Consider the following 72,089-nt stretch of genomic DNA (forward strand, 5'->3'; position numbering starts at 1 on the left):
TATATAATGTGTCTGGGATTTTAAGTTTTTTTTTGTAGTTACAGGCATAGGCGTGCGCAGCCTATTGCATTAGGGTGTGCACCCTAAAGCACAAACACACGCCGCATGTGTATGTGTATATACGCTGTGTGTGTGTGTGTGCTGTTAGTGTGCTGTGTGTAAGGGTGCTGCTGTGTGTGTGTATGTGTGAGGGTGCTGTTAGTGTGATGTGTGTGTGAGGGTGCTGGTAGTGTGCTATGTGGGTGAGGGTGTTTGTGTGTGTGTGTTTGTGAGGGTGCTGTTTGGGTGTGAGGGTGTGTGTGTTTGTTAGGGTCCTGTTAGTGTGCTGTGTGTGTGTGAGGGTGCTGTTTGTGTGATGTGTGTGTGATGGTGCTGGTTGTGTGATGTGTGTCGTGTATTTGTGAGGGTGCTGTTAGTGTGCTGTGTGTGAGGGTGTTGTGTGTTTGTGAGAGTGTGGTTAGTGTACTGTGTGTGTGAGCGTGCTGTGTGTGGGTGCTGTATGTGTACTGTATGTGTGTGGGTGCTGTGTGTGTGCTGTTTGTGTGAGGGTGCTGTATTTCTGTAGGTGCTGTTTGTGTGTGGGTGCTGTATGTGTGTGTGTTCTGTATGTTTGGAGGGATTGTGGAGGTGGGGGCAGATTAGTAAATATCCCCCCTCCCTTCGTACCTTATGTAGGGAGGGGGGATCCTTGCTGCCATGTGCCATCCCTGGTGGTCCAGTGGAGAGTTAACTCTAGCCTGCGGGGCTAGAGTTAACTCTCGCGAGATCTGAGCATTGCCATTGCGAGAGGAACCTGGCGGAGCTGCTGTCTGGAGTTCCCCGGGTCCTCTCCTGCCTCCCTCCATGCTGCTGTGGGCCGGTGAGGTAGATCTTTGATCTCCCCGCCGGCCCATGGAGGCTTAGAGCAGAGCCTGCACTCAGATAGCGCCGGTTCTGTGTGAACCGACAGGGGAGAATAAAGTCCTGGGGAATAAAGTGTGGGAACTCTCCCAAGATCCCCCCCCCAAAAAAAATAATATACACTCCAATGTGTGTGTGTGTGTGTATATATATATATGTGCACACACACACACTGACACGCATACTCAGACACACACACATTCAGACACACACACTCATACATTCACAGACAAACATACATACACACACACATTCACATACACTGACACACACTCATACATTCACAGACACCCATACATACATTCACAGACACACATATACACACACATGCATATACACACACACATTCACAGACACATACACTGACACACACTCATACATTCACAGACACCCATACACACATTCACAGACACCCATACACACATTCACAGACACCCATACATACATTCACAGACACACATATACACACACATTCAGACACACACATACACACACATACACTGACACATATACACACACATTCACAGACACACAAATTATTATTTTTTAATTAAAAAATGTCCACCCAGCCTCCCTACCTGGAGTGCTGGCGTGGACTTGTCCCTGGGGTCCAGTGGGTCGGGCGCCTCTCTTTATCTCAGCCGCGGCGAGGGAGCTGTGTGCTCTCTGCTCCCTCTCACCGCGTGGGCTGTCTGCTATAGCTGGGAGCCGGAATATGACGTCATATTCCGGCTCCGGCATCAGCAAACGGCGCGCGGCGAGAGGGAGCAGAGAGCACACAGCTCCCTCGCCGCGGCTGAGATAAAGACAGGCGCCCGACCGGGGGAGGAAGGGGGTTTGGGGTCCGTCACCTCTTGCCCCCCCCATGACAGTGGGGGTAGGGGGGCATTTGGGGGCGCTGAGTGCCTGCAGGAACGGTGTTCCTGCAGGACTTAATCCATAGGCGTGCCGCGGGGATTAGGGTGTGCCCAGGCACACCCGGCACACCCCTTGCGCACGCCTATGGTTACAGGTCACAAAGCACAAAGAGTAAAATAAACTTTTAATGTGGAGCGATTTTAGAATTTGGTATGTTTGTCTTGTAAGCTTAATAGCCATAAAAGAAAACAAAATTGCCACACAAAAGTATATATTTATATAAAGTAGACACCACAGGCTATTTACCTAAGGTTGTTTTGACACTTTCTACGTAGCCATTTCACTGCCAACCTCTGCTAAATATTGGAGTAAAATTTAGTTTTTTGGGGGTTTTGGCACACAAACTTATAACAAAGAACTTCTCATGTGTATTTTGTAAAGTTGGTGTGTGCTATTCCTGTACAAAGTTTTATTTTGTATTCAGTTACATCTGCTGAGTAAAATGACACCCCCATTGTATGTCTTTGGCACTATTTTGTGAAGCTACAGTGCCATATAGGAGACCTGTCCTTTTCAGTATTCACAGTCGAATTATGAGAGACGGAATTAATGAGCCTATGCTTCAATTTGGGGTATTATAGTAGTTTGACTGTTCAAAAAAAAAACCACAAAGGTCTACCATTTGTAAAAGTAGACACTCCAGGGTATCTCATAAGGTGCGTATTGTGCCTTAGCATGCCCCCATTATTTCACCAATATATGCCAAAGTATGTGGTAAAAAATAATTTTGTGCATTTTTTACATACAGATTACATTTTTGCTGGGCATTTTGTATATTTCAAATGTGCCACTAATTTCAAACCCCCCAAATTATGCTCAGCTAAGTCTTCTGAGTAAAAGACTAATTGTATGTCTTTGGCACTATTTCGTGAAGCTACAGTGCCATACAGGAGACTTGCCCTTTTCAGTATTCACAGTAGAGTTTTGAGAGACGGATTTAATGAGCCTATGCTTCCATTTGGGGTATTATAACAGTTTGACTGTTCAAAAAAACCCCACAAAGGCCTACCATTTGTAAAAGTAGACACTCCAGGGTATCTCATAAGGTGCATATTGTGCCTTAGCATGCCCCCATTTTCCCACCAATATATGCCAAAGTATGTGGTAAAAAATTATTTGGGGCATTTTTTTACATACGGATTGCATTTTTGCTGGGCATTTTGTATATTTCATATGTGCCACTAAGTTCAAAACCCCCAAATTATGCTCAGCTAAGTCTTCTGAGTAAAAAGACACCCCCAATGAATGTCTTTGGCACTATTTTGTGAAGCTACAGTGCCATATAGGAGACCAAGCCATATCAGTTTTTACCAAACTTTGAATTTTGACGCTGGGCCTATGTGCAATTTCCAAGCATCTTCGCAGGTTTTAAATTCAAACTACCTCACAAAGGCCTACCATTTCTTAAAGTAGACACCCCAGGGTATTTCAAAAGGCATAGTTTGGACCTTAGCATGGGATCATTTTTCCGCTAGCTTGTACCAGGTGTAGTGGTAATAAGCATTTTTTCTGCCTTTTTGACACACAAAGTGAGTTTGCACAGTATATTTTGCAAACCTTATGTGTACTACCACTGTATAATACTTCATATGTTGCTCAGCTATGTCTGCTGAGTACAAAAATACCCCCGTGTGTACCTTTGCCAGGTATATGTGGACATCGGAGGGGCACATTTGGGACACAGCCATTCCATTTTTTTTCAAACTTTTAATTTTTACGCTGTGCCCATGTCCCATTTTAGAGTATTTTACCAGGCTATATAATCCAAATACCCCATAAAGCCATACCATTTCTTAAAGAAGACATCCCAGGGTATTTCAAAAGGCATATTTCGAACCTTAGTGTGGGATCATTTTTCCGCTAGCTTGTACCAGGTGTAGTGGTAATAAGCGTTTTTTCTGCCTTTTTGACACACAAAGTGAGTTTGCGCAGTATATTTTGCAAACCTTATGTGTGCTACCACTGTATAATACTTCATATGTTGCTCAGCTATGTGGTCTGAGTACAGCAATACCCCCGTATGTACCTTTGCCAGGTATATGTGGATGTTGAAGGGGCACATTTGAGACGCAGCCATTCAGTTTTTTTCTAACTTTGAAGTTTTACGCTGTGTCCATGTTCCAATTTGGTGTAGTTTAGATGGTTGGTTATTGAAACTTCCACACAAACACATACTATTTATTAAAGAATACACCCTGGGGTAATTCAAAAGGCATATTTTGAACCTTGGCATGGGATAATTTTTTCTCTAGTTTGTTCCAGGTGTAGTGGCGTTTTTAAATGTATTTTTTTTACTTTTTAAAACTATTTTTTAAACTTTTGTTTTGCTTATTATTTTTTTAAAGTTTCCTAAACTTTCTTAAAACTTTTTTTTACAGATTTAACATTTTTCTAAGCTTTTTTTTACAGTTAACCCCTAACTAGCAGTAAGCAGCACTAACAGTAAATTCCCCATTTTCCCATAACTCCCACCCACCCCAGCTAGCAAAATATTTAATTATACAATATTTAAAATTAGTTAATTAAATAAATTTAACCCCTGAGGGTTAAAAAATAAATAAAAGTTAATCGTCAGGGGTTAAAAAAAAATTAGATCACAGTATAATACTGTGATCTGTATTTTGATCACTGTAGGCAGTGATCGACTGGCAGGGAAGGGGTTAATTTTTATTTGGACTGGGTAAAGGGGGGTGTTTTTTGTATTTTTTACTTAAACGTTATTAAAACTTTTTTTAACTTAATTTTTTAAAGCTTATTTTAAAACTTTTTTTTAACGTTAACCCTAAATCCCCCAATTCCCCACTAACTTCCACCCTCCCCAGCTAGCTAAATTTATAATTTTAAAATATTAAAATTAATTAATTAAATAAATTGAACCCCTGAGGATTAAAAAAATAAAAGAATTAACCCTCAGGGGTTAAAAAAAAAAGTCAGATCATAGTAAAATGCAATCCCTGCCAATTGATCACTGTAGTCAGTGATCAATTGGCAGGGAAGGGGTTAATTTTTTTTATTAAACTGGGTAAAGGGGGGTGGGATTTTAAATCTGACTTTATTTTTTTTTTTTACAGGGGGCAGGATCAGTGAAGATCCGTCTCCCTGCACTTCACAGTGAACCCGGAAGTGCAGGGAGGCGGAAGGTGAGTATACAGAGCACATGTGCCCGCTCTGACATGCTGTCAGAGCGGGCACATGTGCTGGGGCAGCACTATCGGGTGCTCCCGGTCTGCCTCTAATACAGAGGCAGACCGGAGCACCATTAACCCCGCGATTGCCGCAATTGCGGCGATCTGGAGTTAATTTTAACAAGTGACGGACGAGGTCCGTCACTCGTCGTTATGGCAATCCCCTGAGTGACAGACCTTGTCCGTCACTCGTCATTAAGGGGTTAAAATAAAAATAAAAATATATTTGAATATATAAGCAGTCACCAATTCAGCATAGGATATAAATGCAGAAAAAAGGTCCTACGCGTTTCGTTCGTTACGAAATTACTCAGGGACCGCAATAAAATAATCACTATGTATAAATACAGAGTACAAAATGAACATATCCTAAGAATAACCCTCCTCCCCTGTGTCCTTAAATAGGGCTAATCCCTTGAGTCCATTGGTGGATGCAGTGGGTGTGGATCCTTTTTCTTCTTTGATTGGAGCAGAGAATCACCTCCACCAGCTGTTTCTCACTCTTCTAATCCGAAAAAAGGCTCCCTTTTTCGGTGAAAACCGGAAGTGGTCATCATTGCCGAAAACCGGAAGGGACGTCACGGGCGTTCCAATATGCGTTCCAATAGCATCATCTCCATAGCAACCAGACATGATGGTCTCAATCATAGTGTGTAATACAAAAGGAAACTAATTATAGCTCCCAGGTTCTGCTAAAGAAAGGAATGTTAACCAGGAGTCTTTGAGATTGCTTTCAAAACATACTGAATGATAGCAGCACATGTTAAATTGCATTGATCACTATTTTAGTCATAAAAAATTATAGATATATTAAATCAGAAAAAAAAAAAAAATGAAAATAAAATAAAGTAATCTTATATAAATACACCCTTTTTTTAATACAAAGATAAAGTGCATATGAAAAATTATTGCTATTACATAAATCTGTAACTAAGTCTATACAGACCCTTAAAGTAACTAATAACCATATTAAGATAAAAAATAAAATGTACAAAAAAAATGTCTTAAACAATATAGGTGCATAAACCTTCCCCATAGGGGTTAGTCCTCAACTGTAGAAAGTGTCCCACAATGGGGACAAGCACACATACCTAATCTATCCAAGCAAAATCAATATCAAATATTACTAGGACCATATTAGTCCAAAAAACAGGATAGATCAATGTCGATATTTAAACCCCTTGGCGTGAGGGTTTGTAGTTTATGAATCCAGAAAGTCTCCCTCTGGGCTAGTCCTTGGACTCTGTTTCCCCCACGCCAAAAAGGGGATACCTTTTCAATTCCCAGACACTTAAAATCTTTAAATGTAAAGATATTTATTTTTTTATATATAACTGTAGGATTATCTGATAAATGTGCTCCCAAATGGGGTCCTGTAACAAAATAGGCCAAAGGCCCTGAAGACTTCTCTTAATTTTGTTATGATCAGTATTAAAGTGAGTGATAAATGCTGAACGGAAACCTTTCCCAGTATCTGAGGGGCATAATTTATAGAGTCCAATAGAGTCCAATAGTGTTTTCCTTTCCATATCACCAATTCTCCAGATCTCTCTCTCTAACTCCTTGTTATTATATCCTCTATCAACCAATTTCTTTTTTACATGTAGCGATTGGGAATAGAAGTCTTGTATATCTGAACAATTCCGTCTTAGACGAGTAAATTGGCTTTTAGCAATTCCCTTAAGCCAGGGCTGATGGTGACCACTCTTACGGTGAACAAACCCATTACCATCTGTGGGCTTAAAGAAACATTTACTCCTAATGCATACACTCACAAGGTATTTATTATTTGATACACACACAAAGAATCATAGATGCACACAGACAGACAGACACATACACACATACATTCATGACAGAAATACACAAAAAAAAAAAAGTGAATACATATTTTAGCCACTCTCATGATTTCTACCTTTTGGGATCCAGTGGGACTGGGCACAGTAGCAGACATTGGCCTGGCTGCGGCTAATGGGAGTGGGCTGCCGCTGGACAAGACTCCTCTCCTGCACCAGTCTCGGTATCACATCCAGCTCACTGTGCGCTGGGAGGAAGTTAAGGGATCTGCAATTACTTCCTCCCGGTGCTGAAGCCACGCAGGGGAACGATTGTGCGGGCAGTCGGGTCTGTGAAATGTGGGCATGCATTGGGTCTGTGAAATGGGGGCGGGTGGCGAACAGAGACAATTTTACCAGGTGTCCTTCTAGCTTGCTAGTTCTCTGTGCGGCTGCAGCGCCAGGAGAAATTAATTACAGATCACTTCCTCCCGTTCACCTGCGCACAGAAAGCTACGCGGGGATTGAAATAGAAGGAGGTGAAGTGAACGGGTTTATCAATCCCAGGCGCCTGGGCAAAATTCTTAGTCGCCATGGCGACCTGGCGCCTGGGATTTGTCAAGCCCTGCTTTAGAAGGTGACTATAAAGAGGATAGCAGACATCTTAGGTAGCGAGGAACCTCATTGTCAGGTATGTCTTCTGAGACAACTCTAATCTGGAGCTTACATTGTCACCTAGAGTCTTCAATCGTTGCCACTTTGTCTTCCATAATTAGGCTAGCTTGCTTGAATTTTCCATCTCTATCCTCAAATCTTCATGTCTGCCTCTTAGAATATTACTGTCACCCTCCAGTGCTTGCAGCCGATCAGTCATATCCCTCATATCCTCTTGGACAAGAGCTACGTCAACTGCAAAGAGAACTTTGATTTCCTTAAGGAGGTCAGCCTTACTAGCCTAGTTCCTTACTGCATCCTATGGATATCAGCCTTACTAGCCGTAATATGCACCGGTGCTTTGGTGGGACTTGTCTGCTTGTCCCTCCTGAGTTGTCAGGATTACTCTCCTGAGATGTGTAATCTGAGAGCTCCAGTGCGGGTGCCATCTTGGCAGGCCGTGATTGCAGTGGAAGCAGTGGTTTCACTCCGTTAAAGTTTAGCTTTCCTTCCCATACTATCCAGCAAAATTTTAGCAATGGTATAACACAGTTTTTGCAGGAAATTATGTTCGGATGACGAGTATTTCTCAGGAGCTATTTCTAAGCATGTGCATCTGCTTCCCTCCGTTGTTAGCATCGACCCCCGAAAGAAATAATTTTACAACCAACACATTAAACGGCATACAGTGAATTAATATCAGTTTGCCTAGTAACAATATGTTCTATTAGAATAAGAAAGCATGATTTGAAATTAGTGTTTGTTAGACTGTGGGGTAATATGAGGAAATGCTACATTACAGAAAGGTTAAAGGGAATCTCCAGTGCCAGGAAAACAATCCGTTTTCCTGGCACTGCAGGATTCCTCTCCCTCCCACCCCCCAATCCCCAGTTGCTGAAGGGGTGAAAACCCCTTCAGTGACTTACCTGAGGCAGCGACATGTCCCACGTCGCTGCCTGCTCCTCCCTCGCCGCTCCACCTTCTGCCTACGTCGGCCGGTGGGCGAGACTGATCCCGCACACCGGCTGAGGAGACCTAATGCGCATGCGCGGCAATGCTGCGCATGTGCATTAGTGCACCCCATAGGAAAGCATTGAAAACGATTTTCAATGCTTTCCTATGGGGAATTGAGCGACGCTGGAGGTCCTCACACAGCGTGAGGACGTCCAGCGACGCTCTAGCACAGAAAACCTGTGCTATAGAGCAGGAAGTTCCCTCTAGTGGCTGTCTAGTAGACAGCCACTAGGGGAGGACTTAACCCTGCAAGGTAATTATTGCAGTTTATAAAAAACTGCAATAATTACACTTGCAGGGTTAAGGGTAGTGGGAGTTGGCACCCAGACCACTCCAATGGGCAGAAGTGGTCTGGGTGCCTACAGTGTCCCTTTAACATGTTTTATCTGTACGTTAAATACAGACATAGATTGTGATGGCAGATAAGAAGCAATTGGCCCATTTAGTCTATTATGAAAGCTCAGACTGATTTTTGAATTTGTTCTTTAGGATAGATTAATACACAACCCAGCCATTCTTAAATTCCTTTATTGCTTTACCCTTTACAAAATCTACTGGAAGATCTTTCTAGGTATCTACTTAAAGGGACACTGTAGGCACCCAGACCTCTTCTGCCCATTGGAGTGGTCTGGGTGCCAACTCCCACTACCCTTAACCCTGCAAGTGTAATTATTGCAGTTTTTTATAAACTGCAATAATTACCTTGCAGGGTTAAGTCCTCCCCTAGTGGCTGAAAATCGTTTTCAATGCTTTCCTATGGGGTGCGCTAATGCGCATGCGCGGCATTGCCGTGCAGGCTCATTAGGTCTCCTCGGCCGGTGGGCGGGATCAGTCTCGCCCACCGGCCGACGTAGGCAGAAGGTGGAGCGGCGGGGAGGAGCAGGCAGCGACGTGGGACATGTCGCTGCCTCAGGTAAATCACTGAAGGGGTTTTCACCCCTTCAGCTATTGGGGGGTGGGAGGGAGAGGAATCCTGCAGTGCCAGGAAAACTGATTTCCTGGCACTGGAGATTCCCTTTAAGGGATAATTTACACAATTACACAAGTTTGTGTATTCTATTTTTTTTGTTTATTATATTTGAGCTAATATACAACTCACAATAACTGTGAGATAATGGAAAAATATATTAAAAATATGATATGTGTTAAGATACAGATGAGCAAATGTAATGTTTAAAGAAAATATTGGTGTAATATAAAATTAAGTGATGCTCTTAATGCTTTATTGCAATCATTGACTAATGAATACAAGTAAAAAAAACCTCAAATTTAATTTGACTTTTTGCTAGTTGTACAATGGATCGAGAATATTTAGCTACCTCTATTTTTTAGTGAGAGAAAGAACACACTTTTGTCAAAATGTATTTATCTTCAGATTGTAAGCTCGCGAGTTACCTACTTTTATTATTAGCCATTATATAGCTTAGTACTTTATTAAAAGGGCTGTGAATCGCCAGATCCCAACTCGCAGCCAAGGTCCTACATTCCTTTTGTATCTGTGAGTCTATAATGTACTGTCTATTTTCCCCGATTCTACAATCCTGTGCTATATGTTCTTACTTTATAAATACCAGTAATCATAATAATATAAGAGTGTTTCCTAGAAAACGTGGGAATTAAAGGAGCAGTCTAAGCACCATAACCACTACATACTTATCAGGCCACAGCATTGTTTCACATCTGCATTAGCAAAATCTGTTTTGTTCACATTTGGACAGCTGTGATAGGCGGAGTAAGTCAGTGATCCAATTAAAAAAAAAAATACATTTTAAAAAGTGTCCCTTTATGTAGAAGTGGAATATTTGTAGCATGTAAACTTATGCAATATGTAGAGAGAGCTTGTAGCAGAAGAGAGCTGGCAAGGAAGGCAGGAGGGCAATTGCCTCCCAGGCCACACGCATACTAGTTTTGGGCTGTAGCTTCACATCACCATTCTTCTGATAATTAAAAGAACACTCCAGGCACTAAAACAACCAGAATCCAGTTGTCTTCAGCAGGAGATCCAGCTTGCTCTACAGAGCAAAATAGGGCCATTGTAGTCTGTGAAAGAGTGGGTCCTGCTTCAGCGTCATTCTATAGACATCCAGTTTTTCTTGCAGAAGACATGATGTGGCACAGATACCTGGTAGGACCCAGGAGAGATTTCAAACCATACTAGAATGACTGTTTACTGTGAGACAGCAGTATGGCGCTTCTAACAGCACTGCAGGAGTAAGGTAGGAATTGTTCAGGACAATATCTATATAGGTTAACATGCAACCTTTTTTCTTGCTTGTCCTTAGGGAAGCTAACATAAAAAAAAAAAAAAAAAAAAAAGTCAAGATGGGTTGATTTGGTCTCAAAAAGGACCATTTGCTTGTGCATACCCAAGGCCAAAATATCCCAGTCTTTCTCTGGCTTGTACTATACAAAAACATATTAAAACATGGTTAGAGTAAATGAGGTTTTAGCTTATAGTCACTCAGGAAATGGATAGCCTCTTGTCTTTCTGATTCTATATTTAAGTGTTATTGCATAGCAAGACCACTTAATGTTATCTCACATATATATTATTCTTATTATAGCCAAATTTGCCACCCTAACTCCTCCCACAGTTTTTACACTTCATAGACAGTAATATACTGAAATGTGCAGATTGTTCCCGATTGGTGTGCTATTACTTTGTGGAACGTTTCGCCGAATGGTTCGCGGAATATCATCGTTCTTGTGGCGAAATTGGTCCCATAGGAATGAATGGCAAAATGTTCAAAACTAGAGTGGGATCTTATATCAAAACGTTCAGCTATCCCTGCTGCCACTAAAAATTTCCACGGCTAAGCCATAGTCCTGATAGTTTTCAGAATATGAGTATTTGTTTGCAACTCACACCTTCCATTGACATTCATTGAAACTCCACTCCAGCCAGCTTAAACTTGAAGGGCAATTTCTAAACTGCGACTGTGCCTTCATTTTTAATACTTCAGAGACATACTATGCATCAGAATGTAGGTATGGGTCTTGTCATTCTCACAATATAAAGCTGTAATTTAATAATAATAAGCTTCGCCGTAGGACTTATAGTTTTTAAAATACGACCATTTGAAGATGGCAACCGCCAAAATACTCTGACCTGTGCCAGGCTGCAGCAGCAAGTGATGTCATAGACAAAGCCTTTTGTACACCTGCTAATGTTTTTATAAATGTATGTTTTAATGTAACTGTGAAGCACTTTGGGCAACAACATTGCAATTAAGTGTGCTATATAAACTGGTGGAGGCAAGAAAACTTTACACAATTTCCCCAGAAATTGTAGCTTTTCTAGTTTAAATAGAATTGCACCAACACAACCTGTTCCTGAAGTCCTGATACATATTAATAAACACTGATTTAACCATCTTCCCTGTTTAGGTAAAAAGTTGCAAATGAGGCAAATGCTGTGTATGTTCCAAGCACTGATCTCTGGATCAGATTAGAATTCCCAGCATTCTAATGTCTGTTCTATAAAGTGCTAGCATGTGCTTGGCAGTATATAAATACAAATGTACTTTACCTAGAAAAGGATGACACTATCTATCAACTTGAGCAGTCCCAAAGCAAACACATGTGAAAAGTCTCTAATATAAAGCTAATACACTAAATATTATTGTGAAAATATTTTAATGTACATAGATGCATGCTTTGATTTCCAATGGACTGGCTGCATTATAGATGTCTTTCTTAACACTATTTCTAAAACATCTATAATATATGACAAATCCAATGTACAGTGCTACGGAATTGTTGGCGCTTTATAAATAATATAAATATTAAATAATAATGATAATACTCCTCACTTCACCTCCACCCCCTACTTGATACATATTTGCAATACCAGTTAGAGGTCATACTACTCCAGTTATGCAGAAAAGAACAGCAATATTTATTTATTAATACTAAAATATATATAGAATATATTTTACATAGGTACATTGATCTTGAGGAAGACCCGAATGCGACGAAACGTCGGTCATTTTTTAGGTAAATACCTTTATGGAATAAATTTATATTTATCTACAAAAAAAGCCCTGAGAGTGCATCTCTTCATTCATTTTTATATATAAATATATTTACATTTGAATGTATACACATAAATTTATATATCTAATTAAAATAATAAAATATATATTTATGTGTATACATTTAAATGTAAAATAAATAAATAAATGAAATATATATATATAGCCCTGACGAACAATATAAATATATTATTATTATTTTTCAAGAGCAAACATATTCTGCAAAAGAATCCTATTAAGTTATTAAAAACAGAACTATTCCTAGAAAATAGGAAATAGTATTTTTTATTTTTATTTTTTAAATATATTTAACTGATAAATGTGAATGGCTTTCCCTGCAGGTTATCCCAGTGATTCCAAGTGTTGCTCTGGATGGATGGTAGATAGCTAATTACAGCAGCTAATATTCCACCACCAGTCAGGTACCTTTTCTTGTGCTGAAACAAAGATTGCATTGGGGCAAGAGGAGAAATGTGCAGCTCTGAGCATCATCTGCCTTGGAGGGGGAGGGGGGCGGAGAGACGGGGAGGAATTCCTTTCCCAGGAGCATTTTGTGGGGGGAAGGGGTCCCTGAGCAGAGCACTCTGGGAAATCCCTTTCTGAAGTCATCTGATGTTTGATAGACAGAATGCACAGCCAATTATAAGTCATATTTGGAAGTTAACTTATATAACATGAGTAGTAATAAATCGACCCCCGCCCCCCCAAAATGCACGTGTTTCATTTATGATTGAAAGACACTCAATGTAATCACAGCAACTCATAGAAGAAAATGTCCTGAGCTAATATGCAATAAAGCTAAAGAAGTATTCAGCTGTGTATGTATAGTACTTACACACATGTAACATTGTTTTGCTGTACAATATACATACCTGGTTGATCTGTTACAATTAAACAGACTAGACACTTCTGGAAGTATAGTAGAAAAAAAGCACACGTGCATTATAAATATATTTATCATCAAGTAGCAATGTATTTTATGATCTGTGCTGAGATCTGGAGATTTTTCTGCTCTCACTTGCCCCCCTCCTCCTCCTCTCTTTCCCTAGGAAAAAAAAACCCTCAGAGATGACGGAATGTTCCCACGTTGCAGATATCTATAGTTACACTATCTGTATTTCTTAAATATTTTGGGAAGCACCATCACTAAGTAATTGCTTTTAAAGACCATACAAAACACTATCCATGGCACCAACTTACTGTGACATCCCAGATAACACGACCTTTGACCCGTCACATCAAAGCTGTGAGAAGAATGGACTCCTTAGAATTTAAAGTATGCACCTAAGAACGCTTGATGGGCAAGGCATGAACATTTCAGGACATACAGGTGGGGACATATGCAGCATCTCACTATTAAATGCAGTGAAACAGCGCTAGCTAGTGGCCTATGCGAAAACTGCAATTACTACAGTGAAACACGTCGGTTATATTTATAAATAAAAGATCTAGAATTGAGGTTCTAAAACATTTTAGTTTTGGGGGGGATCGGCTGCTTCGGTTGTGTGTTAGTACTTCCTGAGTAATGGGAAGTTTTAGAAAACAGATAAATAGTAGAATTATAAAAGCAAGTTGAGTGATGAACATTGAGAAGCAAGATTTAAGAAAGTCATTCTACTAGTTTTGGCTTCTCAGAGGCCAAAGACCACCAGGAAAGCCCTGAACAACTCAGACTCACCTCTGTGGCGATTCATGTACATAGCTAGATTATATTTGTATATCATACAAAATGTTTTGTTAGGTGAGTAGATAAGGCAGCTGTACCACTGCCAAAACATTAAACCAATGCTTTATTAGCAATATAGCAACAGCATTTGTTCTACTGCCAACTTAGAGCAGAGCGTTTACCCACAAATACCAAATTATTAATATTATTTTTACAATAACAGATTTGTAAATTAAAGTACCCCCAATACAAGTATTTTATGTACTGGTTGCTGCTAATTATCATTACTCTTTATGAAACAGGTACTGTTGTAACCCTGGGTTAGGGGAGAGATTGCATGATGGCCAGCTATTAGTAGCATACATTAAATAAAGGACTGAAAGCTCAAAGCACAATCTTTCAGATGAATAAATGCAGGAGCCATGCAAGGCAGGCTGTCACAAAAGCATTTGGATTGATATACAACCCCTTTATTCTTGAATTAGTGGCCTGCAATTTCAATATTCCATGAGTCACAGTATCTGTGGGCTGCCAGTCTATGTATGGTGTCTAAGGAATAATTTGTATGTTGCTAGGACTAGTCAATGTGTAGAATGTGAATGCCTTGGTGGCAGTGGGGTTACAGAACCAGCATTTATACCTTTTACATGAGTCATCTGGTGTAACTGTGAGTTTGCATGTATCTGTGTATGCGTGTATGCAAGAGTAATTGTGAGTGTGCATGTAGGTGTATGTGTGTGAGTGTGCATGTATCTTTGTATGTAGGTGTATGTGTGTGAGTGTGCATGTTTCTGTGTGGGTGCAGGTACATCTCAAGTTTAAATGTATCAGGGCTTGAAATGTCAAGTCCTACACTACTAGCGATGTGATTTGTAGAAGTTATTTGCCACTGTATGCCTGGAGGGTCAATGACACACTCTACCACCAATGGGTAAATTTATAATCTCCATGGTTGGAGTTTGTGTGAACATGTATTGTGTAGGTAGATCTAAAAGTTTAGATGCTAGTGCATTATGTGTCTGCTATATGTGCAAGTGAGAGGGTTTATTTATCTAAGATTGGTGTAAGTCTCTGGAAGTAGGCCATTATTGAATGGATTCATTTGAGAGTGGTTTTAGGTTGATGTCCTGTTTGTCCATTGCTTTATATCTATGTCTAGAGAAGAAGCCTTATGATTCAGGGCTAATTAGATTATTTTATTGGTAGGTTTACTATAAGCATGACATCCAACTGGAGGTCAAGTGAAATATGCCTACTATGTGGTCCTCAGAGCAGCTTGAAGTCTTGACATTTACAGCCAGGCACAAAATTCAGCTAGCATTGTATACTGCTAGGGACATACTGTACATAAAAGAAAAATAAGAATACAAGCATAAATATATGTCAAAGAGAGGTTGTGAAGATGAGAATATGGCGGGCAGTGTATTCCTTGACAAAGTATTTTTTTTTAAACTTACCAAATGTAAATTGACCCACCTTACAGTGGTGACATTATATTAGTACACTGCATACTGATGCAGGACCCTAATAGCCAGTAAAGACGGTATTCCAGTTAGCCTATGTGACCTATCAGTTCTCTTAAAAGGTCACTCCAGACCCCCTAAACAACTTTAGCTTGCTGAAAAGCTTTATGTGTGAAGAGTGTGTCCTCTTTTTTCATTTAGCTAAAAGTGCAGATTTCAATAGAAATTGACACTTTTATGAATTAACTTGGACACACCCTTGGCTTTCAAGCAGACAACAGGTAATGTTACGTCTTGGTTTTGTTAGCTTAATGCAGCTGACCTCAAGAGGCTGCAATTGCTTAGACCACCTGACTTACAAAAACTTCCCATTGAGCTGTGATTGGGCAGCCACGGGAAATCTGAGCAGGGATAGAAGGGGAGAGCTTGCAAAGGCAGCAGACAAGAGAACTTCAGATTTTGTAGGCTGATTTTAGATATAACCCCAATGAAAAAAAAATACATAATTAAATGCATGTAAGTTTTCATTTGGAGTATATCTACTAAACAGTGATTTTCATTTATTTTGTATTTGGGCAGTGGAGTGTCCCTTTAAGTTCTTCCGCACTTCTGACTTAAAATGAAAGCTGACTGAAGTCTCTATGAGGAGATTGCACTCCCCTACTTATTACTTGAGGATGTAGCCAGGTTTTCCCCATTTATATCAGGGCCACGCATAGATTTGAAGCTGTAGAACAGGGGTTCTCAACCTTGTCCTCAAGAACCCCCTACCAGTCCAGGGTTTAGGGATTACCTGGGTGTGTCTAAGGTGTTTTTTTTCCCCTTTTTCTAAACACCTTAGACACACTCAGGTAATCCCCAAATCCTGGACTGGTAGGGGGTCCTGAGGACTGGGTTGAGAACCCCTGCTGTAGAATCTCCATGTTGATATGGTTTGCAGATATTGAGCTGACCTACATCCCACACCAAAGCACAATCACAGTTATCTTCTCCCAGTGGGCATTCAGGCTGATTTATTGCTGTATCCCTTCATTAAGCCCTTCCCAACCTTGGATGTACGTAAAACAAAAACTGACTTTAAGGACCTCGGACGTACCTAGTACGTCCCTGGAATTCTTAGTACTCACTCAATCACCACCGTTCCCCGCCGGCAATCGGTGTTCCTCTCGTTCTGGGGGGACTGTCTGACAAAAAAATAATGTGTGTATATATATATATATATATATATATATATTATATAAAATGTCATACTAAGTGTATTTTTTTTTATTAATATATAACTATATTAATATAAAAATATACTTAGAGTAAAATTACACACGTATATATAATATATAATAATTATATATTCTATATATATATATATATATATATATATTATATAAATAATACATAATAATCTAAAAAAATATGTATAAATAATATAATAAAATTACATAGATATTTATATATATATATATATATATATATATATCTCAATCAAAATACACTTAGAATTAAATTAGATCTATCTATCTATAAATAAATAAAAATAATATGAAATATACATATGTCCATATACATAATTACATAAATATTTTCATAAATATTTACGTAGACTTCAAATATATAAATATGTATCGATATTTAAATTCTTTGTGCATATTTATGTAATATTTTTACATAATTAAGTAATTTTATTGATTGCAATTTGGGGGACCTGCCTGACAACCCAGGCCGAAAGTCCAGATAATTTAATTTGCTAGCACTATATTTGACCCTGTAACTTTCCAAGACACCCTAAAACCTGTACATGGGGGATACTGTTTTACTTGTACAGTTATACTCGGGAGACTCCGCTGAACCCAAATATTAGTGTTTCAAAACAGTAAAACATATCACAGCAATGATATTGTCAGTGAAAGTGAAGTTTTTTGCATTGTTCACACACAAACGGCACATTCGCTGATGATTTCATTGATGTGATACGTTTTACTGTTTTGAAATACTAATGTTTGTGTTCCGCAAAGTCTCCCGTGTATAACTTTACCCCCCATGTACAGGGTTTATAGTGTTTTTACAAAAAGTTACAGGGTCAAATATAAGGCTTGATTTTCATTTTATTCATATTTAAATTTGCCAGATTGGCTATGTTGCCTTTGAGAGCGTATGGTAGCCCAGGAATGAGAATTAACCCCATGATGGCATACCATTTGCAAAAGGACAACCCAAGGTATTGCAAATGGGGTATGTTCAGTCTTTTTTTAGTAGTCACATAGTCACAAACACTGGCCAAAGTTAGCGTTCATAATTGTTTTTTGCATTTTTAACACACAAACAAATATAAATGCTAACTTTGGCCAGTTTTTGTGACTACTAAAAAAGACTGGACATACGGGTTGTCTACTTTAAAAAAAATATGTACATGTGGGGTGTGATTCAGAGATTTATGACAGATAACAGTGTTACAATGTCACTATTGATACATTTTAAAAATATATATTTTGAAACAGCAATGTCCTACTTGTACTTATATCCCTATAACTTGCAAACAAAAAGCTAAGAACATGTTAACATTTGGTATTTCTAAACTCAGGACAAAATGTAGAAACTATTTAGCACGGGTGTTATTTGTCGGTTGTAGATGCGTAACAGATTTTTGGAGGTTAAAGTTAATAATTTGTTTTACAGTAAATTATATGACATGATGAAAATAATGGTATATTTAGGAAGACCATTTAATGGCGAGAAAAACTGCATTTAATATGTGTGGGTACGCTAAATGAGTAAGAGGAAAATTGCAGCTAAACACAAACACCGCAGAAATGTAAAAACAGCCCTGGTCCTTAATGGTATGAGAATTGAAAAACGATCTGATCTGGTCACCAAGGAGTTAATATAGCCTGTTTGCAGAGTGTTCATTTACACATGTATGTTTTGTTTTTCCGGTTTTCCTATTTATTTATGGTAACTAACATGCCTTATGAATGACCTTTTGAAGGTTTTTCCTCATGCGGACTACCAACATGATGTGTATATACCTCAGAGAATGGCTCTGAAATGTTCGTTTTTGCTACCCTAAGCATCAGATGGGGACTGAACACATCTTCATTTATTCGTATAGTGTAATATGTTTATCCACTAGTTGAAGATCTACTGATGTATTGCTATTAACAGTTACATTCCACAAGGAGATACCTTTCTATGAATCCCTATTGATTTTACCTACCGGGAACAAGCAGCAAGCATATGTCACACCAGAAACCCCATCCTACTATTTATTCTTCTTTCAAGAGCCTCAGTGATGTGAATATTGATCATTATACTTACCACAGTAAGAATCTGTGTTTTAAGAAAGAATAATACATTTATTGCTCCCTCCCCTTAGTTGTAGGTAATTCTACTAGGCCTTTCAGTACAGAGCTTCTGAATTTCACAAAATAGTAACGTAGCTCATTGTTTATGACTTTCAAGGAATATAATGCATTTTTTAGTAAAAGGTGCATTTTTTTTTTAAACCTCTTATTTACTGAGAGATCCTCCATTTTAAGTGCAGTGCTGTCCTACTACAGGCAACTTGTGCATTCTCGATATAGCCACAACCCATATATATATATATATATATATATATATATATATATATATATATATATATATCCAAAATAGAAATGGCTGCTATCCGGTCTTAAAAATAAAGTTTTATTGAAAAGAGTTTAAAATGACGACCATTGGTCATTGGTGATTGGTCGTCATTTTAACCCCTTAAGGACACATGACATGTGTGACATGTCATGATTCCCTTTTATTCCAGAAGTTTGGTCCTTAAGGGGTTAAACTCTTTTCAATAAAACTTTATTTTTAAGACCGGAGAGCAGCCATTTCTATTTTGGAACTGTATCATATGGAGCCCTGGTAATTGCGCCCGGCAATGAAGAGGTTAAAGCGTGAGTGCAGGGGATTTTTGTATTTTTATATATATATATATATATATATATATATATATATACACTCTTCACTTGTAGAAGTGACTCTCATTAAAGGAACACACCATATATAAAATCTTGACCTGCAGTAGCTGCAGATCTAGCATTATCAGGCTTTACAATCCATCACATTCTTCTTCTTCTGCAGTTACACTAGTTGGTGCGACTGCCCCTGGAGCAAAAATCAGGGGGGGGGGGGGGTTTTGCAATGTGGCGCAACAACCTCCTGCAAGTTCAAGGGGCCCATCAGGTGGCTCGTGCACTTAGGGCCACCCAATGGCCATCTTTGATCAGGGGCCCGGTCAGGTGCTGTAGCCCTTTAACAGTGCAACCTGGCCCCCTGGTCTGTGTAAAGTCAGGGTGCTCACTGAGAAGTCTTTGCAAGTTCTATATGTGATTGAAGTGTTCCTTTAAATGCATTGCATTGTGCATGCGCAGTTGGTCCATCATTCATGAGGAATGACTACTAAGCATGTGACAAGCAAACAGAGACATAGCTCAGTAATGTCCCTGTTTATTTAAAAGGAAGACACAGGGTTTGCAAAGAGAATTCAGACATATCATGGTTTCAGTGGACATCACAGAAGGAATGACCAGAGCCCAACGTTTGCTGTATCACAAGTGCACATGCTGAGTGGTGTCTCATTGCAGCAAATTGAGTGTTGCCCACTCAACTGCAAGATATTTGAAAGCAGCATTCTATGTGCTTTAAATAAATGAGTCATTCACACAAAATGTTGAAAAATGCAAACTTTTGCACTTCGGCATAAAGAATGCACAAGCAACGTATACCCTTAATGGAAGCGAATTAGGGATAACAACACACGAAAAGGACTTGGGAATTGTTATAGACAAACTATGCAACAATGTGCAATGTCAATCAGCAGTGGCTAAGGCCAGTAAGATATTGTCATGCATGAAAAAGGTCATTCATTCTCGGGATGAGAACATCATTTTGCCTCTTTATAAATCACTGGTAAGACCACATATTGAATATGCTGTGCAATTTTGGGTTCTAAAAAAAAGGATATTATGGCACTAGAAAAAGTACAGAGGCGGGCTACAAAATTAATAAGAGGAATGGAAGATATCAGCTATGAAGAAAGGTTAACAAATTTAAACCTCTTTAGTTTAGAAAAACATCGGCTGAGAGGGGAAATGATAACATTATACAAATATATCCGGGGCCAATACTAACCATTGTGTGGAAATCTATTCACAAACCGGACTTTACATAGGTCATGAGGTCATGCGTTTAGATTGGAAGAAAGAAGTGTTGTGCTCCCTGGCCTGATGTGCCTCCGACCCTTCCTTCCATTTCGGGCCTGCCCCTGTTTTGGAGCCGCAGTCTGGCATTGCATCTGGAGGGGTGGGCGTTTTGCCTGGGTATCATGGTGGATACTTGTAATGTGCAGTGGCAGGCGTCAAGTCGGCTTGTGCCTGGATTCCACGTTGCTTGCTTTAGGCTAGGGGGGAGAGCTTTTCATCCCTCTGGCTTTGGCACACGTGGCATCCGCCATTTTAACTGAAGCGCCCGGGCTGCGTTGCAGGGTGGTAGTGTCGCTGGGCTTGGGTACTGTTGCCGGGGTCTGAGCCCCGAGGTGAGGACCGGGATCACCCCCACCGGTCCAGAGAGGGGGGAAACAGGGTCCAGTCCACACGGCTTTGGGCCTCTGTTAGGCAGGATAGTGGAGCATCGGGCGTCCGCCCCACTCACCGCTGGAGTAGTCCCCAATCATTGAAATCCTCTCCTCCAGGGGACTGAAGCTTGAGGATCCAGTCTCCCCTTTGCGCTGAGGACTGTCGCTGGTGGTTGTTATTGAAGCTAAAAATCATGGTTTTAAGGCTTAACGTTTGGTAGCTTGCAGGAGCTGAGTGTGCATGCGACCATCCAGCTCGGCGGTCCTACCCCCGCCACTATATGAATTTTATTCTATCACAGTATCCCACTGCTATATAACCCCTGTAGCGGATTACCTGGTAACCAAACTGGTTACCTACGCTATTTCTCTTCTTTCAGCTGAACAGAAACCATTCAGGGCACAAAGAGACCAATTTCCCCCCCAGTAACTGGACAAGACACAGTTCTGAAGGTACAACAACACTTTATTTGCCACACATGGCTTTTATGCATACCCTGTGCAAGGGTTGGATCCCACATTCCTCCCCCTCCCCGAGGTCCCAACGCGGGAAGAGACTTTGTTCCCTTTGTCTCCCAAGCCCACCACCCAAACACAGGGGTTCCCTCATCCAGGGACAGGGTCTCTGTACTTAGGACACGCGGGAAAAAGGGACTGTCCCTTTGTCTCCCAGGCACAGAGAGCCCGTCTGTGGGAAAAGAGCTGGTCTCTTTGTCCCAGCGGGCACTACAAAGACCCCAAATTTGCCAGCGCCCCAGAAGCGTCCACACCAACCTCAGGGACCATCACAACGGCCCGTCGTGAACTGCCTACGTTTGCAGGGTCCCTGTGTGGAAACCAGGCAAAGGAAGCATCTCCTTTAAAGATATGAATGATCCCCCTGGGTGCCGTTTGTCTATACGAAATGGCGACCACCCAGGGTAGCATTCATTAATTAATTACTTCCATTGCAGTTTCACACTTATCTTGCGAGTGCAAATGTTCTAATTGATTGGCGGGTACATTCTAATGGGGCACTGGGCAGGCCCTCGTTCGGGAAACTAACGAGTTGGGAAACAATCCAAGAATGCTCCCCCTGGCTGGCGTTCGTCTATACGAATGGCCGCCAGCTGGAGGAGTGCCCATTAATGGTTTCCCTTGCGGTTTGACACTATGTGGTGAGGTGTAAAGGTTCTAAGCCAAGCATGTCAAACTCAAAGTCTTGCACGGGCCAAATAAACAAGGTTTAAGTTTATGTGATGCTGGAATATGACTATTCTGGCACCTGGCATCAGTACAGACGGCGCGCGCGAGGGAGCAGGAAGACTAAGCTTCTCCAGCGACCTCGGAGTCTCAGTCGGGTAAATTTTAGCAGAGTAGGTACCTGCAATGTGGAGAAAGCAGGTGCCTACTCTGCTTTAAAGGGACACTCCAGGCACCCAGCCCACTTCTGCCCATTGGAGTGGTCTGGGTGCCAACTCCCACTACTCTTAACCCTGCAAGTGTAATTATTGCAGTTTTTTATAAACTGCAATAATTACCTTGCAGGGTTAACTCCTCCTCTAGTGGCTGTCTATTAGACAGCCACTAGAGGGAACTTCTGTGTCCCTAGCACAGCAAACCTGTGCTAGAGCATCGCTGGACGTCCTCACGCTGTGTGAGGACCTCCAGCGTCGCTCATTTCCCCATATGAAAGCATTTTTAATGATTTCCTATGGGGAGCTCTAATGCGCATGCGCGGCATTGCAGCGCATGCGCATTAGGTCTCCCCGCCTGGTGGGCAGGATCAGTCTCGCCCACCGGCCGACAATCACTGGGAGGAGCGGCTGCGGCGGCAGAAGCAGCAGGAACGTGGGACATGTCGCTGCCTCTGGTAAGTAACTGAAGGGGTTTTCACCCCTTCAGCAACCGGGGATTGGGGGGTGGGAGGGAGAGGGAACCTGCAATGCCAGGAAAACGGGTTGTTTTTCTGGCACTGGAGTTTCCCTTTAACATTAAGCATGCACACGCGGCTCACCATGCTGCAAAGATGTCCATTGTGGGCTGCGAGTTTGACATGCTTGTTCTAAGCCAACATTCTAAATGGGGTTTCGGGATCGTCCCCATTCGGGAAGCGAATGAATTCCCTTCGTGGAGGCACTCCTGAACGGGGAGCGGGCAGAAGACACAAAAAGATGGGGAAACACATAACGGACAGGAAATTCACGAACAGGCAGCTGTCCCACCACAACCCCTATAGGGGTAAATGTTATTTATATAAGTACTCCAATATAAACTAGTGCTGATTTGTGGTCATTCAGTTTATACCTTTACACTTGTGTGGTAGCTGCCAAAATATTTTCCCTTGAACTTAATTTAATTTAAAGCACCTTAAGTGCAGAACACTCTGTTTTTAGATATAATTAAAAATGCCTGTGGACTGAATCCTTCTTTCAGACAATACGCGGCATTAATGGTCATCTGATGCCTACCCTCTACAAAAACTATAAATACAATTCACTTGTGGACCTTTCTCCAATTGTTAACTCTCACATAGACTATTCATGTTACATTCTCATCTCCTAATCTACCACAATGTCAGTCTGTATACCCCTATATCTTCACCACTCTAGACTACTCATATACTGATTTACTGTGAACAAGCATGTTTTCTTTAAAAAAAAAAAATATTTTTAAAATGCAGCACATCTACACCTCGCATGTCTACATATTGTCATAAGTCATTACTAAAGCTTGTACTTATCACTGCACCCCTAAAATAAAGAATTCTTTAAAAAAAATTTTTTGAAGGAACAGATACTGGTTGATAGTTTAATGGAGCAGGGAAGGAAGCTTCTAAAGAAAATCCACAAAATAGCCTGTTCCCCAGAAGTACCTCAACCATACCTAGGAACCCCACAAACATCACATTCCCCGATAGCCCCGATCCGAGTGACCAACATAGCCAATAAATCACTCAGATCGGTTCGGTAGAACAGGAATGCCATCGTAGTGAAGTTTTAACTGGCCAGACATAAGGCGCTAGCCCAAAAGAGTTCCAGAGAAATAGGAGTCCTGGCCAATCTCCATTCGTGAGGTTCCTATGGGAACACCATAGAAGGGAATCTCTAGTTTTCCGGATACAAATGTTCGGAAGTCTATATCTCCCGAACGTTGTTCGTGTAGGTGGTCAGGAACAAGAACGGGCAGTGGTAGAATGTTTACCGGTGATCGCGTGAGTACCTAGCCGAAAAGAGTTCCAGGCACTCGACAACCAAGTATCTTGTTGATTTTTAAGTCCTATGAGTGTGTTCTTTATTTTGGCTGAGATCATCAAACTTGATGATCTCAGCCAATCCAATGCTTTCCCATAGGAAAACATTGGAGGCTATTGTGCATGTGTGGCACAAAGCTGCGCGGCCAATCAGCATCCCCATGGGGAGTGTTCAGCGCCTCCATACAGACCCCAAATTAATATACTGCCTCCCCCCCCCCTCCTATTTTACACTCTGCCCCCCATCCCACCACTCTAATACACTGCCCACTCTTTCCACCAAATTAATGCACTGCAAGCAGGAGGAAAGGGGGAGTGACTGGCCTGGGGGAGCAGGCGATCAGCCGTGGGAGGGAAGACAAGAATCAGAGAGGAAATAGCTTTCCTGTCTTGCGGCTGGTCGCAGCCCCAACACAAAGTGGCCCCAGGGCAGGTGGGCCACAAGTTTGACATGCATGTATTAGAACAAAATATAATACAGTTTAATTTGTCAAAAATCAGGGATAATCAGGGATATGAATAACAGACATGGTCCTTATTTGCAATCTGACAGCCACACCTACATACATCAAAACTGGATTGTGACAGATTTTTTGTTTTAAAGGAACACTATAATCACCTAAATTACTTTAGCTAAATAAAGCAGTTTTAGTGTATAGATCATTCCCCTGCAATTTCACTGCTCAATTCACTTTGTTTCTGTTTATGCAGCCCTAGCCACACCTCCCCTGGCTATGATTGACAGAGCATGCATGAAAAAAAAACTGGTTTCACTTTCAAACAGATGTAATTTACATCTCAATCTCTAAATTGAACTTTAATCACATACAGGAGGCTCTTGCAGGGTCTAGCAAGCTATTAACATAGCAGGGGATAAGAAAATCTTAATTAAACAGAACTTGCAATAAAGAAAGCCTAAATAGGGCTCTCTTTACAGGAAGTGTTTATGGAAGGCTGTGCAAGTCACATGCAGGGAGGTGTGACTAGGGTTCATAAACAAAGGGATTAAACTCCTAAATGGCAGAGGATTGAGCAGTGAGGCTGCAGGGGCATGTTCTATACACCAAAACTGCTTCATTAAGCTAAAGTTGTTTAGGTGACTATAATATCCCTTTAAATTACAGTAAGTTTGTCTAACATACATACAACTTAAAATTTCCCCTTGTTAGAAATAAAAAAATTAAAAAAATTGCCAAAAAAACTACAAATGCTAAATGATTTTCCCACTTTCTTTTTTTTATTCAAAAGAGAAAGGGGGGGATCTATTCAAGAGCAGACAAAAGATTGCTGAACTTACTCTTTAAAGTTAAACCAGTCTGTATTTAATCATGAAGATACAAAATTAAGCCTGTATGTAATCTTTGATGAAAATTATTCACTAAAATGTCCAGAACTCATGGATGTTGACCTAAAATTTTGAAACTTCATTTGAACTGAAAACACAGCCATTTTTTGTTGTTGTTGTTGCAGCGGAATAAACTAGACTGTGAATTTTAGATTATACCATTGGAGGCAAGCAAAAAATAACCAGGACTCACATAAAGATATGCTGCACCTAAACAGAGCTCAAAGAATAACAATAATATTCATTCTCCCCTGTAAGCAGAAACTAAAAGTTTAAAAATAAAAAGTCAACTCATATTTACATCTCTCAAGAAAGGTATCTTTGCAATGACAGAGGAGCAATGACAGAGGAGTTTACTCAAAAAAAAGAAAAAGTTTATTTTTAGTGAACTGAAACATGAATAGCAACTTTCAGGCTAAAGGAGACAAACCGCGTCAATAGATGCATTAGAGATCTCCCTCCCATTTAGCGTAGAATTTGCCATTCAGATTTTCATTTTAATCTTTTAAATTCTGAGTTAAAAAATAATAAAGCTGAACGTTTTTAATCTCCAACAGAGATGAAACAGATCTGTAAGGCTGATGCATTCCAGCTGATCCTGGTTCTTCCAAAGAGATCACACCAATAAATAAATAATTTGCTTGTTATATCCTACTATTTGGAGATATTACACACATAATGTTTGAGATATAACATATGTGCAGAGCTGCTGTTACCAACATTTTCTTTGTCAAATTGAAACCCTTACAATGACGCAATTTGTTATCAAAACAGAAGCATTTTACAGTAATTGTACATGGTAAAAGGAACAACTAAATTCAGTTTTAGCATCGTAACGGTTTGGGATGAGAAGAGTGTAACATTATATATATAAACCAATGGCCTATCATAAAAATTTTCGATTTGCAAGTTTGTGTTATATTGTTGAAAGCTACGCTGTAAAAGAGTTCTTTTAACACTTTGGACCTTGGTTATTCAGAGTTGACAATTCACACTTTGGGGTCATGCTTCCCTTCTCATAATTCATCATGTTTGGATGAGCCTGGAGCTGAACTAGGTTTGATGAACACTCCTTCCATCGCTTTCCAGTAGTTGTGAACATTAGCACTTGTCATGCCATGAACTTCTCGCTGACCTCTAATTGGGTGGCTATACTGCTCACCCGTTATGGTTAGGAAAACATTTGTTCCTACATGTTTTAACCGCACTGCATCCTCGCGTTCCCATAAAGTATCACTGCACTGCACAGTCCAAGCGTCAAGGTCATCCCCTTCTCCATCATCCCCAAAGGCACTTACTTCCTGTTAATGACAACATAGAAAAAATATATAAAACATAAATAAAACTATAGATATTATTTCAACCCATAGCCAATCTATTGTATTATGACTGGAGGAATAGACATGACAGCACATCTAGACTCCATTTGCTCCTAACTTGGCTATTTGCATTCACAGCTCTGGGAAGAAGTCGTCTCTACTAGTACAGCCTGCAGTGATGGTCCTTATTACTACAGAGGAAAGAAGATTTGATTTTATCTTTTTAGCCACTATTGCCAAAATTGCTCTGTACCAAATGTGCATAGGCACATTATTTCCACTTTGTATCCATTCTCCGTCTTGTCAGGATAAATTAACATATGCATATAGAGCTGTTGTGGACCTCATTTACTAAGATGCTCAGTCAGCCATCAGCCTGACAAAGCATCATAGGAAATAAAGTCCATCACCATCATGCAAAACAATTATCCACTAATTTTTTTAATGTATATTTTCCATTATGATCAGATAGCAGTTATGCTGGATTCACAAAAGCTACATCTAATGTGAACTTAAAGGACCACTCTAGGCACCCAGACCACTTCAGCTTAATGAAGTGGTCTGGATGCCAGGTCCCTCTAAGGTTAACCCATTTTTTTTTATAAACATAGCAGTTTCAGAGAAACTGCTATGTTTATTAATGGGTTAAACCTTCCCCCAAATCCTCTAGTGGCTGTCTCATTGACAGCCGCTAGCGTGATTCTCACTGTGAAAATCACAGTGAGAGCACGCAAGCGTCCATAGGAAAGCATTGTAAATGCTTTCCTATGCGACCAGGTGAATGCGCGCGCAGCTCTTGCTGCGCGTGCGCATTCAGCCGACGGGGTGGAAAGGAGGAGGAGCGGAGGCAGAGATCTCCCCGCCCAGCGCTGGAAAAGGGTAAGTTTTAGTATGTACGGGTATGTTTTCCTGGCACTAGAGTGGTCCTTTAAAGGGGCACTCCGAGCACCAGTCCGACTTTACTCACTAAAGAAAACATCCTTATCAAATGTATGTACAAAGCAGCCTATGTTAGAAGAAGAGGACACCCAGACAGTAAGGAGATCACTACCTGTCTGTGGTATCTCTGACTGCTTGCAGCCAGGTTATGAATTAAAAGCTGCTCTCTGGCAAAGCTGTGTTCTTACATTTGATAAGCAAAACACCTCCTACTACTTAAAGGGAAACTCCAGTGACAGGAAAACAATCGGTTTTCCTGGCACTGCAGGTACCCTCTCTCCCTCCCATCCCCCATCCCAGGTAGCTGAAGGGGTGAAAACCCCTTCAGGCCACTTACCCGATACCCCGCTGATGTCCCTCGGTGGTGGTTTTGGGTCGGTGTCGCTCCTACCAGTAATCGCGTCAGCCGGTGGACGAGACTGATCCCGCCCGCCGACTGAGGAAACCTAATGCGCACGCGCGGCAATGCCGCGCACGCGCATTAGGTCTCCCCATAGGAAACCATTGAAAAAGATTTTCAATGCTTTCCTATGGGGAATTGAGCGACGCTGGAGGTCCTCACACAGCTTGAGGACGTCCAACGACGCTCTAGCAAAGAAAATCTTTGCTATCAACGCGGAAGTGCCCTCTAGTGGTGGAGTTAAACCCTGCCATGTAATTATTGCAGTTTATAAAAAACTGCAATAATTACAGTTGCAGGGTTGAGAGTAGTGGGAGTTGGCACCCAGACCACTCCAATGAGCAGAAGTGGTCTGGGTGCCTGGAGTGTCCCTTTAAAGGTAATGTAGAATCCCGGAAGTGCCTCTAGTGGCTGTTTGATAGATAGCCACGGGGGCAGTCTTAGTCATGCAAAGTAATCACTGCAGTTTCTCAAAAACGGCAATGTTTTACATTGCAGTACTACGTGGGTAAGGGACACTGCACCCAGACAACTTTAATGAGAAGAAGTGGTCCGGGTGCCTATGGTGTCCCTTTAAGTCTTCCCTTACAACGCTCAAGTTAAGCTCGAATTACCTCAAGTGATTAATCATGTTACATTGCAGGAAAACTAAGTTTGATAGTGCAACCAATGAGTTTTGCCAACAAGATACATATGTGGAGGAGATGGCTATAATGAAATGCTGATTAAAGAAAGCCAACAATAAAAACCACACACACACACACACACACACACACAATACTGTGGTAAATTGTATATTCTTTACACCAACAAGCATGCCCCCATTTCTGCAGTCACTGGCTCGATTATTTGTACTCTTGTAATCACTACAGTAACACAGTTCTCCTTTGCTACTTTAAATTTATTGCGCTTCCTTTTGTTACCTGGTTGTTAGAAAGAGGGGATGAGAAGTGATGTGTGTGCAGGTTCTTCCCAGTATTCACATGGGTAAGGCGAATTGCTTGTCCACATTTAATAGGCTTACCACGTGAGCAATCATTATCAGTTTTGCCTCTTAACCTCCAATAGCTATTAGCATCATCTGAGGATTCCACACCAGTGACAGACTGCTGACCACTACCTATTAAGTAGAAAAAAAAAAAGTGTAAACATCAATTACTACTATAGCGAAACAGATCAACTTGATCATTACAAATATTGACTCTACTTGCTATAAAAAAAAAAAAGGAATATATATATATATACTATCCTTTAGATTCATTCATGTAAAGCAATAAAAAGAAATAACATCATGTTACAAAGGATACAAACAACAATGTTTCATTTTCTCAGACTTGAGAACTATTTTCATACACCCCAAATCTAGGCAATGTGTGCTATTGTCCTTGCATGCATTCCTAGGCTACAAATATTATACATTCAAGAAACCTGCACTCTCCAGTCTTAGATCCTATCTGTGCTGGCAACACTTCAAATAATTCTGCAGGGATTATATCACAGGAGTTTGACAAACATACTCTAACAGCCCCTTTAAAAGGACCACTAAAGGTCACACAGACCACTCCCCATTCAATGAAGTAGTCTGGGTGCAGTGGCCCAGTAGTTTTGACCCCGCAATGTTTCCATTGCAGGGTTTAACACACCTCTTGCAGACAGCCACTAGAAGCTCTTCCACAGTAGTAACCAAGTGTGACCAAATGCTGATAATAGAACAGCATTCAATTCAAAGCATTTGATTGGACGCTTGTTTATGTAGCAATCTTCCCTATATGTGTGAACAGAGTGTAATTTTGTTTTTCCATTAAACTCAGGGAGCCATATGAGTTAAAAAAAGTTATTGTAACAGTTTTAAAGGAAAAAAGTACACTGCTAATGTGGTCAAATTGGCTGGCATGGGGCATGGTTGGTTAGTGTGTCTGGAGTATTAAATATTTTATATTGGTTGTGACATTTTACATTGTATTGATCATAAGGACACAAATTAAACAATAATCAATATTAATGTGAGGGATTCTAAAGTTTGTTGAATCCCAATGTTTAGTTTAGATGAGGTAGGGATCGACTGATTATCGGTTTGGCCAAAATTATTGGCAGTTATTCAACATTTTGACAATTATCACTAGATGAATAATTTGCATGCCATCTTTAGCTCCTCTTGCCAATACTCACAAGCCCCAGGGGCTTAAAGCGTCACTTTGGCTTACCACGCTAACGCTCCGCGCAGCACATCAGGCTCTCTATAGTTGTACAGGACCTATTAGAAACAGACGATAGTGTGTGCAGAGTCCCAGCTGCCCCCTCTTAAATGTGAGTGGCACCCGGGGTGGATCGCTCCCATCCTGGCCACCAAGGAGCGGCAGATGGTCAGGTACTTGTGTACACCAGTGCCATGGTCACTGTCAGGAGGTGGGGGCAGATTGGACACCGTCCAGAAGCGTCACAAACCTGCCCAGACTTCTTGTCTACCATACCTTCACTATGTAACGGCATGGTGCTTTACAGGCCGAGAGGATGTGCCTTGCATGGGCGCAATTGGCATTGCTTTACTGATGATTTTGAAGATTGACATGATAAAGAGTAGTCTCCTAGTCAAGCTGCAAAGAGACCTGAAATCGGAAACAGTCCTTTTTGCACAAACATGGTTAATTTTCCATATCGAATAACTTGCCATTTGATTGATGATCCCAATTTTGAAATCAATTGTCCAAGCATATTTTTAACTTTATCACCAAGAATATCGTTAACAGTTATCAGCCCGAAAAGGCCACCGATAATCGGTATAGGCACTTAAAAAGGGATATTGATCGATCCCTGTCAGGAGGGGTCACAAAAGCAATCCCTCGCTTTTGGGGCTTTCAAAATGGCAGAGTAATCACAGCTCCCTTGCATACCTTGAAAAGGAGCCAGAAGGTGACATCAATCGAGCTCCTTCATCACCACAAGGTGTGCATGGGAGATGTGCTGGCAGAGCACATCCCTACAGCAATATCGTGGTCCTCCGACACTCTGAAGGTGTTTTTAAAGTGGTCTGCACCTAATATTGGTGCAGACAATGGAGCGCCCCCAGCCTATGGCCCTTGGCTACTTGAACCTGGCTCCGGTACCTGGGGTCTGTATGCGCAATGAAATGCTACACATACAGAGTGTAATCCCATTGCTGCTGGAGGTGTATTTCCACATCTGGTAGTGTCATTGGGGCATTTTTAGCCAGCCCATTCATTGGCTTTGAGCATCCAGCCTCCTACAGTAGCAGACTGTCATCATAGGTAGGAGGAAAGGACCCTGTACAACTATCAGGATCCAGGTAACGTGGCAAACCGTTGCAAGAGGTTTTGCCCAATTACTGGGCAATGCCGCAAGGTTACTCCAAGCATCATAAGTGTTCTCCATTTCTCTTTTAGAAGAAAATATTGTAAACAAATTCTCAGTGTTTTGACAAATGTTAGATTTACTAAAGGCACCATGAGCACTTTATGATTTTAACTGTTTATGGTCCTTGGAATCTGTACATGCAGAATTTTACTATGAAACTCTGCACAAGATTCCCTTTAGCTGACACATCCAGACCTCTCAACAGTCCAGCTTTTGGTGGTACAGGCAACATTTTAGGGTCCTGTGACTGTCCCAATTTAGTTCACTGGTGACCCCCATCTGGGGACACCAGTAAACTGTGGCAGCACAGTACATGTGCATCATTAGGTACTGCACATTGTGAATGTGGAAGTAAGTCCTTATGCTCAAAGGGACACTATAGGCACCCAGACCACTTTATCTCATTGAAGTGGTATGGTTGCCTTGTCCCTGTCGTTTTAACAGTCGATGTAGGGTATAAAAAGAGTTCCAGGCTGGCTATTTCGATGCACAGCATGTCATTCATTGGCTGAGAGCAGTCAGCTGATGCTCTTCCCATTGGTCATTCATTGGCTTTGAGCATCCAGCCTCCTACAGTAGCAGACTGTCATCATAGGTAGGAGGAAAGGAACCTGTACAACTAGCAGGATCCAGGTAACGTGGCAAACCGTTGCAAGAGGTTTTGCCCAATTACTGGGCAATGCCGCAAGGTTACTCCAAGCATCATAAGTGTTCTCCATTTCTCTTTTAGAAGAAAATATTGTAAACAAATTCTCAGTGTTTTGACAAATGTTAGATTTACTAAAGGCACCATGAGCACTTTATGATTTTAACTGTTTATGGTCCTTGGAATCTGTACATGCAGAATTTTACTATGAAACTCTGCACATACAGAGATATGGCCATTTGCTTCCAGAGGTGCAGAGTGATTACCCAGTCAAGTACAAGAATTCAGGGCAGACTAATGTCAGCTCTATGTATGCTTGACTTCTGTTGTAGGTGTGCACAGCATGCTCACAAGAAGAACAACCATGATGGCACCATCTCTTGACATTCATACCCCCCCAAATGTCACTTTTGGAGCATCAGAGTGCAGTGAGAACTTGATGCTGGAACAGAAGTACATTTTAGACTGCAGTGGTTAAGGTGCTTAATGATGCTTGCAGGCCTATGGCCAAAGGGCAAGTCTAAAGCAGGAATGCATACTCATTAAACCATTGAGGAAACTGTTGAATGGAATTTAAATTTTATATTTTTTTTAAAAACTCCCTGCCACCATAAAATGAGAAGTTATATAAGACGGGCTGACATGAAAAATTACCCAAGTCAACTTTTCCTGACAATTCACTGTTTTGTAATCAAATCTCTGTGAAAAGAATTGGCAAATCTGCTATGCTCAATTATGGAGGACTACAATCTGCAGATCAGCTGGCAGGACTTCTCAACTCCCTGTTTAGTCAATAATTCACAAAGTGGTTAAATTCTGTATATTGGTTTCCATGGAAACTGTTGTACCAATGGCATTTTTGCAGCAGATCTACCCACATGGTCCACACAGGGCACCCAGCACAGGGCCCTCACACACCAGCTGGCAGCACTGCCCGGCACCCTACCCACGGCTGTCACTGCCTCCATGGTGTTATTATCCAGCAGCTGGAGATAGGACCGGCCACCATGGGCACTCTGGGCTGCGCTCTGGCTGTGCATCATGGGTAATGTAGTCCCAGCCCGTGTAGAGGCCATGGAGAGCGGGCCCGGTGCTGTCAACCATGCTGAGCCAGGATCCCCCCCATCATATCTCACCCGATCCGTATTTGACATCGTGGGAGTGCAGCCGCACGTTATGCCGGGTGTTCAGCAGTTTCACCACAGAGCCGCAAGTCACGTACTCCGCGTCGTCGCTTCCCCGGGCCGGAAGCCAGGAGCAGCACAGGCCGAGGAGCAGCAGCCCGACACCCGCCCGCAACATCGCTTCCCGGCACCTCACAGCCCCGCCGCGACTTCCTTCAACATCCTCACGGCGACCAATCAGCGAGCGCCAGCGGCTGGAGGACTGACGTACAGCCCTGTAGACCAATCACTAGGCGACGCAACTCACTACACACCAATGGGACAGGCAGAAGATTTTCCGAGGGGCGGGCTGGATTGGCTGCCTGACTCTGCCACTCATAGGATGTTATTGCCGGCCTGTAGACACGAGGGAGAGGCTGATTGGTCCACGGCTGACCCATTCAAAGCAAGCCAACCAATGAGAGGCTAGAGCGTGTTGGTCACGGCAATGACGTTAATTGGCGCTAGAAGGCAGTGTGGCTAATGGCACCTGTCTCATGGCTCCTCCCACAACATTCCACTCACTCTATAGGTGCAGGTTACAGATGGAGACGTCAGCTAGTACGTGACCTGTTCACTATGGCCTCGATTGAATAACCTTTCCAGACGATTCCATCCTGCTTCAATAATGTTCCAAATGATTTAACTGCTGAAGTCTATGGGATTTTTTGTAGATTAATCTTTGGGAAAATGTTTCTAATAAGATTGAAGAATTTGGAGAGCCTAATAAATCGAGGCCAATTTAGACAAATCAAAACTATTAAAAATGTATTTATTTATTTTTTGTTTGATGGTTATACATTAATTTGTTACTTGCCCAAATTCATAGGGGCGGTCTTAGCACCATAAAAACTACAGACAGCTTGCTCTGGACCATTCAATTCTTAAGCGGAAATATTTTCTAGCAGATTGACACGTTCTGGGCACCTGTAGTACTTTCCTCTGTCGCAAGCATATAGCTAATGTATAAGATTCCCTTTAGCTGACACATCCAGACCTCCCAACAGTCCAGCTTTTGGTGGTACAGGCAAAATGTTAGGGTCCTGTGACTGTCCCAATTTAGTTCACTGGTGACCCCCATCTGGGGACACCAGTGAACTGTGGCAGCACAGTACATGTGCATCATTAGGTACTGCACATTGTGAATGTGGAAGTAAGTCCTTATGTGGTGGAATCTCGGTAAAAATAAATTTAGTAGGCCGAGATTACCACGTGGCAGGTGTACGTGCATATGCTGACGTATCGATCAGTTGGTTGCACGAGGCAAGATACGATCAGTAGTGTACGGAGCATGTGCAAGAATACAGGATGTAGTATTCCCCTCCTCCATTGTGCTGGACAAGCCATGCGGTCAAGCAGGAAGTTAATTCTTATTTGTATTGATTGGTTAAGAGAATGTGCGGGTGGAGCTTAATATGGGAGGAGTTATGTGCCTATATAAGGAGCCTGCACTATTGTCCGGGGCTCAGAACTTGCTGTATTTTGGTGACGCTAGTCCCTCTGAGTCCCGATCGGTGATCCAATAAAGAATCTCTTCCTTCCTGAAGAAACCTGTGTCCATCTCTCTGTGCTTGGCTTCCGTCAGTTTCTCCGGTATCATTTGGTGCATTGGCCGGGAAGCTCATCGTTCAACGGTAGCTGAGAGGCAGAGGCGTGAGACGGTCTATCTTTGCCCACGTTCTCTACGGCTGCACCCCTGAACTTCTGCGTGGACCTCCCTTCGTCTCGGCGCCACTGGTCTGTTGTCCAGGAGATCATCGGCCTCTACGTGAGAAGTGCTGGGGTGTCCCCGTCGATGAGTGTGAACTCAGGTTCAGGAACGAGGAGGTAAGACAACTGCTGTTTTAGACGGCAGGACCCACTAGGGGTATACCGATTGTGCGGTAGGCCCAAAGGGGTTTGAATCTGTGTATCTGCCCCCTCTGTCGGAGGGAAGGAGCGAAGGCGCACCGCTCGATCGAACGCTCTTTAGCCAGACCGTTTGATTTTGTTAGTCAGGCGGGGTCCTGGTGTAAATAGCCCTAGCCGGACACCAGTGTCTTGTCTAGACTAGCGTTCTAGGGTGTATATTACGTTCGCTAGGTCGGAGGGACCGGGAGACTAAGCGGCGCCTGTGTAAATTCGGTTCGCTAGCTCTCAACCTATCTGGGCTAAGTGGGAAGGCGTGTAAATTTGGAACCCACTAGACTTTTGATAGTGCGACTAAGAGGCGCCTGGGTAAATTCGGTTCTCTAGCTCGCTATATGTGGTGATTGGGCAGTGTGGCTAACCAAAACGGGTGTATATAGTTTTAGGTAGTCCATTCAAGGTACTGGCCAATAGTTTAGTTGGGAATTGTAAATGTGTTAAAGATTGTTTAGTAAAGTGTATATCTTGTTAGATAGCGCGAGCTCAGCCGTCTAGCGAGAGTGTTAATAGTGTGTTGCTGTATTATAGTGCACGGTACCATAACCCTGTATATTTACTGACACTGTATATAAGTACTAATCATTGTCGTCCATTGCATGTTTAACACCATAACCACTAATAATTGTATTGTGACCTTAACTTGTGCTTTGACCTATGCTAACCGTACTGTAACCGCTATTTGTAAAAGACGATGTTACTGGGGTGTGTTATAGACGGGTAATTCGTATATAGAGAATTATAGCGTGGGTGACTGTATAGTTACGCCAAAGGGCATAATATTGATTATTTAGTGACTGGTGTAACAGCTGTGTGTGTACGGGAATTCCCTGAGTGTTTATTGTGTTATTGTGTACGTTTCACTTGGTAACCGTACCACGTGGTGCTGTTGCCAGAAGAAACGGGTGTGACTGTTGAATAGTATGCGTGTATAGTATTCGTTGTCGACGACGTTCCATTGTTAAGTATGGGTGCGTCGCAGTCAACGATTCCGGATCCCTTAGGTTGTATGGTGAAGAATTTTAAAAAGGGATTCAAAACATGTGATTTTGGGGTTAAAATGTCTCCTGTACGTTTGGTCACTTTGTGTACTAGGGAGTGGCCTACTTTGGTTGCGGCATGGCCGCCACGTGGCAGTTTGGATCCAACTCTGGTACAGCGCGTACACGTGGCTGTATCGGGTAGGCCTGAACTTTACGGCCAGTTTCCTTATATTGATTGTTGGAGACAGGCCGTAAATGACTCGCCAAAATGGCTCCAGACATGCCACGAGGAGCAGTGTCGCCTCATGGTAGCTAGGACTTGTTTGTCCACTAGGACTGGTGTTAGGCCCATTTTGGACACGCCCCCTGAGTCCGAGATCCCTTTGCCGCCCCCTTACTTTCCGTTAAGAGGAAGTGACGCAAATGCAGGAAGTCCTGCACCCCTCCCCTCATTACCCCCATCCACTTACGCTTCCTCCTCCAGTACAGGATCCACCCCCCCTCGTACTAAATCTCCCCTTCCGGAATCAGAACCAACCCCCATTAAAAACGAATATCCTGATTTGGCGCCACTTCAGACTTCCGGTCAAGCTTCATCTAGCTCGGCTCGAAGTGTTTTATTTACAACCTTTTCCCAAAACCAAGCTCCCACATCCCCATACCCTATTTCTCCCCGACTGGAACCTATGACTGACGCCCCTCCACGTAGCCCCATACAGACCCGACAGTTGACCGGTGCCCAACAATTAAAACACTATCAGATGCCTCTTCGTCTGAATCCTGGGCCAGCCTATATCGATGCCGCAGGCCAAATGGCACATGCTGACCCAGTCTTTGTATATGTCCCATTCACGACAACCGATCTCTTAAATTGGAAGACCCACAATTCCTCGTATACTGAGAAACCACAAGCTATGACTGATCTGTTCACCTCAATAGTACAGACACATAACCCGACATGGGCTGATTGCCAGCAGTTATTAATGACTTTATTCAACAATGAGGAAAGGACAAGAATTAATCAAGCGGCCATTAAAGCACTAGAGGATAAAGCCCGTACTTTAAACCAAGCCAATCCATCAGCATGGGCCGCAACACATTATCCCAACACCGATCCCGATTGGAATGTAAATGGTGCTGATATGGTTCAACTCAGAGCCTATAGAGACGCTATAATTGCTGGCATGAAAGCCGGAGGAAAGAAAGCTATTAACATGTCGAAGACAGTTGAGGTGATTCAGAAAAGCGATGAAGCGCCCAGTGTCTTTTATGACCGATTATTGGAGGCATACCGCTTGTATACCCCCTTTAATCCGTAAGACGCAGATAATTCCCGAATGGTGAACTCCGCCTTTGTCAGCCAAGCTTACGGAGATATTAAGCGCAAGCTACAAAAGTTAGAAGGGTTTGCAGGTATGTCAATCACCCAACTAATGGAGGTAGCGAATAAGGTTTATATGAATAGGGAAACAGAAAGTAAGAAAGAGGAAGAGCGCAAGATGCGTAAAAAGGCTGATATGCTAGCGGTAGCGATCGCAGGCGTAGATAGACGGGGCCCAGATAGAGGCGATAGTAGATGGAATAGGGAGCCTTTGAGTAGGAATCAATGCGCGTATTGCAAGGAAGAAGGGCATTGGAGGAACGAATGTCCGCAAAGAGAGCAGTACGAGAGAGACCTACCCAGGGCAGGCTACGGAAACTTTAGAGGCAGAGCGAGAGGTAGAGGAGGCCCCGGAGGGAGTAATGGTAATAGAGGGAATAATGGGAACAGAGGAAGTGTTAGGGAAGACAGGTATATTCCAGCAGCGCAAAGGTCCCGCGATAGAGAAGGTAGGGACTTTGTAGGATTGGCTGACACGGTCATGGAGGACTATTGATACCGACCGGGCTCCATCCCCCTTGGTCGAGCGGAGCCTATGGTCGATGTATCAATAGGGGGAAAAAGGAGTGCGTTCATGATCGACACTGGTGCTGAACATTCAGTGGTGACTAATCTAGTTGCTCCTCCATCTGGAAGGACTATTACTGTGATAGGAGCAACTGGAAGAAGTGCTGAAAAACCGGTTCTTAAAAGTCGACTCTGTACATTGGGAGGCCACGTAGTAAAACATCAATTCCTTTATATGCCTGAATGTCCAGTCCAATTGCTGGGACGTGATATGCTATCTAAGTTACAAGCGCAGATTACGTTCCTACCAAATGGAACAACATCTTTAAAGTTTAATGGACCTTCAGGTATCATGACATTATCCGTACCAAAGGAAGAAGAGTGGCGACTTTATACAGCGTTGACTAGCCAAAACCCTAGGAGTGATGAGACATTATTTAACATACCAGGAGTTTGGGCAGAGAACAACCCACCAGGACTGGCCCGCAATATTCCACCTATAAAAATTGAACTAAAACTTGGGGTTTATCCAGTGAGCCTAAGACAATACCACATCCCGCAGAAGGCTAAGAAGAACATCCAATCCTATCTGGATAAGTTCATACGGTATGGTATCCTAAAATTCTGTACTTCCCCCTGGAACACCCCATTGCTGCCTGTTCAAAAGCCCGGTACAGATGAGTATCGACCTGTGCAGGACTTGAGAGCAGTCAATGATGCGGTTGTTAGTATACATCCAGTTGTACCCAATCCATATAACCTGCTTGCTTTAATTCCGGGCGGGGCTACCTACTTTACAGTCTTAGACCTCAAAGATACCTTCTTTTGCCTCCGAATTGCCGCAGAAAGTCAATGTATTTTCGCTTTCCAATGGGAGAATGCTGTAACGGGCTCAAAACGCCAAATGACTTGGACAAGACTGCCCCAAGGGTTTAAAAATTCACCTACCCTATTTGGTTCAGCCCTAAGTCAAGATCTACTGGATTTCGAGTCCATCCCAGGAGAGTGTGTATTGTTACAATATGTAGATGACTTGTTGATAGCAGCAGTTACAAAAGAAATCTGTCAGCAAGCAACGCACGATCTACTACACATTCTCTGGAAGGCAGGATACAAGGTGTCTAGAAAGAAGGCTCAGTTGTGTTTGCCAACTGTCAAATATCTGGGATTCCATATCTCTGAAGGTCAAAGAATTATGGGGCCAGAGAGAAAAGAAGCTGTGTGCCAAATACCAATACCCAAGAATAGAAGACAAGTGCGAGAATTCTTGGGGGCAGCAGGCTTCTGTAGGATATGGATTCCCAGCTACGCGATACTGGCAAAACCTCTGTATGCAGCTATCAAAGGTACAGAGCACGACCCCTTCTTATGGACTCAAGAACAACAAACGGCATTTGAAGATGTGAAGAAGGCTTTGATGAGTGCCCCAGCATTAGGTCTACCTGATCACACACGACCATTCTACTTATATGTACACGAGCAAAGAAGAATGGCTGTGGGAGTATTGACACAGTACTTGGGATCATGGCAAAGACCTGTAGCCTACATGTCTAAGCAATTGGATGCAGTGGCCAGCGGACTTCCACCTTGTCTAAGAGCCGTAGCTGCAGCCGCCCTGCTAGTAGCTGAAGCCGATAAACTCACTCTGGGTCAAGAACTTTATGTACGAGTCCCACATGCAGTACAGACGTTGTTGGATTACAAAGGAAATCATTGGTTTAGTAACAGCCGTATGACCAAGTATCAAGCAATGTTGTGTGAAAACCCCAGAGTGCATTTAGAGACTGTAAACACCTTAAATCCAGCTACCCTTTTGCCACAACCTACTGAAAGTCAACATGATTGTTTGGAAGTAATGGATGAAGTATTCTCAAGTAGACCAGATCTTCGTGATTTTCCCATCCAGAACCCTGATGTTCAATATTATACCGACGGCAGTAGTTATGTGAAAGAAGGGATCCGCTATGCAGGATATGCAGTAACAACAATAGACAAGGTGATAGAAGCTCGGCCACTGGCGAAAGGAACATCAGCACAAAAGGCAGAATTGATAGCACTGACACGAGCGTTACAATTGGCTGAAGGTTTAAGAGTGAACATCTACACGGACTCCAAATATGCGTTTTTAACCACTCATGCCCACGGAGCTTTGTATAAAGAAAGAGGACTACTGAATTCAGAAGGCAAAGAAATCAAATACGCAGCTGAAATCCTACAACTATTGGAAGCAGTGTGGGAGCCGAAAGAAGTCGGTATCATACATTGTCGAGCGCATCTGAGAGGAGATGGTGATGTAACCAAGGGAAATCGGATGGCAGATAGTGCAGCCAAGCGTGCTGCTGAATCAGGAAGACAGGAGTATGTGGGGCATATAGCTGCTCTTATACCAACTCCACTGTCCCAATGGACTCCAGTTCATACAGCTCAAGAAGAGGAGTGGTTAAAGACTGAACCAGGAAAGTATTTGGAGAACAAGTGGTATCAGCTAGAAGATGGAAGAATAGTCATACCAGCATCACTAGCGGTAGAAATTGTCCAAAATTATCATAACGGGACACATTCTGGGAGAGACAGTACTGAAGAATCCCTCAGAAAACATTTCTACATACGAAGATTGTCCAACTTGACTCAGGCCATTGTACGAAGATGTGTAACTTGTGCTAAAAATAATGCAAGACAAGGACCAGTAAAGCCACCAGGAGTCCAGTTTATGGGGGGACTCCCCATGTCCGATTTACAAATTGACTTTACAGTGATGCCTAAATCGGGTGGACATCGTTACCTGCTGGTAATTGTGTGCACCTATTCAGGCTGGGTAGAAGCATGTCCTACTCGTACAGAGAAAGCAGGAGAAGTTGTGAGATTCCTGCTACGAGAAATAATACCCCGATATGGACTACCCTGTTCTATAGGATCGGACAATGGTCCAGCTTTTGTTCATCAGTGCCTACAACAACTGACTCATATGCTTGGTATAAAGTGGAGGCTTCATACTGCATATAGACCCCAGAGCTCTGGCAAGGTAGAGAGAATGAATAGAACTATTAAGAACCAGTTGGCTAAAATGTGTCAGGAAACCCAACTTAAGTGGAACGTTCTCTTACCCATAGCTCTATTGCGAATCCGCAGTACCCCTACCAGAAGGATGGGCCGCTCTCCTTTTGAAATCATGTATGGGCGACCACCTCCCGTACTTGGTAACTTAAGGGGGGATTTGAGTCAGTTGGGAGAAGGAATTACCCGGCAGCAGGTTATAGAGTTGGGTAAGACTATGGAGGAGGTACAGAAATGGGTACAAGATAGATTACCTGTGAATATTTATCCCCCTGTTCATAGTTATCATCCAGGAGATCAAGTGTGGATTAAAGAGTGGAATAATGTACCGTTAGGGCCCAAGTGGAGAGGTCCTTATGTTGTTCTTTTGTCTACCCCTACAGCGATAAAAGTAGCCGAAGTGACTCTGTGGATACATCACTCCAGGGTTAAACCAGCAGCAGTCGATTCTTGGCAAGTTACAGCAGATCCAGAGAATCCCTGCAAGATCCGGTTAAAGCGCACTACTCAGTCGGAGTAACGAGGAACTATTGTGGATTATAAATTTTATTGTTACAGGGATTTGGTGCGTGAGTGAGAAGGCCATAATAAAGCCTGTCCGCCCACCGACGTATAGTTTATAAGCCAGGAAAAGTCTCGAAGGGACTCCTGTGAAGACGAGCAGAACTCCATTCCCTGCAGCCCTTACATCCTGGAAGCTGAGGTGCCTTCGCACGGACGAAGACTGAGGATGACGGCGAAAGATGTGTTTTTGATAGTGTTTATTTATGTGTGTTTTTATATTCAGGAAGGTAGAGGTACCGACACTCCTAGCTGTGAGGTATGCATTAAGACTACGAGAACAGGTAACCATATTTCCCAAACCCTAATTTGGCATTCACAATACGAGTGTAAAGGAGATGTATCGAGATGTAGATACCTAAATATAGATTATAGTGTGTGCCATTTAGGAGTAGGAGAACCTAAGTGCTTCAGTCCGGAGTATCAACCTCGTACAATTTGGTTGACTCTCAGGAATGGAGATCCTCAGGGGACCCTAATTAATAAAACGGTGTTAGAATCCGTACATTCTTCGGGTGTTCTGCTATTTGATGCGTGTAAAGCGATATCGAGTGGTAGAAAGCCGTGGAATGTATGTGGGGATCTTAGATGGGAGAGGACGTATGGGTCTAATGATAAATATATTTGTCCCAGTAGTAAAAATAAATATGTGAGTCCTAGATGCCCAAATAAAGACTATAACTTTTGCCCATATTGGTCTTGTGTGGGATGGGCGACTTGGGGACAGACAGTAGACAAGGACATGATAGTGACTAAGTTGCCTACCAGCCCATATTGTAAGTCTATGGAATGTAATCCCATCCATATATTTATAAATAACCCCGACAAGTTCTTAGACAAGTATGGCAATTTATTTGGGTTTCAAATATACGGGACGGGTTTAGATCCTGGGACAGTATTGTTTATAGGGATAGAGACTGATACGGTATCCTCCCAAACTCATCAAGTATACCATTCCTTTTATGAAGAGATGAGTATAGATAATAAGATCCCCCATAATGCTAAAAACCTGTTTATTGATTTAGCCGAAAGTATTGCCGGTAGTCTTAATGTTACCAACTGCTATGTGTGTGGAGGTACTAACATGGGAGACCAATGGCCTTGGGAAGCAAAGGAGGTAATGTCCGGTTCTGAGGCAGTTGACCAACTAATATCTACACAAGCCGATTATCATATGAGTGTTAGAGGTAAATCTGAGTGGAGATTAAAGACCTCCATCATAGGTTATGTTTGCATAGCAAGGAAAGGAATAATGTATAACACTTCTGTAGGAGAATTAACTTGTCTAGGGCAAAAACCTTATGATGATGATACAAAGAATACAACTTGGTGGTCGGCTTCAAATGTCTCTGAACCATCTAACCCGTTTGCTAGATACGCCAATTTAAAGGATGTGTGGTTTGATTTATCCATCACATCTACCTGGAGAGCCCCAGCAAATTTGTACTGGATCTGTGGTAAGAAAGCCTATTCGGAGTTGCCACAGGACTGGGAAGGGGCATGTGTGTTGGGTATGCTCAAACCATCCTTCTTCTTGTTACCGATTGAAACAGGTGAGACTTTAGGTGTTAAAGTGTATGATGTGAATCATAGGAAGAAAAGGGGGCCCATAGAGATAGGTGCCTGGGAAGATGATGAATGGCCTCCCCAGCGTATCATAGATTATTATGGGCCAGCCACGTGGGCAGAAGATGGTACCTTTGGTTATAGAACCCCTATTTATATGCTCAACCGAATTATAAGATTACAGGCGGTGGTTGAGATTATCACCAACGAGACATCACAAGCGCTCAATCTTCTAGCGAAGCATAACACCAGGATGAGGACAGCAGTCTACCAAAATAGATTAGCCTTGGATTACCTTTTGGCAGTAGAGGGAGGTGTATGTGGGAAGTTTAACCTGAGCAATTGCTGTCTTCAAATAGATGACGAAGGGCAAGCAATAGCTGAGCTTACTAGCCATATGGTTAAACTAGCGCATGTGCCTACTCAGGTATGGAAAGGGTATAATCCAAGTAGTTGGTTTGGTAGCTGGTATGAGTGGTTTGGAGGGCTTAAGGCAGTGGTAGGTGGAGTCCTACTGATTTTAATGTTGTGTCTACTCCTGCCGTGTCTTATACCCTTAGTAGTTAGATCTGTGCAAAGCCTAATAGAAAATATAGCAGAGAGGAAGGCTGCTGCACAGATAATGGCGGTTTATAAGTATAAGGCTCTAGATCAGGGAGAACCAATGCAGGAAGATGAGTGTTGAAGATTCACACCATAAGATAAGTCTGGTCTGGTTCAAGGTAACTTGCGGTGTATGCAAACCAAGGTTAAGTGATGCCTCAAGTAATTGTGAAATATCAAGAGGCATCAAAGGGGGGAATGTGGTGGAATCTCGGTAAAAATAAATTTAGTAGGCCGAGATTACCACGTGGCAGGTGTACGTGCATATGCTGACGTATCGATCAGTTGGTTGCACGAGGCAAGATACGATCAGTAGTGTACGGAGCATGTGCAAGAATACAGGATGTAGTATTCCCCTCCTCCATTGTGCTGGACAAGCCATGCGGTCAAGCAGGAAGTTAATTCTTATTTGTATTGATTGGTTAAGAGAATGTGCGGGTGGAGCTTAATATGGGAGGAGTTATGTGCCTATATAAGGAGCCTGCACTATTGTCCGGGGCTCAGAACTTGCTGTATTTTGGTGACGCTAGTCCCTCTGAGTCCCGATCGGTGATCCAATAAAGAATCTCTTCCTTCCTGAAGAAACCTGTGTCCATCTCTCTGTGCTTGGCTTCCGTCAGTTTCTCCGGTATCACTTATGCTCAAAGGGACACTATAGGGACCCAGACCGCTTTATCTCATTGAAGTGGTATGGTTGCCTTGTCCCTGTTGTTTTAACAGTCGATGTAGGGTATAAAAACACAATAGGCCAGTAAGGGGGAGATCAATCAAACAAGGTGGAAAATAACAGAACTACAGGTGTGAGTGGAGTGTGGCTCTTTAGGAGAGCAAGAGAGATATTATTTTATTATTATTACTGGTATTTATATAGCGCCAGCATATTCTGTAGCGTTTTCCAATGTTATCATTATTAGGATTATGCTCAAACGACCTTACAGATATGTGACATAGAAGTTACTCTGATTCAATACAGTTACAAAAACCTTACAAATGATTTAACTACAGAAGTCACAATTAAAGTTTATGGAAATTTGTGTAGATAGATCATTTGGGAAGTTATCTGACTGTATTGAATCATTTGAAAATGTTATTTAATCAAGGTATTTAACTGTTAACCCCTTAAGGACCAAACTTCTGGAATAAAAGGGAATCATGACCTGTCACACGTCATGTGTCCTTAAGGGGTTAAATACAATATACAGAGAGCACTATCTTTGGTTTTATCTCTCTCCCCATATCAAGAACCTTCACCACCTACCAACACCTACATCCAACCAGTGGGGGATCAACGCCACTGACTGCCAGTTACACCTGAGCTTGTACTAGCTCTTTAAAAGGTGTGTAGGATTACTACCATTGCTGCTTATCTCCTCTTACCAATATCAGAGACAGATTACACTAGGGATTTAGGAGAGAGCGCAGGTAACGTTTTCTTTGGTTTTTACTGTATATATTGGGGCTGATTTGTACTGTGGTCGTTGCTGCTGCCCAGGAGTGATGGGAGTGAGCGCAGGACTTGTTTTTTGTATTTGTATTCACTTTCTGTATCACACAGCTATGTTACAATGCTGCCGCCCATCCCATGTGTTCCATACTAATGGTTAATTTGTATATAGGGGTGTATATAAAAAAATACGCCTCTCTGTCTCATTAGAGAAATCTTTGCCAGAAGCTCAAGGAAGCAAAGTGCAAGGTCAGTGTAAGAACCACCTGAGGGGGTTTGCCTTGACGGGGCCACAAAAAGAGGCAGCAGGACTTGGTCGTCAAGGGTCTGGAACTAAAATAAGCTTTGCGAATGCCTGCTTCTTTTCACCGACCAGCCAGGAGAGCGCTATTCAGTAGGTTTGTTCCCACGAACTAGGGGAACAAACGCTACACATGAGCCAGGAGAACAGTTTGTGGACTCCCCGAAATAGACCGACCGCTACCTCTGAAACTGTGGAACTATTTTGGGCATAGGACTTTGTGTGCGGTCGGTCAAATTATGACTTCCATGGAAATCCCAAACCCCTGAACCGATCTGAGTGAATTTTGGATATGTTGGACCCCCAGATCGGGGCTATCAAGGGACTGTTGTTGAGTTTCAATGTGTTTTGGGGGTACTTTCGGGGTGTTATTAAAATTTATGTTTTCTGTGCCTGGAGATAATTGACTTTAGTACAGTTCCTGACTAAATTATGTCACAGGCACTGGGGAGGGATTATCTTGTTTTGTGTAGGAGAGAGCCAATTTAGTTACAGTGTGTATTTTGCCATTGTTCCCTCTCAGGTCCAGTGGGTAATGCCCCTGGAATATGTCACAGTAAACCCCTTGCATGGGGACTTGCATGTAAACCGGCCAGTTGGCCTGAATAAACTCATTCCTGTTGTACCCTTTATCTAGTTTAGGCCCATGTTTGGGTATACATCTGATTGCTGGGAAAATTTACTTGGATACGGCATTTCCTTCTATAGAACGTTCGAATCAACACCCAAACTGCGAGCTATAATCACTCAGCCTCTAGCAGTTAGGGAGGAACTGAAAGGCAATGGGTATCTGAAATACCAGCGTTCGTAAAAAACTGATGGCAAGTGGCAGGATCCAAACGGTCAAATGGAACACCCGAATCAGGAGAATCAGTGAATGGCCCAGTGGTATGAGATGCTAAAGAGAGCTATGTTAAAAGATTTACAGGAAGCCTGGGGTCGGCCAGCAAGCAACAAAAGCAAAGCTACCATTATCACCGAACTGAGTACCAATGCAAGGTTATGTGGAGACTCAGCTTGTTGGGACCCAACCCTTTGCCGGAACACGTAGCCCATATATTGGGGCAGGATTTTGAAAGACAGTGTGCCTTAGAGGAACTAGACAGAGACAAGTGGGTAGTCATCCTGAGCAGCAACTGTCGGGCAGAGCAGCTGAGGCGTATAGGGCAGTACCCGACTCAGACATACACCATTATGAGCGGGTAAAGGATATTTTGTTGGCCCAGTATGCTGCAACACCTGAGGCATACACAGGGCCGGCGGTGCCGCCTTAGGGCGCACCGGCTCTGGGGGCGCAAGATTTCAGTGACCGGCAGGAGGGAAGCGTCTGTGGGTGTGTCTGTGTATGTGTGAGTGTGTGTATGTGTCTGTGTGTGTCTGTGAATGATTGTATGAATGTGTGTGTCTGTCAGTGTATGAGTGTGTGTTTGTGAGTGTCTGTCAAATCAGTGAGAGTATGTTTGTGATTGAGTGTGTGTCTGTCAATGAATGAGTGTGTGTCAGATCAGTGAGTCTGTGTCTGTCAGTGACGTCTGTGTGTTTGTCATTGAGTGTGTGTGGCTGTTAGTGTGTGTACACCACTGAGTGTAGCGTGGCGGAGCGGAGCGCAGTACAGGAGCTTCTGTTTCCTGTACCTGGCCAGACTGAGAGGAGGTGCTCACTGAGAGAGCACTTCCTGTCAGTCCAGCCAGGTACAGAAAACTGAAGCTCCTGTAGATGGTCTGCTCCGCAACGCTACAAGACAGGTAGGAGGCACACCAGGAAGGGGAGTGTGACCGCTAAGAGGGTGGGGGGTGCACCAAGGGACAGAGAGGGCAGGGGAGAGAAAAACCAAGGCACAGGGAAAAGAGGGGAGAGGGGAGAGGAACACTAAGGGACGGGGAAGAGGGAGGGGCTGGTTAGGAGGCACATAGGTGAAGATGTTAATTTTAGAGGGGGGGCCGGAAAAATGCATCTTCGCCTATGTACCCCAAAATCCTTGCACCGGCCCTGGGCATACAGCAGGAAATTTTGGGGGCTCAGAAAAAAAACATAAAGATTTTTTTGCTGAGTGGATCTTCCGAATGCACTGAGGTGCCAAAAATTGGATGCAGGGCTGCCGGGCAACTTCTCTGGAGGATGCTTTACAACTATTATTACTGGAGCATACAGACTATAGCCCCTATTTCCTCCCCACGTACACTACAACCAGCATCCCCATACAGACTATAGCCCCTATTTCCTCCCCACGTACACTACAACCCCCATCCCCATACAGACTATAGCCCCTCTTTCCATCCTAAACAGACTACAGTCCCTACCCCCTCCACACATAAACACGCGCAAACACATTACACCACAAATGCATTGATCAAATTTTATGCTTTTTTAAAAGAGCATGAGTTGTACTTGGCATTACACGTAACTTTTAACCCCTTCACGACGGGTGACGGTCGAGGTCCGTCATCCTGGGGATGGCCTTAACGACGGGTGACGGACCTCGTACGTCACGCGGTAAAATTAACGCCGCGATCGCGCAGTGCCGGCGATCGCGGGGTTAACGCTGTTGCTGGGTCCCTCTGAGTCAGGGGCAGACCAGCAACAGCAAATCGCGATGTCCCAGCACATGTGATCGCTGTAACAGCCAGTCACAGCGGTCACAATACTGCTGGGATATCTGATCCGCCTCCCTCCACCTCGTGTGGGTTTGTGAAGTGGAGAGAGACGGATCGTTGCAACATTGTGTTCCAGAAGAATAGTGAATATCTTTAAAAAGTTCCTAATCCCTTTCCCCTTCCTTAAAAAAAAATATTAACCCTTTCCCTGCTGCTTGATCACTGCTAGCAGTGATCAATATACAGGTCACAGTACTTTACACAGTACTTTACTACTTTACTGATCTATTTTTTTTTTACACTTAAGGGTTAAATTTTATTTTTTTTGTAACCCTAAGGGGTTAAATTTTATTCTTTTATTTTATTAATTTGTGATTTAGTTAGTTGGTGGGTGGAATTTAGTGGTAATTTGGGGAATTTAGTTAGGGGTTAAAAAAAAAAAAAAAAAAGTTATTTTAGTTATTTAGTTAAAGTTTTCTTAGCTGTGTTAACTGTATTAAAAATGTTGCGAAAGTATAGCGCAGAGGAGGCTTATGCCCAGAGGCGGCTCTAGACTTTATGAGGCCTTAGGCGAAACGCAAACATGAGGCCCCACTAACAAAAAAGTGTCACATATACACATTGACGCACTGTCTACCTGTGTATGTGCCTGAGAGTGTGTCTGACAGAGAGTATCCTTGTGGGTGCGAATGTATGTCTCTGTGAGCATGTTTGTGTTTTTGTCTGAGACCCTATGTGTGCGGGGGGTGTGATGGTGAGAGGGAGTGGACGGTAATGTGAGAGGAAGCAGGGGGTGATAGTAATGTGAGAGTGAGGGGGGTTAATGTGAGAGGGGGGTTAATGTGAGAGTGAGAGGGGGGTTAATGTGAGAGTGAGAGGGGGGTTAATGTGAGAGTGAGAGGGGGGTTAATGTGAGAGTGAGAGGGGGGTTAATGTGAGAGTGAGAGGGGGGTAATGTGAGAGTGAGAGGGGGGTTAATGTGAGAGAGAGGGGGGTTAATGTGAGAGTGAGAGGGGGGTTAATGTGAGAGTGAGAGGGGGGTTAATGTGAGAGTGAGAGGGGGGTTAATGTGAGAGTGAGAGGGGGGTAATGTGAGAGTGAGAGGGGGGTAATGTGAGAGTGAGAGGGGGGTAATGTGAGAGTGAGAGGGGGGTAATGTGAGAGTGAGAGGGGGGTAATGTGAGAGTGAGAGGGGGGTAATGTGAGAGTGAGAGGGGGTAATGTGAGAGTGAGAGGGGGTAATGTGAGAGTGAGAGGGGGTAATGTGAGAGTGAGAGGGGGTAATGTGAGAGTGGGGGGGTAATGTGAGAGTGGGGGGTAATGTGAGAGTGGGGGGGTAATGTGAGAGTGAGAGGGGGTAATGTGAGAAGGAGGGGGTGATGGTGAGTGGGGGGAAGCTGAGGGTGGTGACGGAGGGTTATGCTGAGGGTGGTGGGGGGTAATGCTGAGGGTGGTGGGGGGTAATGCTGAGGGTGGTGGGGGGTAATGCTGAGGGTGGTGGGGGGTAATGCTGAGGGGGTGATGCTGAGGGGGGTGGGGGTGATGCTGAGGGGGGTGACGGGGGTGATGCTGAGGGGGGTGACGGGGGTGATGCTGAGGGGGGTGACGGGGGTGATGCTGAGGGGGGTGACGGGGGTGATGCTGAGGGGGGTGACGGGGGTGAAGCTGAGGGGGGTGACGGGGGTGATGCTGAGGGGGGTGACGGGGGTGATGCTGAGGGGGGTGACGCTGAGGGGGGTGACGGGGGTGACGCTGAGGGGGGTGACGGGGGTGATGCTGAGGGGGGTGACGGGGGTGATGCTGAGGGGGGTGACGGGGGTGATGCTGAGGGGGGTGACGGGGGTGATGCTGAGGGGGGTGACGGGGGTGATGCTGAGGGGGGTGACGGGGGTGATGCTGAGGGGGGTGACGGGGGTGATGCTGAGGGGGGTGACGGGGGTGATGCTGAGAGGGGTGACGGGGGTGATGCTGAGAGGGGTGACGGGGGTGATGCTGAGGGGGGTGACGGGGGTGATGCTGAGGGGGGTGACGGGGGTGATGCTGAGGGGGGTGACGGGGGTGATGCTGAGGGGGGTGACGGGGAGTGATGCTGAAGGTGGTGGGAGTGATGCTGAGGGGTGGTGAAGCTGAGGGTGGGGTGAGGCTGAGGGTGGTGGGGGGTTATGGGGGATGGTGAGGCTGAGGGTGGTGGGGGGTGAGGCTGAGGGTGGTGGGGGGTGAGGCTGAGGGTGGTGGGGGGTGAAGCTGAGGGTGGGCGGGGGGTGATGGTGGTGGGGGGTGATGGTGGTGGGGGGTGATGCTGAGGGTGGTGGGGGTGATGGTGGGGAGGGGTGATGGTGGTGGGGGTTAAGCTGAGGGTGGTGGGGGGTGAGGCTGAGGGTGGTGATGGTGGGGAATGAGGCTGAGGTTGGTGGGGGGTGATGGTGACGGTGGTGGGGGGGGGAAGCTGATGGTGGTGGTGGGTGTAGCTGAGGGTGGTGGTGGGTGTAGCTGAGGGTGGTGGTGGGTGTAGCTGAGGGTGGTGGGGGTGATGGTGGGGAGGGGTGATGGTGAGGGTGGTGGGGGTGATGGTGGTGGGTGGTGAGGCTGAGGGTGGTGAGATGGTGGTGGGGTGAGGCTGAGGGTGGTGGGGGTGATGGTGGTGGGGGGTGATGGTGGTGGGGGGTGAGGCTGAGGTTGGTGGGGGGTGATAGTGACGGTGGTGGGGGGGTGAAGCTGATGGTGGTGGTGGGGGTGAGGCTGAGGGTGGGGAGGGGTGATGGTGGTGAGGGTGGTGGGGGTGGTGGGGGTGAGGGTGGTGAGGGTGGTGGGGGGTGAGGCTGAGGGTGGGGAGATGGTGGTGGGGGTGAGGCTGAGGGTGGGGTGATGGTGGTGGGGGTGAGGCTGAGGGTGGGGTGGGGGTGAGGCTGAGGGTGGGGTGATGGTGGTGGGGTGAGGCTGAGGGTGGGGTGATGGTGGTGGGGTGATGGTGGTGGGGTGAGGCTGAGGGTGGTGGGGGTGATGGTGGTGGGGGTTAAGCTGAGGGTGGTGGGGGGTGAGGCGGAGGGTGGTGATGGGGAATGAGGCTGAGGTTGGTGGGGGGTGATGGTGACGGTGGTGGGGGGGTGAAGCTGAGGGTGGTGGGGGTGAGGCTGAGGGTGGTGGGGGGTGAGGCTGAGGGTGGTGGGGGGTGAGGCTGAGGGTGGTGGGGGGTGAGGCTGAGGGTGGGGTGATGGTGGTGGGGTGAGGCTGAGGGTGGGGTGATGGTGGTGGGGTGAGACTGAGGGTGGTGCGGGGTGATGGTGGTGGGGTGAGGCTGAGGGTGGTGGGGGTGATGGTGGTGGGGGTGAGGCTGAGGGTGGTGGGGGTGATGGTGGTGGGTGGTGAAACTGAGGGTGGTGGGGGTGATGGTGGTGGGGGGTGATGGTGAGGGTGGGGGGTGAGGCTGAGGGTGGTGGGGGGTGATGGTGAGGGTGGGGGGTGAGGCTGAGGGTGGTGGGGGGTGATGGTGAGGGTGGGGGGGTGAGGCTGAGGGTGGTGGGGGGTGATGGTGGTGGGGGGTGAAGCTGAGGGTGGTGGGGTTGATTGTGGTGGGGGGTGAAGCTGAGGGTGGTGGGGGTGATGGTGGTGGGGGTGAGGCTGAGGGTGGTGGGGGTGATGGTGGTGGGGTGAGGCTGAGGGTGGTGGGGGTGATGGTGGTGGGGTTGAGGCTGAGGGTGGTGGGGGTGATGGTGGTGGGTGGTGAAACTGAGGGTGGTGGGGGGTGATGGTGGTGGGGGGTGAGGCTGAGGGTGGTGGGGGGTGATGGTGAGGGTGGGGGATGAGGCTGAGGGTGGTGGGGGGTGATGGTGAGGGTGGGGGATGAGGCTGAGGGTGGGGGGGGGTGATGGTGAGGGGTGAGGCTGAGGGTGGTGGGGGGTGATGGTGAGGGTGGGGGGTGAGGCTGAGGGTGGTGGGGTTGATGGTGGTGGGGGGTGAAGCTGAGGGTGGTGAGGCTGAGGGTGGTGGGGGGTGATGGTGGTGGGGGTGAGGCTGAGGGTGGTGGGGGGTGATGGTGGTGGGGGTGAGGCTGAGGATGGTGGGGGTGATGGTGGTGGGGTTGAAGCTGAGGGTGGTGGGGGGTGAGGCTGAGGGTGGTGGGGTTGATGGTGGTGGGGGGTGACGCTGAGGGTGGTGGGGGTGAGGCTGAGCGTGGTGGGGGTGAGGCTGAGGGTGGTGGGTGGTGATGGTGGTCGGGGGTGAGCCTGAGTTTGGTGGGGGGTGATGGGGAGGGAGAGCCTACCTTTCCCTGGTGGTCCAGTGGGCTCCCTGGTGGTCCGGTGGAATAACCACCCACCCTGCCCCTTCCATACCTTTTGGTTGCAGGGAGGTGACTTTCTGGGGCTGGCTGATCCTGGTGGGAGTCTGAAGCTGCAGAGCTCTCTCTCCTCCCTCCTCCTTCTCTCCCAGCTGCCTCCTCCTTCTCTCCCAGCTGCCTGCAGCCTGTGTCTTCTCATCCCGCGCGGTCTGTAAGCTGGGAGGAAGTAACAGTCACTTCCTCCCAGCACTCCCTGCAACTTTAAAGGGGCCCGGTCTGCCAAAGGGCTGCAGCACCCGACCGAGCCCCTAATGAGGTACAGAGGCGGCTCTCTAATTAGGCGGTTTAGGCGGCCGCGAGGCCCCAGCCAGCGCGAGGCCTTAGGCGGCCGCCTAAACCGCCTAATTAGAGAGCCGCCTCTGCTTATGCCCTGTTAGCCGCCGACTCAGAGGCGACCGACACTGCCTCAGAGAGTGACGCAGGGAGTGACGCAGGGGACAGGGACTATGTGCCAGATAGTGCAGTAACATCAGAGGAAATCGCTGATTCCCCTAATGTTCAATATGGCGCAGATGACTGGGTACCCCCTAATCATTTTTCGCCAGACATCCCAGTGTTCACTGCCAATCCTGGCATACAGGCTGACCTGTCTGGCTATAATGCGCTGGATTGTATGGAGCTGTTTTTGGGGGATGATTTTTTTGGGGAGGTAGTTACCCAGACGAATCTGTATGCGGAGCAATATCTTGCACGCAACCAAGACTCCCGAATCGCCAGGACAGAGAGATGGTACCCAACCAGTGTGCCAGAAATTAAACAATTCTGGGCACTGACCATGTTAATGGGGGTAGTTAAAAAGCCCACAATTAGAATGTACTGGACTAAAAATCCTATTTCTAATACCCCCATTTTTTCCCAGACTATGCATAGGGAGAGATATGAGGACATACTGCGTTTTATGCATTTTAATGACAATATGAAGTGCCCCCCAAAAGGTCATCCGCAGTATGACATTCTTTATAAAATACGCCCTCTAATTACCCACTTAAATGAAAAATTTGCCACTATTTACACCCCCAAAAAACAAATTTCAATTGATGAGTCCCTCATGAAATATAAGGGAAGACTGGGATTTAGACAATACATCCCATCCAAAAGATCCCGGTATGGGATAAAATTCTATAAATTATGTGAAAGTGGCAGTGGCTATGTATACACCTTCCGTGTATACGAAGGAAGGGATAGCCACCTTGATCCCCCAGGTTGCCCAGATACAGTAGGGACAAGTGGGAAAATTGTCTGGGACTTAATAATGCCATTACTCAACAAAGGTTATCACTTATACATCGATAACTTTTATAACAGCATCCCACTCTTACAAATGCTGTACTGTTTTGAGACCGTGGCCTGTGGCACTATCAGGAAGAGTCGCACAGGTTTCCCAAAGGCTCTAGCAGAAAAAAAAATCAAAAAGGGGGAAACAGCAGCTCTCTGCCAGAATGAACTGCTGGCACTCAAGTACCGCGATAAAAAGGAGGTTTTCAGCCTAACTACGATCCATGGGGAAAACACTCGCAGGGTCGCAGTTCGTGGCAGAGAGGAACATAAACGGGTGCCAGTCTGCATTCAGCAATATAATCGGCACATGGGGGGAGTTGATCTATCCGATCAACTAATGCAGCCGTATCTAATCATGCGCAAAACCAGGGCATGGTACAAAAAAGTGGGCATATATATAATGCAGACGGCAGTCCACAATGCCTTTATTATTTTTAAAAAGGCAAATGCTGAGCTGAAATGCACATTCCTTTCATTTCAATTTCAGCTCATTTCTGGGTTACTTGAGTGCCACAGAGGGGGACCATCAGTGGAGCCTAGCAGAAGAATGGAGGCAGGTCACTTCTGCTTTAAGATTCCACCAACCCCTAAAAAACAAAACCCCCAGAAAAGGTGCAGGGTGTGTTACAAGAGGGGCGTAAGAGTTGAGACAAGCTATTACTGCCCTGATTGCCCCTCTCAGCCCGGCCTATGTATTGGCCATTGTTTTAAAGTTTTCCACACCCAGGCTGAATAAGCACACCCAGGCCGAATAGTCAACTGTCTGGTTACCAAATCTTGGCTTTGTCTCCCGATTATCCTGTCTTCTCTGATCCTTGACCTCGGCTTGTCCTATCGTTGTTCCGTTTCTCTTTACCCCTTTGACTTCGGCTTGTACCTTGACTATTCTCTGCTTGTATAGCCCAGCCATTCTAAGGACCGGTATTACAAGTTTCTCTCTCTGTGTTCTCTCTCTTTGTGGTCTGTCTGTGTTTTGGAATCCGTGACAGCGTTGCCCGTGACACATTGTTGCACTAAGAGGACATAGCTGAGCAACATATTAGGTGTTATACTGCCATAGCACACATAAGGATTGCAAAATATACAGTAACATCTCCAAGTGTGTGTCAAAAAGGCAGAAAAAAATGCTAATTGCAACTAGACTTGGTACAAACTAACAAAGAAATGATTCTACGCTAAGGTTTAAAATATGCCTTTTGAAATGCCCTGGGGTGTCTACTTTAAGAAATGGTAGGCCTTTGTGGGGTAGTTTGAACTTAAAACCTGCTAAGATGCTTGGAAATTGCACATGGGCCGAGCGTCAAAATTCAAAGTTCGGTAAAAACTGATATGGCTTGGTCTCCAATGTGCCCCTTCAACATCCACATATCCCCAAAAAGGGTACACATGGGGGTATTGCTGCACTAAGAGGACATAGCTGAGCAACATATTAGGTGTTCTACTGCCATAGCACACATAAGGATTACAAAATATACAGTAACATCTCCAAGTGTGTGTCAAAAAGGCAGGAAAAAATGCTAATTGTAACTAGACTTGGTACAAACTAACAAAAAAATGATCCTACGCTAAGGTTTAAAATATGCCTTTTGAAATGCCCTGGGGTGTCTACTTTAAGAAATGGTAGGCCTTTGTGGGGTAGTTTGAACTTAAAACCTGCTAAGATGCTTGGAAATTGCACATGGGCCGAGCGTCAAAATTCAAAGTTCGGTAAAAACTGATATGGCTTGGTCTCCAATGTGCCCCTTCAACATCCACATATCCCCAAAAAGGGTACACATGGGGGTATTGCTGCACTAAGAGGACATAGCTGAGCAACATATCAGGTGTTCTACTGCCATAGCACACATAAGGATTACAAAAAATACAGTAACATCTCCAAGTGTGTGTCAAAAAGGCAGAAAAAATGCTAATTGTAACTAGACTTGGTACAAACTAACAAAAAAATGATCCTACGCTAAGGTTTAAAATATGCCTTTTGAAATACCCTGGGGTGTCTACTTTAGGAAATGGTAGGCCTTCGTGGTTTTTTTTTTTAACTTTCCAACTGCAATAATGCCCCAAATTGAAGCATAGGCCAATTAAATCCATCTCTCAAAATTGTACTGTAAATACTGAAATGGATAGGTCTCCTATATGGCACTATAGCTTCACGAAATAGTGCCAAAGACATACAATGGGGGTGTCATTTTACTCAGAAGACTTAGCTGAGCATAATTTGGGGGGTTTGAACTTAGTGGCAAATGTGAAATATACAAAATGCCTAGCAAAAATGCAATCCATATGTAAAAAACGCACAAAATTATTTTTTACCACATACTTTGGCATATATTGGTGAAAAAATGGGGGCATGTTAAGGCACAATATGCACTTTATGAGATACCCTGGAGTGTCTACTTTTACAAATGGTAGGCCTTTGTGGGGTTTTTTTGAACAGTCAAACTGTTATAATACCCCAAATGGACACATAGGCTCATTAAATCCGTCTCTCAAAATTCTACTTTGAATACTGAAATGGATAGGTCTCCTATATGGCACTGTAACTTCACGAAATAGTGCCAACGACATACAATGGGGGTACCGTTGTACTCAGCAGAAGTAACTGAACACATAATAAAACTTTGTACAGGAATAGCACACACCAACTTTACAAAATACATTTGAGAAGTTCTTTGTTATAAGTTTGTGTGCGAAAACCCCCAAAAAACACAATTTTACTCCAATATTTAGCAGAGGTTGGCGGTAAAATGGCTACGTAGAAAGTGTCAAAACAACCTTAGGTAAATAGCCTGTGGTGTCTACTTTATATAAATATATACTTTTGTGTGGCAATTTTGTTTTCTTTTATGGCTATTAGGCTTACAAGACAAACATACCAAATTCTAAAATCGCTCCACATTAAAATTTTATTTTACTCCTTGTGCTTTGTGACCTGTAACTACCAAAAAAAACTTAAAATCCCAGACACATTATATATTCTGTAAATCAGAACAAATAAATGAATTTATTTTTAATTACTTTCCTTAACCTGCACTAATTATGCACACATTATTATTGCAAAAACTGTAAAAAAAAAAACAATATTTTTCATTTTTTTTGCATTTTTCTGTATTTTTTTTATAATAAGTAAGCATTTATATATATATATGTTATATCAAATTAAAGCCCTTTCTGTCCTTTAAAAAACAGTATATAATATGTGCCGGTGCAATAAATGAGAGAGATGCAAATTGCAGTTGAACGCAAACAGCAAGAAAATGGAAAAAATGCTTGTGTCATTAAGCGTAAGTCAAGCTTCTGAAGCTCTGTCCTTAAGGGGTTAAACATTTTGTACTGAATAGACCCTCATAGTGTATATATGTGTAACATTTGATTAGCTGCTGCACTGGACAGCCTATCCTCCTGGTCCACATGTATACCAGGTGACCCCTTCATGACCTGGTGCATCACTAGTCCTACACCCACCTGCACCCCCTCTGACTCGTACTTCCAAAAGTTGGCAAGTAGCTGTTAATTTTGGAGACTTCAGTAATACCACACTTGAGAAGAAATGTATAAAAATGTAAGAATGGCTACTGAAAAATAAAGAAAAAAAGGAAATGAGGCTTAAAAGATGATGATAAAGATTGGGTCCTGGCATGTTTTTATTTCTACAGAAGAGAGAGCACTTAAGGAATTAAGGAATTTCAACATCACTGGTATGACGTGTACAGCATAGTGTACTCATTGCATATATAATGTATGTGTATTTACAGCATTCACTATCAGTCTGATACTGCATTGGGTTTAAATTACTATATAGTATTCACAGCATTTTGTCTGATACTGTGTACAGTGGGTGTTTCTGTGACACAGTGACTTTCCACCTCACAGAACCAGAAAATCATACACACCTGTGGCCACTTAGCACCTGCCAATAGGTGTGTCCTGTGAGGTCAGCATATATCCGTGTAAGGGAGTCATGTTCCAGGAATCTCAGCTTGCTCTTCTGAGTTCTTTGTTATACCTACGGTTTTAGTTCCAACCTAGCACACCATTCTGTCCCCTCCCACCTATCCTGAATAACAAAAGAGGCAGGTAGCTGCAGTACAACCTGTCATTTGTTACTTCCTTAAGTCACTTGTGTGACTTGCTAGAATTCACCTTCTTTTACACCATCAGTCTCTGCATTATTGAGCAATATACACCGTGTTAGCATGGCACTCAATCAAGGAAACGGATCAGGGACTCCTGCTGCAAATGAAAAGCCCAGAAAGATAGCCCTTATCACTGGAATTACTGGACAGGATGGCTCATACTTGGCAGAGTTCCTCTTAGAAAAGGGTTATGAGGTGCATGGCATTCTACGACGATCAAGCTCTTTTAACACTGGCCGTATTGAACATCTGTACAAGAATCCACAAGCACACACAGAAGGTAACATGAAGTTGCACTACGGAGATCTCACAGACAGTACCTGTCTGGTGAAAATTATTAATGAAATTAAACCTACAGAAATATATAACTTGGGTGCACAGAGCCACGTCAAGATCTCTTTTGACTTGGCAGAGTACACTGCGGATGTTGACGGAGTTGGAACTTTACGTCTTCTGGATGCTATTAAAACCTGTGGCCTTACTAGTTCTGTGAAATTCTACCAAGCCTCAACAAGTGAACTGTATGGAAAGGTTCAGGAAATACCCCAAAAAGAAACCACTCCATTTTACCCAAGGTCACCCTATGGCGCAGCCAAACTATATGCCTTCTGGATTGTGGTAAATTTTAGGGAGGCCTATAACATGTTTGCAGTAAATGGCATTCTCTTTAACCATGAGAGCCCGAGGAGAGGAGCAAATTTTGTAACAAGAAAAATTAGCCGTTCTGTAGCTAAGATTCACCTCGGACAGATGGAATGTTTTAGCCTGGGAAATCTCGATGCCAAACGTGATTGGGGTCATGCTAAGGACTATGTTGAGGCTATGTGGATGATGTTGCAAACAGATGAGCCTGATGATTTTGTGATATCAACTGGGGATGTCCACAGTGTCCGTGAGTTTGTGGAGAAATCTTTTAAGCATATCGGGAAGACCATTGTGTGGGAAGGAAAAAATGAAGATGAGGTAGGTCGATGTGCTGAGACTGGCAAGATCCACGTGAGAGTTGATCACAAGTACTACAGACCTACTGAAGTGGAATTTCTCCAAGGAGACTGCACTAAAGCAAATCAGAAGCTGGGCTGGCAATGCAAAGTAACATTTGATGAACTTGTAAAGGAAATGGTAGAAGCCGATATCCATCTAATGAATACCAATCCCAATGCCTGAGTTCTAAGAATCCACGTGAGAACTCATTGAGGTCTCCGAATATTCAATGCCGTACATCCTCTAATAGTTGAATATACCTCACATTTTCTGCCATATTATTTAATCATACACATATTGGTAGCTTTGCACACAGATGTTTGTGTTTTGTTTTGGGGGGTGGGGGGGGTTGTGGGCTTTTTATTACCTCAAATTTTAACCTGTACTTTTTTCACAGTTGTATGATGAGTTCTTTCGATAATTGTTATATGAGTTCTTTCTGTAATTAATAAATTAAAATTAACCTTGACATTTTCTAATTGTTTTATGTGTTCCTTATTTCTTATTAAATTGCTCTTTATACAGAATCATATTCCAGTAATACTTTTATTATTGTCGTAGATGATCTTGACTTACCAGAGCAATAATCTTGTAATAAGCTGGTTGCATTTGGTGTGTTGCATATCCTTGAATATATATTGTACTGAGCTGAAAATCAAATATTGCTGGCAGAAAACCTCTCTTACTCATTTATAGTCACAGAATGGCTGCTTAGCCTGAATATTGCAATTCAGTGGTTACCACAATTCAATGCTTAGTGAATAAACCCAGTTTGTGAGGTAAGCAATCTTTTATACTGACATGTGACACTTAGCATTACAGAATAAATTAATCAGTAATTATGGAGCCATTACAAAGCCTGTGTGAAACATACCTATCAATTATAAACGCATTGGGGGTTAGGTGTTCTGTTCTAAAAAGTTTTATAAGTACTAAAAGTGAGACAATCACCATGGAAATCAGTGAAAGCAACAGGTACATTCCATTGATGACTTCCGCCCTTCAACATTTTTGCACCACTTTGATAAATATTAACATTGATGTAAATTTTTATTCACTAAACAGTGAACTGTGTAGAACTGACAGGCAAATGGCAAAATATTGTCCAAAACAGCTGATAAATTATCTAGCTGTTTTTTTTGCCTACATTGTGTAATTTCACTGTTTACTGAAGTGTAGTGAAAATAAACCACTTTTATCATTAAACAGCATTCTACTTTTGACTATAGGCTAGTTTTTGCTCAGAGCCAGTTACACAGATCTGTTGGTTCTCTGTGACACTTCAGTGATAGTATTGTACTGTAAATGCGTTTGAATCGCTTACTGGAGTGAGAGGTGCAGAGGAATCATAAAACACATTTCTAGGTCTAAGGCCACTGTCAGCCTTAGGGTGTGTTCAACCTGTGCGATTGCACAGGGCGCTGTCTGAGGCAGTGATAGGCCTTTTGTGGAGTCCAGAAAACTCCACAACCAGCCAACTGCTTCATCCTTTCCATTTTGGTCAAGTTATCAGAAACTGAAACTGTGCATGGCTAGCAGCTCTATGGCAATCAAGATGCAAATATTAGATGTTGTGTCTTCTCCTTCTGTTAAATTTTGAGGGTGCCCAGAAGGCCACAGTTTCAACTACACTACACTAACTAAAAAAATAGGAGGGATGGGGGATACACAATGGGGACAGAGAGAAACAAACTCAGTGTGGGTTTGAGGGGCTAGGGATAGCAAGGGATAGGAGCAGTGGCGTCTCCAGGATTCATACTTAGGGAGGCACATAAGGGGCCAGGGACAAAAGTAGGGGGACATGTGTCTCATCTCAGCACCCTAGAGATGGTGCACCCCTCCCTGTCACAGGTGTCTCATCTCAGGACCCTATTTATCCTCATACTGCAGAGAACTCGAGATGGAAGGATTTCCCTAATTGAGTAGCTCATTTAGTAGACATTAGGCAGTTAGAGTAGGACCTGCCAAAGATGGGGTACATTGATGTTGTGGCAGGCTTATGCAATGTATGATCATATAATGTAACTAAACCCCCATTATTTTTTGCCTAGTAAAATCTATCAGCACCAAAGTAGCTATTTAGTAGATAAGGGAGTGCGCTGGATTTTCGTTTTTAATATATATATATAATATAATATATACACAGGGCACGACAAATTCCAGACACCAGGTCGCCATGGCGACTACACATTTAGCCCTGGCACCTGGCATTTGTCAGCCCTTTGCTGCAAGCTGTAAGCTTGGTTGGCTGTCTTGGCATAAACGTGATATTTAACTTTATATGTGAACAGATCTAAGGACATGTCATAGGGCCAGATATCCTACCCCCATTAAAGTCTCTATTCCCCGACTACAGATCCAAATGTAACATACAGTTGTAATCAAAACTATTCAACTACCCAATAAAAAATCAGATTTATTGTCAAAAATTACAGAAAATGCAAATTTAAGTTACATTTTCAAGTGAAATTTGGGGAAACCACTTGAAGCATTTGTTGTTTTGAGCTATTTCAATTACTTTTACAACAACAAATGATACCGCACTCTATAATATAAAGTAATAATGTAAAGCAAATACTTGCAAATATAAATTTATTAAATATGTGGAGATAATAAATATCTCAAAAAATTGTTAATAAATAATGTATCTACAATCTCACCATGAACACCTTAATTGTTAAGGTGTTCATGGTGAGATTGTAGATACATTATTCATTAACAATTTTTTGAGATATTTATTATCTCCACATATTTAATAAATTTATATTTGCAAGTATTTGCTTTACATTATTACTTTATATTATAGAGTGCGGTATCATTTGTTGTTGTATATATTATTTTGAGGTACCAGGAGTGGGTTACCCAGATATCCAGCACCTATTTGATGGAAGAGTGCCTGTACACTTCTCTTAGTTATTTCAATTACTTTTATTTGGTTCGTTAATTGCAAACTGCTGAAAGTCTCCACCTAACTTTAGGCGGCCATGAGAACTCGTTTCACGAAGCTCCCGCCGCACTTTGTTTATGCTGATATCAGTTGCAGTGGAAGTTTGGAACTCTTCAGCTATAGAATCAGCAGAGCCTTGGAGACTTTAGCACACCATGCGCCACAGCATTTGGTGACCCCACTCTGTGACTTTACGTTCATGGCTGTTCCTAAACACTTCCACTTTCCAATAATAACACTTACAGTTGACCATGGGGTTGGGCTAAAATTTTGTGAACTGACTTATTGCAAAGGTGGCATCCTATCACAGTACCATGCGTGAAATCATTGAGCTCTTCACAACGACCCACAACGACATTTTCACTAATGTAAATGCAGATTGCATTGGCTAGGAGTTTAAGTTTATAAACCTGTGGCAATGGGTCTGATTGAAACACCTGAATTCAATAATTAAAAGGTGTACCCTATTAGTTTTGTCCATATAGAGTATGCATATATATTGGATTCTGAGTTTGAGGAAACTGGCCTTGAGACAGCAAGGTTGGAAAATGTGGCCTGTCTAATCACACAGCATATCCCCTCCTTCTCTCCCTTATCACACAGCATGTCCCCTCCTTCTCTCCCTTATCACACAGCATGTCCCCTCCTTCCCTCCCTTATCCCGCAGCCTGTCCCCTCCTTCTCTTTCTTATCACACAGCCTGTCCCCTCTTTCTCTCCCTTATCACACAGCATGTCCCCTCCTTCTCTCCCTTATCCCACAGCCTGTCCCCTCCTTCTCTTTCTTATCACACAGCCTGTCCCCTCCTTCACTCTCTTATCACACAGCATGTCCCTCCTTTGTTCTTTTATCACACGGCATGTCCTCTCCTTCTCTTTCTTATCACACAGCCTGTCCTCTCCTTCTCTCCCTTATCACACAGCATGTCCCCTCCTTCTCTCCCTTATCCCACAGCCTGTCCCCTCCTTCTCTTTCTTATCACACAGCCTGTCCCCTCCTTCACTCTCTTATCACACAGCATGTCCCTCCTTTGTTCTTTTATCACACGGCATGTCCTCTCCTTCTCTTTCTTATCACACAGCCTGTCCTCTCCTTCTCTCCCTTATCACACAGCATGTCCCCTCCTTCTCTCCCTTATCCCGCAGCCTGTCCCCTCCTTCTCTTTCTTATCACACAGCCTGTCCCCTCCTTCACTCTCTTATCACACAGCATGTCCCTCCTTTGTTCTTTTATCACACGGCATGTCCTCTCCTTCTCTTTCTTATCACACAGCCTGTCCTCTCCTTCTCTCCCTTATCACACAGCATGTCCCCTCCTTCTCTCCCTTATCCCACAGCCTGTCCCCTCCTTCTCTTTCTTATCACACAGCCTGTCCCCTCCTTCACTCTCTTATCACACAGCATGTCCCTCCTTTGTTCTTTTATCACACGGCATGTCCCCTCCTTCTCTTTCTTATCACACAACCTGTCCTCTCCTTCTCTCTCTTTTCACACAGCATGTCCCCTCCTTTGTTCTTTTATCACACAGCCTGTCCCCTCATTCTTTATTACACTGCCTGTCCCCTCCTTCTCTCCCTCATCACACTGTATGCCCCTTTCTTTCTTCACTTATCACACAGCCTGTCCCCTTCTTCCCTCTCTTATCACACAGCCTGTCTCCTCCTTCTCTCCCTTATCACACAGCCTGTCCCCTATTTTTCTCCCTTATCGCACAGTATGTCCCTCTTTCTCTCCCTTATCACACTGCCTGTCCCCTCCTTCTCTCCCTTATCACACAGCCTCTCCCCTCCTTCTTTTTCTTATCACACAGCATGTACCCTCCTCCTCTCACTTATCACACAGCCTGTCCCCTCCTTCTTTCTCTTATCATACAGCCTGTCCCCTTCTTCTTTCTCTTATCACACAGTCTGTCCCCTCCTTCTCTCCCTTATCACACAGCATGTCCCTTCTTTCTTTGTCTCTCTCCCTTATCACACTGCCTGTCCCCTCCTTCTCTCTCTTATCACACTGCATGTTCCCTCCTTCTCTCAATTATCACACAGCATGTCCCCTTATTTTCTCCCTTATCACACAGCCTGTCCCCTCCATCTCTCCCTTATCACACTGCCTGTCCCCTCCATCTCTCCCTTATCACACTGCCTGTCCCCTCCTTCTCTCCCTTATCACACTGCCTGTCCCCTCCTTCTTTCTCTTATCACACAGCATGTACCCTCCTTTGTTCTCTTATCACACTGCCTGTCCCCTCCTTCTCTCTCTTATCACACAGCATGTACCCTCCTTTGTTCTTTTACCACACAGCATGTCCTCTCCTTCTTTCTCTTATCGCACTGCACAATTCCCATTGCCACTTCCTGAAATAGCATTATATAGTAAACAAACCTGTCAAACGTGGACGGGTAGGGGCGGGGCCTGACCACTGAGAGCAGAGGAAGCAAACTTGTATAGCTCCTGCTCTGCAACACTAATTAAGTGAAATTCGGCCATCAAAAAGGTACCTAAACGGCCCAAAAAGGACACCAAGTGGAAGGTGACAACCAGGGGCACGCAATGATGCCACACAAGTGACAACTTCGGCATAATACACCTGCCCTTCCCATGACGCCTACACGCGTGGTCGGCGTGAGGGAGACGGCCGCTCCCCCGCTGACATCTACGGCTGAGAAGCGGAGACCAGCCCCTCGTTCCCCCCCCTATGGACCGGTGGGGGTTATCCCGGTCCACCCTCGGGAGACCCTGGTACAACCCGGCAAGAATGCCGTGGCAACACAGGGGCCTGCAACAAGCGGCGGCACTGCACCCAAAATGGCGGAGGCAGCATGCTCCTCCAGCACTCACAGAGAGCAGCCAGAAGTCGAGCACAGACTGGACAAGGCCTTCCAAAACTTCTGGGACAAACTGGAGGCTCTTATGTTCCCGGCGAACCCAGCGACTGTACCTGAAACCCGGCCACACGCTCACCCAAGCAGGGTCACACAGAAGAAGGCACAGACACCTCAAACAGTGAGCCGCCCAAAAGGCCGAAAGCAGCGGGGCCATCCAAGGCAGCAGGGGACCGGAGATCAGTTGGGCGGCAACAGGCCCATGGGAACCAGCGGGTAAAAGTGCGGACGCACATCGGCCCGCTCTCACGCCAGCCTGATAACGAAGGCCCAACACCAAGAGGCCAGACCCACACGTGACTATGGCAAATACGTGCCTGCAGCCTCCCATTGCAGGGCATCGGTTAAACAACCCACAAGGACACTCTGCAAGTATGCAACACCTGCGGTAATCACACCGTCTGGAGTCCTCCTGGCAATCTCAGGCAATTTAAAGTTTGATCCTCTCCAGAACACTAAGTATATACAATTGGACTAGATTACCAATAACACCCTGTTTAATGCATTTCTTTCGTTACCTTGTTTGCCATTGAGCCCAAGCCATACCCTGTAAGCTTGTGCCACTATCACATTTTCACTAATAATGCAATAACACCTCAGGTAATCACCCTGCCTGCACTAAAAAGGTCTTTAGCCAATTCATGCACAAACCATGCCCTTTTCATCTGCCAGATCTGCTTAGTATGCACTATAATCGTGGCACTATGCATTCCTCTATACATGAATATGTTATCTTATAATCTGCTTAACATGTAGGATAAATGTTGATCTATATGCAGCAGTGAGTTGTCAGACTAGCCTGTATAGTCGTGTCTATAGTTATAATTTTAGTTGAACATAGCCTGTAAACTTTCAGACGTACCTATCTCAATAATCAGTGTGTGTCACAAACTCTTAGACCACAGCATGCAATAATCTGACGCACATACCCTAGCAACAAGTATTACTACCCTGTTATTTCTCACAAACACAAAATGTGCTGTTTATTCCTGCCATGACAATGTTTTCCATTGAAATGCCTGTACACGCTGTTGTGGCGCTACAGGTCTCTATGTTATGTAATCATATGCACAAGAAAAATAAAGAATTTAAAAAAAAATGTGGACGGGTAACATATTTTAGGGTAGGCTGCTAAATAAAATTAAAATAAGTATTCAGGTTTGCATTGTGGTTCCAAATTGTATTCAGCACAAATTCAGGCAGTAAAAGACAAATTTAAGCTCATCCGAGCTGGAGCTCTCAAAAAACATGTCTGGTAATCTTGGCTGTAAGGTCCCGCCCCCTGTATAGTTCATTGCTTTTGTGTGCAAATAAATTCAGTTCAGTTTTTAAATATACTTATTTAATTTGCCCTCAAATTACTAAGCAGTTATAGGGTTATTTACTAAAGTGAGAATTCAAAGTGAATTTCAAATGTAAAGTCAAAATAGCAGAACTGGAAAAATAATTTAAGTCAGTTACGCCTCAAGTTCAGCTGCTTTGTTCTAAAATTGGAAATTCACTTTGAATTCTCACTTTAGTAAGTAACCTTGTTAGAGTGCAGGCAATTTTTTGGAAAAAAAAAATATATATATATATATATATTAAAGGGACACTATAGTCACCAGAACAACTACAGCTTATTGAATTTGTTCTGGTGAGTAGAATCATTACCGTTAGGCTTTTTGCTGTAAACACTGTCTTTTCAGAGAAAATGCATCCAAACAGTCAGTGTCTCCTCCCTCTGCATGCAGACACTGAACTTTCCTCATAGAGATTCATTGATTCAATTCATCTCTATGAGGAGATGCTGATTGGCCAGGGCTGTGTTTGAATCATGCTGGCTCTGCCCCTGATCTGCCTCTTTGTCAGTCTTAGCCAATCCTATGGGGAAGCACTGTGATTGGATCAAGCTACCACTTCTCATGATGTCAGCAGACTGCTTGTTTTTTTTTTTTAGGCAAACAGCATGCAGAGTTACAGCTTGTGGCTTGAATACAGTACAATTTTGCTATATTTATCGAGGCATGAGGGGCCAAGGTGGGTTAGATGGTGGTTTTAACACTATAGGGTCAGGAATAAATGTTTGTGTTCCTGACCCTATAGTGATCCTTTAATTATTTTTTATTTTTTACTGTAGCTTTAGTGAATTTGGAGCTACTACGGAAAAAAGTTGAAATCCAAAAGAACACTTATGTAAGGTGAGTTAGATGAAAGTTTCCATCTGGAGATTTTTCTGGTAATGTAGAACAATACAGTATATTGCAGATGGTTACAACTTACTCAATGTGTTATTTGACCCTTACAGTTTAAACAGAACATGGAAAACATGCATTCATGCGTTTATTTTGGTTTTCAGTTCTACATATATTTTGTTTATATAGTATATATTTGATATAGAGGAATATATATTTAGTACAGTAGACCATGGAATTTTTGTGGGCTACAATTCTCTCACACTCCCAGACTCAACTGTAAAGGAGGCGGCGTAGGCATCCTTCTCTCCCCTCAATGTACCTTTCAACCAATCATAACTCCCCCTGCCCTATCCTTTTCGTCTTTTGAAGTTCACACTGTCTGCCTATTCAACCCCTTAAGGACCAAACTTCTGGAATAAAAGGGAATCATGACATGACACTCATTTCATGTGTCCTTAAGGGGTTAAACCCACTCCTTTAAGAATTGCTATCATCAACCTCACCTGTCCTAGCTCTGCAACCTCCTTCTACAACTCCACCTCTCGTCTCAACTAGACATCATGGCACCTCCTACATTTAAACGCAGCAAGCGCCCAAGCTGACTCGATATCTTCAAAAATGCTCCAGAACTGCTGAACACTGTTGGAGAAAGTCTCACTGTGCGTCTGACTTTCTCCACTATAAATTTATGCTGCGCTCATACAGCTTGGCTCTATCCTCTGCAAAAGTAAATTACTTCAATACCCTCATAACCACACTCTCCCACGAACCCACACGACTATTTCACACATTTAACTCTCTTCTTGTCCTATTGTTCCTCCTCCACCTACTAACTTGACCGCCTCAGACTTTGCAACTCACTTACATAGTTACATAGTTAGATAGCTGAAAAGAGACTTGCGTCCATCAAGTTCAGCCTTCCTCACACCTGTTTTTTGCTGTTGGTCCACAAGAAAAAAAAAAAAAACCCAGTTTGAAGCACAATTTTGCAACAAGCTAGGACAAAAAAATCCTTCTTGACCCCAGAATGGCAGTCAGATTTATCCTTGAATCAAGCAGTTATTACCCTACATTGAAAGATTATATCCTTGAATATTCTGTCTTTGCAAGTATGCATCTAGTAGCTGTTTGAACATCTGTATGGACTCTGATAAAACCACTTCTTCAGGCAGAGAATTCCACATCCTGATTGTTCTTACAGTAAAAAAACCTTTCCTTTGCCTTAGACAAAATCTTCTTTCTTCCAGTCTAAACGCATGGCCTCGTGTCCTATGTAAAGTCCGGTTTGTGAATAGATTTCCACACAATGGTTTGTATTGGCCCCGAATATATTTGTATAATGTTATCATATCCCCTCTCAGGCGACGTTTTTCTAAACTAAATAGGTTTAAATTTGTTAACCTTTCTTCATAGCTGATATGTTCCATTCCTTTTATTAATTTTGTAGCCCGCCTCTGCACTTTTTCTAGTGCCATGATATCCTTCTTTAGAACAGGTGCCCAAAATTGCACAGCATACATGCAGCCAAAGACAGCCAAAGACCAGGGGCGTGGCTTGGAAGCCGAAGAAGATGGCGGCGTAAACCCTGAGCTCCTGACAAGGCACCGCATATTTCCTCGCCTACAGCACCTTATTACCCCGAAAATGGGTAAATCTCACAGGGCATCTAATACCCCCAAACCTGCTGACAACCCCAGAGGCTCCACGCACCCATCCATGCGGCAATTCCTGGTCCCCCCGCCGGACTTAGAATCACAAGCCTCCACAGACTCGGCGGCCTCAGAAGGCCTTCTCCGACCAGCACCGCATACAGCCGACACCCAGCCGGAGTCACAGACAACTGGCCCCGAGACAATGCAGCTGGAATGGCTCGCCATCCTGCACAATCTGCCCACTAAACAAGATCTAAAAGCAGCTAACGACGAACTCCGACTCTCTATCACCGCGGAGCTCCAGGCCATGCGAGAAGAATGCAGCGGCCTCCGCCAGAGGGTGTCACATCTCGAAGCGGAATGCGACCACATGGCGTCGGCGCAATCTGCCAACACGGACATCCTAAAGACCAGAACGCTCCAATTACAACAAATCGCAATCCATCTGGAAGACTTAGACAATCGGGGCAGAAGAAATAACATTAGGATTCGAGGGGTGCCGGAGGAACATGATGATACCACCCCGGTATTGCAAACTACCACAGGTATATTCAATACCCTCCTAGGCCGCCCCACAAAGCTTCCCATAGACATGGCCAGGGCCCACAGAGCTCTCAGACCACGGGGCCAAGCTGGGAGTACACCTAGAGACATTATCTGCTGCGTAACCAATTTTCAACTAAAAGAGGACATCCTCCGGAAGGCGCGGGAGGCTGGTAAGGTGCACGTGGAGGGATCGGAGGTGCAACTGTACCCAGACCTCTCGCCCGCCACGCTGGCATACAGACGGGCCTTACGCCCCTTCACAAGGCAACTACAGGCAAACAAGATACGCTACCGCTGGCGTTTTCCGACCGGGCTCCAAGTCCACACACCTAGAGGCCCGCTAGACATCAGAGAGAGAGCAGACCTAGACGAGGTGGCAAAGGAACTCCAAATAACACCGGCACAACTACAATGGCCGGACCCACTGGCACTATACTCCTTAACACGAGGTCAGGAAAGCCAGGCCGAAGAGAGGCCCACACCGAGAAACACCCGCCAACGAGCGCTAGGCCCCCACGAGGCCAATAACCAAGAGACACCAAGGCAAAGAACCCCTACTACCGCATAAACATGGCACGAGACACTATAACAAGAGACATTGCATCCCGAAACCACTCAGGTGGGAACCCAACTCTTTTGCAAGAACCGAACTAGCTCACGGAACCTGACCCACGAGACGGCCAAGCTATGGCACATACACTGCCCGGACTTCAACCTACGCTTGCACATCCAAGACGGACCCCACAAGCCAACCACCATGTTAACAACCCCGCTGGGACAGGGCGATCCACTATGGACATAGCACCTGAGGACTTTGCCCCAACCCCAGTGGACACCCCTGCCTGCCCAAGCTGTGGACTGTCCAGCGTTGCCCGGAGAAACTGCTCCTAGATCAAGCCACAGAACTGATCGCGCTATAGCGCAATAGACTGCCGTAAACACTAATAAACGCAAGTACACAGCCTTAACGGCTATACCAATGTATGGGAGACTTAGAGAGAGGAACGGGTTGGGATACCGGTTACACCAAGGCCACACTAGCTCACTTGAGTGGGGAATGGAGGGCAGTAGTGGGGTGACAGACCGACCCGGGCAACCGCACCCCCAACGGACCTGTGACGACCTACCCAGGAGCAGGCGGGGAGGCAGGGGCCCGGCTCGCTCGGAAACCCCACAGGGAACACACACACAGGACCACACGCCTGCACTCCACCTATATCTGACCGCGACAAAGGGACAGAGGGCAATATACAAGCGGGCTGGGGAGACACGTATAGACTAACCACCCTCCCACCAAGCTGCAACACCACAGACATAGCGGGAAGCGAAGACTAGACACAATAACAACATACCATGGTCACAGAACCGCTATCGGAAAGCGGAGCGTAACTCCTGACCACCGACCACGACACACATAGGCACAGGGGACTTTGCCAATCCGTGATGCCGATTGGAGATAAAAGGTTGCATTAGGCAAGTTGATAATTGTCGTATGTTGATAGAAATGCAATGTTGTATGTATGTTAAAATTGCTCGGCGGATGCCCTGTCACCATGCATGATACACCTAAACAGAGGGTACTGATACCGCCTATGTGTCTCATCAATTGGGGACTACAAGTTATTCTTAGTAAATTGTTACTTGTTAGAAGATATATGCTAAGCAATGTTAAACGAGTTAAACGCTATAAATGTTATAAATGTTATACAGATGCTCAGACGTCCTAGGCGAGGACACACCAAACCCGACCTAACACCAGACCGAGCCTTGAAGGGAAGACCCAGGGGACTGTCGTGACTGGACCATCCAGACCCGAAAGTAACGACAGGACAGGTAACCCAGGACTGACGGCCTAGGGAAACCACGACCCGCTGAGAGACTTCAGCCTTCCTCCCACTACCCCAAGGGACTGGCGACGTGCCCAAGTGACCGAGACCCAGAGCCGGTACCAGGCTCACACCTCGGATCCACTTGTTCGCCTACACCCTACCGCCACTGAGCGAAGCACCCCTCCCCCACTGACCCCACCCCACGCACAGTTCAGACCGCGACAACCCGCAACCCACACTGACTAACCGGACCGACGACTCACGGACAGAAAGGCATGTCACTCGCGCCAGCCGATCTCAAAATCCTATCCATAAATGCCAGAGGGCTAAACAAGCCCGAAAAGAGATCAACAGCACTCAAAGAATTCCACACCTCTAGGGCCTCCATAGTCTACATACAGGAAACTCACTTTAGGGAAGGGGCGAGACCTAAACTACAAGATCACCGATACCCCATGGGCTATTTCAGTAACTATCACGGCAGCAAAACAAGGGGGGTAGCGATCCTACTCCACAAAGGTCTCCCCTTCCAAGAAAAGGAGACTAGGACCGACCCAGAAGGAAGGTTCGTCTTCCTGAAAGGCACGATAGCGGGACAAACCTACACTCTAGCTAACGTCTACGCCCCGAATAGGAGACACCATCAGTTCCTTGCGAAAATCCTACGCACACTCACAAAATTTGCCGAAGGCATACTGATCCTGGGAGGCGACTTCAACTTAGCCCTTGACCCGAGATGGGACACGTCATCGGGAACCTCGCACATACCAACACAACAACTGACAGCACTCAGATCACAGCTC

General features: G+C 44.1%; 2 protein-coding genes across 2 annotated transcripts; one reads left to right on the forward strand and one right to left on the reverse strand.

Moving 5' to 3' along the window:
- Positions 1 to 26,162: 26,162 nt before the first annotated feature.
- On the reverse strand, positions 26,163 to 33,829 carry SDF2L1 (stromal cell derived factor 2 like 1). Its single transcript, XM_063457040.1, has 3 exons — positions 33,601 to 33,829; positions 29,370 to 29,566; positions 26,163 to 27,089 (listed from the first exon to the last, which is right to left on the reverse strand). The coding sequence occupies exons 1-3, from the start codon at positions 33,764 to 33,766 to the stop codon at positions 26,805 to 26,807; spliced, it is 648 nt and encodes a 215-aa protein (XP_063313110.1). The 5' UTR covers positions 33,767 to 33,829; the 3' UTR covers positions 26,163 to 26,804.
- Positions 33,830 to 58,229: 24,400 nt separating this feature from the next.
- On the forward strand, positions 58,230 to 59,736 carry LOC134612633 (GDP-mannose 4,6 dehydratase-like). Its single transcript, XM_063457041.1, has one exon. It carries the CDS (start codon positions 58,334 to 58,336, stop codon positions 59,438 to 59,440), a length of 1,107 nt encoding a protein of 368 aa, XP_063313111.1. The 5' UTR covers positions 58,230 to 58,333; the 3' UTR covers positions 59,441 to 59,736.
- The last annotated feature ends 12,353 nt before the right edge of the window (positions 59,737 to 72,089 follow it).

Source organism: Pelobates fuscus, chromosome 5, assembly GCF_036172605.1.
Source record: "Pelobates fuscus isolate aPelFus1 chromosome 5, aPelFus1.pri, whole genome shotgun sequence".
Classification (NCBI taxonomy): domain Eukaryota; kingdom Metazoa; phylum Chordata; class Amphibia; order Anura; family Pelobatidae; genus Pelobates; species Pelobates fuscus.

What these genes read in the sequence shown, in the direction of transcription:
- LOC134612633 (XM_063457041.1), top strand. Translation starts at nt 58,334, where the DNA reads ATGGCACTCAATCAAGGAAACGGATCAGGGACTCCTGCTGCAAATGAA.
- SDF2L1 (XM_063457040.1), bottom strand. Translation starts at nt 33,766, where the DNA reads ATGTTGCGGGCGGGTGTCGGGCTGCTGCTCCTCGGCCTGTGCTGCTCC. An exon ending in CGATGTCAAATACGGATCGG is followed by an intron (nt 29,567 to 33,600) that starts GTGAGATATGAT and finishes TCTACTTAATAG; the next exon opens with GTAGTGGTCAGCAGTCTGTC. An exon ending in CCCCTCTTTCTAACAACCAG is followed by an intron (nt 27,090 to 29,369) that starts GTAACAAAAGGA and finishes TGTCATTAACAG; the next exon opens with GAAGTAAGTGCCTTTGGGGA.